We start from the raw sequence: 61,851 nt of genomic DNA, 5'->3' as shown, positions 1-61,851 counted from the left end.
AGAAGTAGGTGAAGTTTATTCATAGATGGCTTGAATTTGCAGCCTTGATTTACCACAGTTGAAGTTTGGTTCTTGAGCTTGGGAACATAGCTCAAAGCTTTCTTGAATTTCCCAGCCTCTGGAATAAGCAAATTCATCTGTAAAATATTGTTACTCCAGTGTTTATAGATGTTATAGTTAATGTGTACTTTGCAAAAGGATATTCTTTAACAGAAACATCACATACCAACTCTGCAAACAACTCAGGAATCTGATTTCCTAAAAGGATCTGTTCCTGTCAGAAGATGATTTCTGAAGATGAAGTCTGTTGGCTAAGATACCCAAATGCAAATGTGTGATGCCAATTACTGTTGTACTAATGTTCTGTTTCTATCTGCTGTTCTAGTATTTGCTCCAGTACACTTCTATCTTAGGGGCTGACTCTCCCCCTTGTGACCTGTCTGCCAATTGGGGGAAGCAGTGTCTGGACACCCTTCAAATCTCCAAGCAGGTCTCCACCGACCTGGGACCCTGGCATTCACTGAGGACATGCCCCTAAAGACCCTGTGTCTGCAGCCTTTCCCTCCCCCTCTCTATTCCCTTCCCTCTCTCTCCTGACCATAGGCAGGGATAGCTCTACACCCATTCTCAGCTCTGAAGAAGCTACAATATACTTGGACCTTCACCCTTTTCCCCTTAGATATTTGGAGAGGGGAGGGATTAGGACGGCAGGGGGGCACTGAACCAGGTGGGGCCTGAGATTCTGGCCCTTCTGGAGGCTGTGTGGTTCCCCTTTGGATGGCTGAGCCTGCCAGATGGCAGGACTCACTTACCAGAAGCAGTGGGGAGACAGCTAGCAAAAAGAATACATGACACCACACATAGGAGAGGCACAAACCGAGTGATATACTGGACAGAGACTTTTTCTTTCATACAATGCACAGAATCTGCAAAGATATTACTTAGAGATGTGAAACATGTGCACGGGTTAATCAAAAGGGGGTACCGAAGGAACCAGGGGGCACCAGGTGAAGAAGGCTGGAGCCAGGAGAACAATGGGAGGTAGACTTTACAGAAATCAAGCCAGGGACATATGGGTACAGGTGCCTTTTAGTCCTGGTAGACACCTTTTCAGGTTGGGTAGAAGCCTATCCACCAAAACATGAAACTGCCTCAGTGGTAGTTAAACCTCCCCTAACCTCACTGTCAGACCACCATATTACAACATTCCCCCGTCAGGTGCTTACTGGGCCTGCACCTCCTCAGGTCTGATTCCTTGTGTTTCCTCTGTGACCTTGTCCCAGGACCCCGAGCTTTGATCCTAGTCACTATCCTGCCCAGAGTACTATACCATCCAGGGACAGAGCTGCTGGACTATTGGGAACATCAAAGAATCGGCCGCCAGAAATGGGAACCTGTCCGTGCACTGACCCTAGCCTCGCTCTTTGGCTTGGCCGGGATTGGCACAGGTATAGCCTCCCTCTTTCAAACAGCAGACCTAAGGCACCTTACATACTGCCGCAGAGGCGGACCTCAGGTGTATAGAAAAGTCACTAGCCACCCTCGAGAAATCGCTATCCTCCCTTTCAGAAGTTGTACTCCAGAACCAGAGGGGCCTTGATCCTTTGCTCCTCAAGGAGGGGAGCCTCGGTGTCACCCTCAAGGAAGAGTGCTGCGTATATACAGACCACGTGGGGGTAGTCAGGGAGGCAGTAGCCGACCTTGAGCATAGTCTAGATGCCTGAGAACTCGAACACACTCACTCCCAACCTTGGTACCAGCAAACCTTTGAGGACTCCCCCTGGCTCACCACCCTCATCTCCACTATAGCCTGACCAATGTTAATTCTCTTCCCCTTATCACTTTCGGAACAGGTCCACACAGTCCAGCTCATGATCCTCAGGCAGCAGTATCAGGCCCTGACAGCCCCCCCCCCCCCCATGGCTATGCTAATGCCCTGCCCCTTGAGGTCTCCTTCTGGCCCCTGAATGAGCATAAACAACAACAACAACAACAACTGGGGAATGAAGGGAGTGGGGGTTGCACTGTGTCCAAATGAACAGTTCCTGGGAAAAACTGCAAGGCCACAGTCGAGACAGATGACTGGGAAAAACTAATATGTCCTCCCCAAGGCCACAACTGTTGAAACAGACAAGGCCGCAAGAACAAGGCCTGTTCTTTTCAGCTGCTCTATATATGTGCACTCCCGATCCTACCAGGGCACGGTTCTTTTGGGGAACCATCCTAGTGCTAGTAATAAACCTCTCCCTGCTGCCTTTTGTATTGTCTTTGTGTGTTCCTTTGCGGGGTACTTCCACTCGGACCCTAACAGTGCTAACATATCCTAGCCCATGTCCGACTGGTACTTCTCTGAGTGGATTCTGTTTGGTATGTCCTCCCAAAGGGAGATTCATCAGATCCTCTAATAACCTCTTAACTTCTCTGTTCACATGTTCTTGGGGGGTAGAGGAATAGCTGCTACCACTGCTGCTTCTGCTTTGGGTTTTGGCAGTGGGGGAGCTGATGAAACTATAGGTGCCACAGGAGGCACTGGTACTGGCTCTGGCTTTATTTGGGTGCTGGTGCTGGCACATGAGGAGCAGGAGGAACTAAATAAATACAAGGGCAGGAGAGACTCAAGTGGATCCCAAGTCTTCTCTACCTCATCCTGTGATTCTTTTTCGTTTTCTGCTATAGTAACTATTAGAGCCACTGCTTTATTTCCTTCTGCTCTTTTTATCATCACAAAAGTTTCTACATTCAGGAGCCATAGTGCAGCATAAACTTTCTCCTCATCATTTTACAATTTTCTCTGGTTAACAGTTGAATATAAACTCTCACAAACGGAAGTATCTTTGGATTCAAATTTTGGCAGTAGGGTATAGGTCTGTGTGTCAATCTCTAGTCCTGCCCACTGAAAACAACAGCATTCTATGAATTTCTATTTGTCAAAATTCTCATATTGAGGGGAAGTTTTCCAAGCTTTTAATTTCATTCCCAAAGGACTGTCCCTAGGAATTCTGGCTACTTCTCTCCTACTTTGGTCAATTTCTCTATTGTGGATTTCTGCTGCCCTTTCTTAGGAGCTGATGATTTTTGCCCCCACTTCTATCTCAGCTCAGATTAATACTCTTTTTTTAGATCACAACCTTCTAACCAGTTCAGGTGCAGCTTTAAGCCATCTTGTATCTATACAGGAAACTGGGGGTGGGGGTGGGGGTAGGCTACTTTCGTTTTCCTCGATGAAAACTGACCTTCTGTGTGACCATACAAAGGCTTCTGGCAAGGTCCCATCTCAGATTAACAAATCATACTTGCTGTATCTCTCTACCTGGTATTCAAAGTAGAGGGAATTCTCCTTTCCAACCTGGAAGCTCAACTTGATTCTCTTACTCTATTTAGCCTTATTATTCCTACTGTTCTCTCAAATTTCCTAATTAGAAATCCCCTTTCTCCTAACTCATCTCTCTCATCTCTTTTTCTTAAAGTTATACATACACAAGCACTGCACTGCTTTCTACTCAGCTGCTTTTCTCTGACTTCATTCACACAAGTTTAAAGAAAGTAGGGTACATCTTCCCACTCTCCCTGATATTTACACAAAGGAATAGTGTCTATGGATATTGGCCTGAATCTTTTCTCTTTTATCCATTAGTCCTTATCTGCTCTCTTGCTTGCAGAGTTTTTTAGAAGCATACAGAAGGCTACAAATTTGCTCATATGGGTAAACTAAGGCACTTCTATCGTTCTAGAATTCTGGGCAGGCCCCCATCTGTGTGGAATGGAATTTGGGGGAGCTCATACCCCCCAGAAATCACTCTAATGAGCATACAGGAGACTTAATAAGATGCTGACAGTGGAAAAGCAGCTTTATTTGGAGAAAACAGCAGGAGGGGGGGATGGAGGGGGGAAGGAAGGGGAAGGAAAAAGGATTGCCCACACAAGCTGCTTGCCCCTAGCAAAAATGTCCTCTCTTCTTCTACATACAATCATACACTTCTATAATAATCCTTATGCAAAATTCTCTTCCTTCCCTCTGTCCAATCCCACAGTGAGGTTTCAAATCTTGAGTTTGGGGTTTTCAACATTACCTACTCCTAAAGACTCCCCCCCCATGCTAAAAAAAACCCCCATAACTATCATGGGGTTTCCAGCCTAGGACGCTAAAGCTACAACTGAAACACCCTGTTCTTTATTCCTTCAGCCTATCTCATGGTTGCCATGTTTCCCAGGCTATAAACTCTTCCCAAGGTTTTTGAAAATAGGTCAGGAAAACTAAACATTTTATGGGGTGCAGTTTTAGTCTAAGGGGTCTTGAAAATTGGGGTCACAAGCCAAATACTACTCTGAGAATTACATAATCTTATCCCACCCAGGAGCAATGACAGGAGGAGGCATTTGAGCTGAATCTAAAGGAAGCTGTTTGAGGGGTTCCTAAGAGGTGCAGGTGAAGAAGCACTTTCCAAGTATAGGGGGCAGTCGCTCCAGAGTTGGAAAATGGAGGAGTGTGTGAGGAACAGTCCAGTTAGGATTGGTGTAGAGTTTAAGAAGGTAGGATAAGAAATCAGGAAGGGGTCCGGTGGTGAGGGGGAGTCTTAGAAGTCTTCCCATACATCCTTAACTGACTCTGGGGGCTGTTTCCTTATGAGGCAATGTTAGTACCCCTCCCCCTTCTGCAAATCTAGCTAGGGAACTAGACGGAAACCGCGAGAATGGGGAAAGCCTAGTGCTCTTCGATCCCAAAGTTAGTCATTACCAGGAGCCCCCGACAGTTGGCTCGTATCCCGGAGACCTTAACGTCGTCTTCTATTGGCTTAGACTTAGGGGTGGGATGCCTCTGGAAAGCCTGACGGGATTGGGGAAAACACCTCAATGCCTCGACCAATTAGAGACCTGGATCGAGTCAGAGCGGCCGCACAATGGGGCCACTAACTCTTGAGTGCGAGCAGCCTGCCGGGTTAGACGGCAGTTCTTCACGTCTCCGATAATTCGTTTCTCACCGGAAACTGGCAGGCGGACCCAGGACTGTGGGTACGGCATTTGGGAGGGGGCGGAGGCTTTCGGCTGGGATCTCAGTGGAGAATGAGACCCGGGAATCTAGATACTAGATACTGGGCCTGGATGGTCGGCTGTCTCTGTGAAGCGCCCACCGTTCCCGCTTCTCAGGGGGCCCTGACATCAGTGGCCGCCTTTGTCCGGAAAGACCTACTTTCTTTCCTGCGCTTTGGCCCTTTGAGGTTGAGCTTCCAGGCCGCACAGTGTCCAGTGCAGGCATTCAGTGTATTAGTCAAAGCATTTAGTAATCTCCTACTACTTGCCAGGGAATATGCCGAGCCCTGGGATTACAAGGAAAGGCAAAAAATAATACCTACTCTTAGAAAGCATCTGGTCGGTTTTTACACAATTTCCCCCTCTTCTTCCCCCTCCCCCCACAAAGTAATTAATATGTCTCATATGAGCTTTTTTGGGCGAAATTAATAGATCATGAAAACCCTTCAAAATATTTAAATTTTGTGGCATTTTAGGATTATTTTTTATTAATGACTTAGTTGTGATGAATAAATGAAGTATTCACTCTGCTGACATCGAGGAAGACTACATCTTGACCGAAAAACAACAGGAACTCTGCTTCCTCTTAAATTGTTCTAACTTGATTTCTTTTCCCTAGTTAAACTACTTTTTGTTTTGTTTTTCAGTGGACCACGTTTTTTGGACAAGGAGGGCATTTTCTGGCATTAATCCTCATAAATGCAAACAAATAAGTTCTAAATCTGGAATTCTGTGAAAGTTTTGTTCTTCTCTTTATGCCACCACTCCTGGTTCTTCAGTATTCAAGGATCTCAAACCCTAATTTTACAGGGCTCTTGAATCCTGCTGAAATGTTAAAAGTAGTTTCATTTCTGCCACTGAATGGAAGTTTTATATATATATAAAATATTAAGACAGAAGGTAAGAGTTATTTGAGGTAAGAGTTATTTAATTAACTCTTACCTTCTGTCTAATTAACTCTTACCTTCTGTCTCAATATCAATTTCAAGACAGAAGGGTTTAAGTAACTTGCCCAGGGCCACAGCCAGGAAATGTCCAAGGTCATATTTGAACCCAGTTCTTCCCATGCCAGGCCTGGTGATCTACTTTAGAAAGGTTTAAAAGTTCTAGGCATTGGTTCTCCTCAATCCTTGTCCCTCATAGCCTTAGTACTGGCTAAAGAAATGGAATACCTTGTATGACTTCCATGTCCCAAAAAATATAAACCCCGAATCTGGCAAAGTGCTTTCCAAATATAGATTGGTTAGGTTTCATATAGCAGAAAACTGATTTGAGGTCTAACTGATATTGGCTAATTGTTGTTCTCACAATTTACTTATTACAGTACAGGTGCAAATATATATCTTAGGGAATTAAGCAGTGACAAGTGTAGCAGGTATGGCTTCTCAAGTAGTATTCCTTACTGGGAAGGTACTTCCTAGGACATTTAAGGGAAAGAATTGGCAGAATGATAATAAACAACATATTCCAGGAAAGCAGTATTGTTCTGAGTTCAAAACTAATTATTAGAAGGGAGAAAAAGTTTAGTGCTGATTCTAATGGTAGATCTGCATATATATTTATAAATATCTAAATTGGATTTATTATTTATATATATATACTATTTTATATATGTAATTTGATTTTGAGAGCCCTATAAGGTAGTTTGGGTGCGTTTTTCACCATTTTACAGATGAGAAAATAGTTCAGAAAAGGAAGAGTAATATATAATGATGCTGAAAGGGTTAAGAAGGCCTTTCAAAGACTAAACAAAGGAGTTTACATATTTCATTTGGTCTTAAATTTCTTCTTTTCCCACAGATCTGAGAAGAATACTATTCTATGTTCACCTAATTTATTTATGATTTCACTTTTTATATTTAAGTCACCCATTTTGAATCTATCCTGGTTTATCCTGGTATAGGGTATAAGATGTTGATCTAAACCTAATCTTTCCCATACTGTTTTCCTATTTCCCCAGCAGTTTTTTGTCAAATAGTGAGTTCTTGTTCCAAAGGCTAGGATCTTTGGGTTTATCAAACACTAGCTTGCTGAGGTCATTTACCCCTAGTCTATTCCATTGATCCATCCTTCTATCTCTGAGCCAGGACCATATTGTTTTGATGATGACTGCTTTGAGTAGTTTATTTTAAGATCTGGTACTGCTAGGCCCCCATCCTTCCCATTTTTTTTAATTAGTTCCTTTGATATTCTTGGTCTTTTGTTCTTCTAGATGAACTTAGTTATACTTTTTTTCTAATTCCATAAAAAAAGTTTTTCAGTAGTTTGATAGGTATGGCACTCAATAAGTAAATTAGTTTAGGTAGGATTGTCCTTTTTATTATATCAGCTCATCCTACTCATGAACAATCTATTAGATACAGCCAAAGCAGTACTCGGGGGAAATTTATATCTCTGAATGCTTATATCAGCAAAATAAAGAGGGGGGAAATCAAGAATTAGGCTTGCAATTTACAAAACTACAAAAAGAACAAATTAAAAATCCCCAGACAACAACTAATTTGACAAGCCTAAAAATCAAAGGAGAAATTAATAAAATTGAAAGTTAAAAGAACTATTGAACTAATAAATAAGACTAGGAGCTAGGGCTTTGAAAAAAAACAAATTAAAGTACTGTTCATCTAATTTTTTTTAAATCCTTCCCTTCTGTCTTGGAATCAATATATTGGTTCTAAGGCAGAAGAGTTGTAAGGGCTAGGCAATGGGGGGTAAGTGACTTGCCCAGGGTCACACAGCTGGGAAGTGTCTGACACCAGATCTGAACCTAGGATCTCTTTATCTCCAGGCTTGGCTCTCAATCCACTGAGCCACCGAGCTGCCTCCTGGTAAATCTAATTTTAAAAAAAGAAAGAAGAGAAAATTACAAGATCAAAAATGAAGAGAGTGATCTTACCTCTATTGAAGAAGATAATTATTACAAGTACTTTGCTGATTTATATGGCAATAAATATGACAATCTAGGTGAAATGGGTGAATATTTACAAAAATATAAATTGCCCAGATTAACAAAAGAGAAAATAGAATACTTAAATAACCCCACATCAGAAAAAGAAATTGAACAAGCTGTCAAGGAACTCCCCAAGAAAAAATCTCTAGGGCCAGATAGATTCATAAGTGAATTCTATCAAACTTTTAGAGAACCTAATCCCAATACTATACAAATTATTTGACAAAATAGGCAAAGGAATCTTACCAAATTCTTTTTTATGACACAAATATGGTACTGATTCCTAAGCCAGGCAGGTCAAAAACAGAGAAAGAAAACTGGACCAGTCTCCTTAATGAACATAGAGGCAAAAATCTTAAAGTACTAGTAAAGAGACTACAGCAAGTTAGCATAAGGATTATTCAAGGATTATTCCAGCTGTGATTTATACCAGGAATGCAAGGATGGTTTAATATTAGGAAAGCCATCCACATAATTGTGTAAAGGATAATTTTAGCATTTTGACCTAAACTATATTAATTATTGGCCACCATGGATATCCCAAATAACAAAAAAAAGTACCCAAGTCAGTCTGGAAATTTATGGTGATTTAATTAATATAGTGGAAAGAAATTTAAGAAGGGAGAAGGAAAAGGGTGTAGGATTTCTCCCTCCTGGCTTGTGCTGGGCGGGAAGATTAGAGTCTCTAGAAGGTAAGGTTTTGGAGAGAAAAAGAGGAAGGAATCAGCCCAAACTCCAAGAGGGCTCAGCTAAGATGCCTGAACCTGAATTAGCTCAAGGGCAAGCTCACTGCCAAAACCCAGACAAATAGCTGCCACCATGCCAAGATGTCAGAATGCTTAGCACACTGCCAGCCAGAGACACCTCTCTGGGAAAAGAGCCCAAAGAGAGCAAGCTACTTGCCCTATATAGACAGTTTGGAGTCACTTTCCTGCATCTCATCTGTACCAATGTTAGCTTAGCTTGACTTAGGACAGCCCAGGGGTCTGTCTGCTGTTTCTGCACATGACTGTTGAAGGCCATTTTCTCAAATACTTAATCCTTGAGTATGGGGCAGACACTCCTGACCTTGTTAAACTAAGTAGGGTGGAGAAATGTAGAGTTCCCAAGACTTGATTCTGTTAAACCAAGTATCTCTATTGTTACTAATCAGGAGACAGCTAAATCAGATCTTCTAAAGTACGGTCTGAGTAGAGTGGAGTAGTTTTAAAATTCACAATTGACCATATTAATAATCAAACTAACAGAAATTACATGATTATCTCAATAAATGCAGAAAAAGTCTTTGACAAAATACAACACCCATTCCTATTAAAAACACTAGAAAGTATAGGAATAGAAGGGCCTTTCCTAAAAATAAGAAGTAGTATTTATTTAAAACCATCGGCAAGTATCATCTGCAATGGGGATAAGTTAGAATCTTTCCCAATAAAATCAGGAGTGACGCAAGATACCCATCATCACCACTATTATTTAATATTGTATTAGAAATGCCAGAGGTAGCAATTAGAGAAGAAAAAGAAATTGAAGGTATTAAAATAGGCAATGAGGAAACACTCTTTGCAGATGATATGATGGTATATTTAGAGAATTCAAGAAAATCAACTAAAAAGCTAGTAGAAATAATAATTTTAACAAAGTTACAGCATACAAAATAAACCCACATAAATCATCAGCATTTCTATATATTTCCAACAAAACCCAGCAGCAAGAGTTAGAAAGAGAAACTCCATTTAAAATCACTTGAAAAAATAAAAAATATTTGGGAATTTATCTGCCAAGACAAACTCAGGAATTATATGAATACAACTACAAAACACTTCACACAAATAAAACTAGATCTGAACAACTGGAAAACATTGTTCATGGGTAGGATGAGCCTGCTATCCTACATATTTCATTATAGAAACAACAGGGAGCTACTGGAATTTGTTAAGCAAAGGAGTGACATACAACTCATGCTTAAGGAAATCACATTAGCAGTAGAGAAAGGTTTGGAGTGGAGAAAAACTGAGGCAGAGAGATCAATTAATAGTTTGGCTTTGGCTCTGTTGAGCTACCAACATGATGCCCTTAGTCAGATATGTCAGTGGAACACTGAAGAAAATTATCATGGCTTTTCAGATTCCTCAGCCCCTAGTCCCTTTCTTCTTCAGCCACAAAATAAATATACATTGGGATAACTCGCATTTATGATACTTTATACCTTGCAAAATGTTTTCTTTGTATAGTTTTAATGAAATGTGTGCCTTTTCCCTCAGTAAATGTTTGCTTGGGCATTTTTCCTTTTGACATTCTCTAGTCTCATCATTTGGAGCTATAATGTGACAGATAATTGCAGAAGATCATAAACCTTTGTAAGGAAGTAAGAACTAAATAACCATAATATCCAGCAATGACTTAGCAAATTTTATAGTCAGCTGATTAGTCTAAGTTAAAAGGGCTACTTGTGTAGCAAGATAAATGTTTAAAGCTGTTGCTAAGCTCATGGGAAACTAGTGTTTGAAGAACCTAAGACACTAATCCATATGTGACAGCCACAGTGTAACACTAGCTATTTCAAAGCAGGATTAAACATTTTAAGAGTACTAGTAAGTATTCCTAAAGCCCTTTAAGATATTATATATATATACCTAGACTACCTTTCAAGTTGGTCATTCACTGGCTGAAGATGTTTACCAACTTGTTGAGGAATAAATGTTTGCACGTCTCAATAAATGTAAACTTAGAAAAAGACGTGGGAAAGCAGAGGAGTCAGGCATTACTTCTAGATTGTATGGGAGTTGGTAGTATGCATGACATTTATGCTAGAGGCTCAGTTTGTAATCATACTCTCCCTGGTCAACTCAGGCATTTATTAAGTTCTTCCTATGGGTCAGCACTGCTATTCAATTAGGATACCATTGCAAAAAACAGTCCCTGCCCTCAAGGAACTTACAAAATAATGAATTTACTCTCATTTTCTCAGAAAGAATTTTATTTAATATTCTATATTCAAGCCATTTCTAGCTTGGAGAGGGGACTACCGTGCCGCCTTCCTGGGGTCAATGAAGATAGTGTGGAAAGAGCCTTATAGATTTATTATTGATCAGGAGAAGCTCATAAGTGTTGTATTAAAGTCGCTATCATTAGTGAGGAACGATTCTTCCCCCTCCCACCCCCCACCCCCAGAACTAAAGGAAAAAGCAATTGCCCTGATATTTTGAGATCTTGTCCATTTATATTCCTAAATAAGCCTAGAAAAGAAAGATCCAAGCCAGGCCGTCCATGGCTACAGGCTCCGACTCGAAAACACCTATGTATAGGATCGTTTTTGATTATACTGCGGGTAACGCAGCCCCTTCCCCTTAGAGCCAAGCCTATGAGTCTGGGGTTTGTAACTGTGGGCAGAAGAAGGGAGGGGGAAGTCTGGGATTCTTCTGCTTGCGGTCCCGTCGGTGGCATCAAGCAGGCTCCCTCCCCTACCTGTCTTTCCCCTCCCCCAGATAACCCCGAGGCAGCCCCAGAGATTCTAGAGGAGAAGGGAGGGGCCAACCCCAGGCACCTCACCTTCCCTCTCAAAGTGCTGTGGACCGGAAAAGCGGCTGCGAGCCCCTGAAGCAACGATGTCGGGCGAGTCTCCCCGGAGCCTGGGGAAAGGTGAGTCCCGGGGGGCTGCGGATTAGACGCAGAGATGCAGCAACTCCGCCTGGTCCTTGATCTCCGCGGCTCCAGTGTCGTTATCCCGGCGGGCTTGGCCTGCTGCCCTTTTCTTTCCCTTTCCTTCCCTACCCTTCCGAGGGAGTGGACGCTCAAAGCAGCCTCACTGCTCTTGGTTGACTTTTCAAGGCCAGCGGGGGATGGGTAGCGGGAGGTGGGGTGGAGAGGGTAGCCGGGGGCTTGTGCTCCCGAACTGGCCTGCTCACCGAACGCTGGGCCTTTTTTGCAGGCAGCCCCCAGCCAGGCCCTGTTCCGTTGGGAGTTATTCGGCTCTACAGCATGAGATTCTGTCCTTTTGCCCAGAGAACCAGGCTCGTCCTAAAGGCCAAAGGAATCAAGTGAGTGAGATGTGCATATCGGGGGTCTGGGAACCTTGAGCATCAGGCTCCCTCTAATGGAAGAGACTTTCCGAACCCAGGGTTCATTGCAAATTTAAATGGTTCTTTTGAGCCAGAGGGCCTTTTTAAAATAAAAGAAACACCTGTGCTGATTCTTGAAGCAAGTTTCAAGTTAATCAACTGACCATATGAATTGTGACTCACATTCTACCCACCCTTGTACTTTGTTATGACCCTGAAGGCAGAACCTTTAGTCTGCTGAAATTATCTTATCACCTTTTGCATAATATCCAATGCTTTGCTTTCCATCTGTGCTTATGTAATAATGTAATTGAACACACACATTTTTTTCTTTACAAAAATGTTTTCACAACAGATTTTTAAGCCATTTGATAGTGCTCATAAATTAATTTTTATGCCCAAGGATTTAAATCCGACCTTGAAAAAATGTGTTATTCAACATGCACTTATTAAGTCCAAATTAATATGTTATTGTGCTAATTGCTTGATGATACAAGAGGATGACATGATGAAACCTGCATGTTAAGAAACCTGTACATCAATTTGGCACCTGTGTGGAGAATGGATTGGAGTGGGAAAGGCTGAATTGAAGGAGAAATATTAAGCTTAGATGAGATGAGATGATAGGGGCCTTCTAGAATTGTAAAAATTAAATGTATATCTTTAATAATAAAAATATTATATTTTAGGAGGTTTATTAAGGATCATTAGAAATCAAGGAATAAAGAGGATACAAAATAAAGACCACATGCCCATGGCTGATTAGCCCATTTAAAATCTCTGAGCTTAGTTTATCACCATACTTGCTGCATCATCCCAAAGAAAGAGGACATGGGATGTGTCACTGCCAGTTAAATACCAATAATGTGATCTTGCCAAAGTGGAGACACAGGAGAGATTGTAGGGAATTCTGGGAAATACCAAGGACTTCTAGGGAATTAAGTCTAAGGTTCAAAATCTCCATTTATACAGAATTAGGATGATTGGTGGTTATGGGAATGGAGAGAAAGGATTGGATCAGAGATATATTTACTACAGAGCTAGAACTGACAAAACTTAAAACTGGATATGAAAGGTGAAGTAGAGGAACATCAAGGCTAGCTGAGGTTGCAAATCCAGGGGTCTAGAAGGATGGTGGTACCTTAAAAAGAGAAATTAGAAAGAAGGGAGTGTTTGAAGGGGAAGATAATACTGTTCTGGGAACATTTGGAGTTTGAGATGCCTTTAGGATATCCATATTGAAATAATAGCAATAGGCTAACAATAATAAATAATTATTAAATAATTAAATAATAAACAATAATAAATAGGTAATGTGATGTGCAACATCTTAATTCTTGACATACTTTTCTCTTATATCTTTCAAGACATGAGGTTGTCAATATTAACTTGAAAAACAAGCCTGAATGGTTCTTTAAGAAGCATCCCCTTGGTCTAATACCAGTTCTGGAGAACAGCAAGGGTCAGCTGATACATGACTCTTCTATCACTTGTGAATATCTAGATGAAGCTTATCCAGGAAAGAAGTTGTTTCCAGAAGATCCATATGAGAAAGCTTTACAAAAGATGAATTTTGAATTTTTAAGTAAGGTAATTATTTTTTTTAATCTCCAATCTATTCTTTCCATACAATTTTACTTTTTTCTATTTTTTGAGCCACATCAATGATACTTACCATGCTATTCTTTCATTTAAAAATATCTGCCATTTCCCCTTCCTGCCAGTAGTTGGGGGGAGTAAGAGGAAGAATATATTGAAAATATTATTTTGAGTAGTCACTAGTACAGAAATTGGTTTTGGTTTTGGTATTATGACCATTATTATTAAAGGTAAGAAATGGTCAACTGGTACATGTTTGCTCTTAGCAGATAGCAGCATATATTTCTTTTGCTCAGAATTTGGGAGTACTTTTGAGACAGCCCATATAATAAAAACAACAACACAATAGCATTTATATGCCACTTACAGGGTTACAAAGACCTTTACAAATACTATTTTATACTTGCAACAATCTTGAAAGGTAAGTGCTGTTATCCCTGTAAAAATTAAAATTGATGTCAATAATAAAAATGTTATATTTTTGGAGATTTATTTGGTGATCATTAGAAATCAAGGAATAAAGAGGATACAAAATAAAGACCATGTGCCCATGGCTGATTAGCCCATTTAAAATCCCTGTGCTTAGCTTACCACCACCACCATGCTTGCTGCAAGCCCAAGAAAGAGGCCCAAGAGGACTGCCCACTCCCTAACATCCTCTGTCTACAGCAGCGGTTCTCAACCTTTCAATTTGTAGCAATGAGAATACATAATGCATATCAGGTATTTACATTCTGAATCATAACTGTAGCAAAATTACAGTTTTGAAGTAGCCACCAAAATAATTTTTTGGTTTGGGGTCACTGCAACATGAGGAACTGTATTGCGGGGTCACAGCATTAGAAAGGTTGAGAACCACTGATCTACAGTAAGTATGTAATGACAGGAAGTCAGTGGGCTCTCAGGAAATGCAGTTCATTTTTAGGGTAACAGATTTTGAATTATACATTCCCCCAGAGATCCGTGGAAGACTAGTCTCTCCAGTGGATCTTGTAAACTTTTAAATTACAATAATTTGGGGATAAAAGAAAAAAGAACACACCTATGATTGCTAGGCACATTGACAAAAAGCCAGTTAGGGGGCAGTCCCCTTCGGCATAAGCTTATTCATACAAAACAAATGCATTCAACCCCACACAGTTCAAATCACCACATCCCAAAGGTCACTCTGGATCTTCTGGTGTAGCATGTGGTCTGTGCAGGCATCTTAATGGTGCCTTCTCCAAATAGTTCACTTTTTGGATTTGAAGAGGTAGCGTGTTTTTTTTATCCTAAAATTACTCTCAAAAATAATTTAAACTTTGCAATTTAGAATAATAATAATAATAATACATTTACCCCCTGAAGAGGGTGTTAAAAAACACAGGGATCACTTAGGGATGCATGGCTGAGTTATGAGATATATGAATCAATTGGCAAGAGAAATAAAAAACATCAAAAAAAAGAAACCAAATAAAATAGAAAATAATTTATGGATGAAATATAGACTATCAAAGTCTTATGTGTAAAATTTCTAAGTAAAAGAAAAATTTATAACAGGTCCTTGAATCAGGGCCCAACTAAAGTAATTTCTATCCCACAAGTTTGTAGGACAAAATGCAGTAATATTTCACTTACCCATTTGCAGCCAAGACTACAGGAAGTTGCCATACTATAAGAGAGAACTAGATTATAGGAGCAAATGGGAGCCAGGATGGAGCCAGAATAATCGATGTCATGTATTTTATATAGAGTGTGTGGTACAAGGAAGACCTGCATTTAACACGTGGTAAACAGCCACAACCTCGAGTCTCACACATGATTAAGTCCTTGTGCTCTTTGCGCAGAATGTCATCAATCCATGTAGGATTGTTTTTGTCTCTTTGACTTTGTGCTCTATTTGGCACTTTGCAAGTAGCTTTGTGCTTCTTTGGCACTGTGCAGTGACTTTCTTTGTATTCCCTTCTCCTAGAATCAGATAGAATCATTAAGCAAAGTCCCATAAATTTTTTTAAATAATCATTGGCATCATTTTTATAGTCTAAAGCTTTTTGGGTATGCATTGACATAAGGGCAAATGTATTTTAAACTTATATTACTGCAAAATCAAAAAAGTTCAAGAAAAATCTCAATACTGTTGACATGTGCTTCAAATATAAAAAGGAGAGAAAAAATAAAACTGAAATAGTATATTGCACATGCAAGCAAAACAATAAAAAGTTTTAAAAATAAAAAAAATATATATCTTACAATCATTGACACACTGTGTCAGCTAGGGAAAAGTAAAATACAAAGGTTTCTCACTCAAAAATGAGATTCATTTCCTTTTCAAACTTGGCCATGATCCACTGTTTACAAAGTAATAATTTTTATAAAGAACAATAGTACAACAGGTAATGCACATTTAAGAAGTATCAAAATCCCCAAAGTTATAATAGTTATAATAATGACACTAGCAAACAAACCCTCTGTCATATTTTACATGAGTCTGCTATATGACATTTAAAGCTAATGGATAATTGTCACAGATTTTTCAAGTGTAGTAAATCTTTCAACCTTTGTTGAGATATTTTTAAACAAAGTAAAACTTATTTGAGTCTAGAACATTACTAAGAAATCTAGATTGTTCTGGTGGAAGTAAATTAAACTGAAGAGTTACAAATGGGAGATACCCCCTCTTAGGAGCTATCCAGGGGTACCATGCCCTGGAATTAACCTCCCAGCTCCTTTGGTATGAGACTATTATGTCCCATCCATTCACATTTTTACAAATGTGGGATGTGGGGATTATAATTATACTTCACTTCTGCTACTAAAATGGACCCTTTACCTCTTATTACAAATAACTCAGATGTAGGCAAAATGATCAGAGTTGTTGAAAAAAAATTTTTTAATCATGTCTAAAGATCCCTTAAAATCAATTTGAGATATTTAGCTCATTAAATTTACCAAAGGTTGTTAACCAGGTTGATGCGGTCCATCCATCATCTGTGTGACAATTTACATAGCCAAAATGGAAGAAAAAGTTGTTTTTATATGGGCTTATTCAATAATATTTGTTTAGTGTAGTTATAGGGGAAAGGTAACAGAATAAATATATCAGTAGTTAAAACACAGTAGATTAAACTGATTCAGCATAACACAAAAGTATTTAATACATTGATATATGAACTTAAACAACAAAATTAAATCTTAAAGCAGACAATCAGCCAAATACAATAAAATACAGAGACGTTCATAAAACAGTGTAGTCTGAAAAGGCTTAAAATTTTCACCTCCAGACTCTTTAAAGTTCCTTTCTCTATATAGCCTCCAGATTCTTTCTGTCAGATTTTTTTGACTCTCCCCTAGTGAGGGAGAATTCCTCACTGAACATGATGAGAAGGAATCTCAAATTGGATGAATCTTAGAGACTGGGCAGGCCCAAATGGCAAAGGGTTGTAGGGAGATGAGTTTCCTTCCCTGAATCTTAGGCAAGATAAGTGAAAAGATTAGTGCACTTGTGAAAAAACATCCTAAAGCTGAAAGCTATTTGAAATAGGTAATGCATTGCTCTTTCATAGAATGAGCCATGCTTGTAATTTACTTCTTATTTGGAAGAGTAACTTCCTTCTTCCCTTCCCTGCTGAAGTAAAATGCTAGTTTCCCCAGCCACATGGAGAGGGAGTTAGGAGGCTAATAATCATTGCCTAAGGAAAAGACACCCCAGTTTTTACCAGCTAGTTTGTGATTCTGAAGACATAGCTGCCGCTACCAGCAGCCCAACAGGTCTGCAGCTAGGGCTGAGTTGGGGTGGGAGATTAGGAGGAGGATTCAGGAGTAAGAGCAGGCAGTATCAGCAACAGCAATGCCAGAGGCAGCATCGAGGAACAGAGGAACATGGGCTCAAGAAGATGGGTCAGAGAAGTGGCTTATCTCTTTTTTATCGAGTCCCGCCGGCTAAAAATAGCCTGGCCAGTAGGGAGGGCAATCAGGCAAAAAGTAAGGAAAGAAATAAACAAACATACAAACTGGTAGGAGCTCCAAAGAGAGGATGGGTGGGTGGGGTGGGTGAAAAGCCTTGACAGGAGAAATGTTACTTAAAATTTATCTAGGATATCTTTAAAAAAAATAGAGAGTTTTTCTCATCCCTTTGTGGTTGCCAAAAACTGTAAAAATTAAAATTAATGTCAATAATAAAAATGTTGTATTTTTGGAGATTTGGAGATCATTAGAAATCAAGGAATAAAGAGGATACAAAATAAAGACCACATGCCCATGGCTGATTAGCCCATTTAAAATCCCTGTGCTTAGCTTACCATCATCACCATGCTGGCTGCAAGCCCAAGAAAGAGGCCCAAGAGAACTGCCCACTTGCTAATATCCTCTGTCTACAGGAAGTATGTAATGACAGGAAGTCAGTGGGCTCCCAGGAAATGTAATTCTTTTTTAGGGTAACAGATTTTAAATTATACATCCCTATTTTATAGATGAGGAAACTGAAGTAAACAGATTAAATGATTTGCCCAAGGTCCATAGCTAGTAAAGTATCTAAAGTCAAATTTGAACTTGGACTTTGTGACTCCAGATTCAGGGCTATTTTTTCCTCTGTGCCACCTAGCTGTAGAATAATCTTAAAGCTTGAAGCTAGAGACATGCTTAAAACAATTATTAAGAACTTATGACTGTAAGATGTATTGTAAGGGGGAAAGAACATAAGGATGGGAAGGGGTTCATGGGAAAGACTGTCCTTAATTAAAAGGGACCAAGTACCTAGGGAGAATAAGGGTAGAAAAATAGAGAAGGGAGTACCTTATAGCAAGTAATAAAAGGATAACATTTTGAAACTTGGGCTAGAGAGGTTTTGAGAGAAAGGGGAAAAAAGGAGCAAGACAATTCACTACTTGGTTTGGCTGGAAATGAAAACTAACTGGGTCTCTATATTCTTTTTGATTGTATGATGCTAAGAAAATCAGTTATGTGTAGAGTTATATAAACTCTCCTTTTAAAGTGTTCAGGATCCCATGTTAAAAATAAGCGTTTCTCTCCTGGGAACATAGGGATCCATATAATACATTGGAAAGCCTATAAAATAAGTCCTATGTCACAAAGTTATTATTCACAGGTGAAATAATATGTCATCTCCAGGGTCCTATCACAGCACAGAAATGACTCTAGGTTTGCCTACCATATAGGAACAAAGTAGCAGGTCTTGTCAAGTTGGAAAAAACCTTGAGTATGAACCTAATGACAAGTTCCAGCTTAGCTAAGATTGGAGGCTCATCGCCAGATAATAGGCCCACCAAGTAATGACACCTTTTGGCCACAGCAGTTTATGAAGACTGTCTCTTAGTGTTTCTGAGTGGCTGTGTCCTTTTGCTGGTGAAGGGATTCATCATTTAAGGATTACTCAGACTGACAAAATAATATAATTTATATAGTGTCTATGGGGCAGCTAGGTGGTGCAGTGGACAGAGTGCAGGCTCTGAAGACAGAAAGACATGAGAACTTCCTGAGTTCAAATTCGGCCTCAGACACTTAATAGCTTTGTGACCCTGGGCAAGTCTCTTAACTGACTTTGCCTTACTTTCCTTATCTATAAAATGAGTTGGAGGAAATGGAAAACCATTCCAGTGTCTTTGACAAGAAAACCTCAAATGGGGTCCTGAAGAGTCTGACATGACTGAAGAACAGTTTGAATTTGAACTCATTTTCCTGACTTCTGGCCCAAGCACTCTATCCACTTCCCTACCTAGCTGCCAAATTATAAACAAAAAAAATTATGGTTTCTTTAAAGTATTGAAATAAGAAGGCTTCACTGTTATTTTAACTGAAGAAGGAAAATATAGTTATCCTTAAACTAATCTAAGAATTTTTATTTTCTATCTAGATACCATCTTTGGCCAAGGATGTTATTATAGCAATTCAAAACAATGAACATGGTACCCCTAAGAAAGAAGAACTCTGTAATGAATTCAACAAATTGGAGGAGGTAAAGAATGATGCACAGTAGCCACTTCTGTTCTTCCTCCACCTTCTTGCCCAAGGCTTTTTGTATCTTGTCAGATCTTGTTAAATCCAGAAAATCCTCTGTTTCTCTCATTCTGCATTGATGTGTTCACACTTGCTGCATCTTATAAAAGAGTCTGAAAACAAGGCTTCTGAGCAAATTGACTTTAATATGATAGTAAGCTAATTACACAAGTCAGTGGTCTGTGGAAACACCCAATCAGGCCTAGACCCTGAAAATTAGTCATTGACAGGTTTTTATAGGCAAAAAGGGAACAAAGTTACCTGTTTATAGTTTTCTTGTTCAAATCTAGTGATTACCAAAACTTGCCTGGTTCTTGTGGCAGTTTCTGTGGTCCTTGTTCTCTATATGATTTAGGCTTGAAATGATTATCTTATCAATATTCTATAGTTAACTTTACTCAGCTATTTAATTTACAAATAACTAGGACTATCTCTTACTAATTGAATCAACAGATTTAGCTCAATAAAGGAATTTATCAATTAGTAAATCTAAATCAATAATCTTATCAATTTGAGCTGGGAGGTGTATAGTGTAGATTTTATCTCTGTTTTATAGATGAGGAAACTGAGGCTCAGATTGTTGAATGACTTACCCAACACTTCTAGTAAGAGTTGAACCCAGGTCTTAACTCCAAATCAGTATTGCATGCATTGAGCCACACTGCCTCCAACTAAGAAGAGTTATTTTTCCCCTTCCTTTCCCTTTTCTTTTTACTCCATTACATCTATTATAGCACTAACAAAGTGAGATGTTGACCAAAAATAATAGTTTCTCCAACAAGTAATCATATAAAAAAAATTTAGAGGCAATGTGGAATAGTGTAGAGATATTAAGTAGAAAGGGATCTTTGTGGACCACATATTGACTGCAAAGACTTCAGATTAACATTATATATGTTTTGTATTTTTATTTATTTTGTTAAACCCTTCCTCATTACATTGGAGAAAGCCTGACATTGCTGGTGTAGTGGATTGCGAGCTGCTTTTTAGGTTAGGAAGACTTGGGTTTAAGTTTTACCTTTTAACACATGACTGGCTCTGACTGAGTGTTCCAGGCAACTGCCAAAGACTAATCTTACAGAGCAAGTCCCCATCTGCAGTGGCAGAAGGAGTTCCTTATCTATGCCAATGAAATCAAAGACCTGATCAAAACCAAAAATAGCCCATCCCACAAGAAATTGAGAAAAAAATTTAATTTACAAATTTTGTAAAATAGATTAGTATTGTTAGATATCTACACATTACATACATAATTACATATACATACAACATTTGAAAAAATAAATGCCTTAATCCAATTCCCTCTTTTTCAAACGTCCCAGATAATAACTATCTAATTCTTGATCCACACTTCGATCATGGAGTGTAGACTTAGAACTGGAAGGGACCTTAGAGGCCATCTGTCTTAAAGGAGGGAAAGGCTTTGCCATTTAAAGTTAAAGAAACTGGGACCCTGGAAGCTGAAGTGGCTTTATGTGCTTAAGATGCAGTGGGCAGCCTGAGTGGCATGGGCCTTTCTAACTTACCACTGGATAATTCTTTACTGTGGGGATAATTATTTTTTAAGTTAATGTCTCCCTCCAAATCTACTTATTCTCTCTTGTTTTACTTGGGTCAGTCTTGCTTCCCTTGAAAGAACCGACTGCCATACAATATTCTTTTCTTATTTTTTTCCTCAAGCAGGATCTGGTTTTAATCTCTTCTTTTGTTTTTTTGTTTTTAAAATATCAATGTTAGATCAGCCACTTAAGAAAATCTATCTAGCCAGCAGATTAAAGACTTCCAAAGTTCCTCCTCCTATCTCTGTGCTGATAAGCTCTCTCTATCCAGCCCCAGGCTGTCTCCTGACCTTCCCTTCCATATCCCCGGCGTGGACATTTCAGATTGGATGTCCTGTGGACATTTGAAACTCCTCATGTCCCAAAACGGACTTGTCTTCTATTTTTGTTTGTTGTACAAGAAAAATAACAGCTAAAATCATCTGTCCAGCGTTTATTCCTCAGTCCCAGGCACACTGCTGATCTAACTTAATATGACGTCATCTTGGGGTTGTCACTTAACCTTTATGGGCCTCAGTTTCCTTCATGTAAATCAAAGAGCTGTGATTTCATGCCTTTGCTTCTTACCTCTGCTCTCCACAAGAGGGAGCCTGCACTCTGAGTCAGGCTGTGTTCACCTCCACTCTCCATGCCGGGGGCCAGTTCCTGGAATCTCTTGATGAGTGGAGCCCCTTAGTGGCGTGTGCCTGGAAGGACGTGTGGGCCCCCTCACTGGCTAGCTCTTCCCTTTAAGGCCTAGCTACTCCCCTGCAATAATCTGGTTACCTTTCACCACAGCTAATGGCTTTATGGGGGACAGGAAAACAGAAAGCTTTACTGGATTGTCTAACAGTCTCTCGCCTGATTGACTCATCCTTTGTTGTCAAATCAGAGTTTGTGCTCATCCTTTCAAACCTGGACATTTAGCCAGGCTGGAATTAGGAAGTTGCCCTAAAGATAGGGTTTCCAATTCCAGATAAACTTTCTAGGAACCTGGAAGAGACTGCTGACAAAATAATGTAACAATAATAACTTCACCTTCTTTTAACTTGTTAAGGTTTTTCTACCTATTTTCCTCAAAATGTTGTGAAGTATGCAAATATGCCTCTTCTAGGAAGCCTTCCCTTACCCTGACCCTTAATCCTATACAGTAATCGTCTTTCCCTCAACCAGACATCTTGCAGCACATTATCTTATATCTCTCTAATGTTGTTATTATACAGACAGTGTACCAGACTGTAAGTTCCCAAGGGCAGGTATCATAATTGAATATTATAATCCTCTCTCTACCTCCAACCCCCAGCTCTGTTCTATATGTATAAAAGACATATAATAATGGAGTGGAGTTTTATTTCACTTGAATTAAGTTATTCCATTGGATGAGAGGCAGAAAGGAGGGAAAAGAAAAAGAAAAACAATTTTCATAGCCCAGGAGAGAAGACTTTTTTTGTGGCAGCAATCAGTGTGGGATGGATGGGAGATGGGAATCTGCTATTTCCCAAGTTAGTCTAGGTCCCCTCCTCTCCTCTAGATTGTCCTCTTGTACTTACAATCTGTTCTGCTTCAGGTTATAGGGAAGACTCAAAGGAAGGAGGCCATCGTGGATCCTCCCAGCATTTCTTGTTGTCTCATTTACTCTCTTCCCTTTGGCATCTTTGCATCTTCTCTCTTCTCTTGGTGAAGCAGGAAAAAGCAACTATGGAGTGGGGCGAGCTTCCTCTAAAAAATCATAGCTGCATGTGACGAAACCCTTCCAAGAATTCTTTTCCCTCATCTGTCCATCCAGTATATCTGCCAGACAGTTCTCTTTTATTAAGTAGAAGTCCCTTTCCCTGCCTCTTTCCTAACTTAGCTGGATTTAGTGAAAACAAAAATAATAACATAACATAATTTGTATAGCAATTGTCTTAGATCTATATACTTTCTATATACCTTATTTTTAAGAGATTTCAGATCCTTTTTATCTATAACTATCTGAAGATAGCTTTTATTCCTTTGTAGACTATTTAAGAAAGTTTCAAGGATAAATTTGTGGGACTTTTAGTTTGGGGGTTTATTATTTTTCCTTTACTTGAGTTAAAACCTCATCCCAAACCTACTTATTCATTCTTTCAAATCAGTTTGTCTAATATGTCATAATTTGTACATCATTCTTCTCTTAAGGACTGTACTATCTATTTCACAGCTAAATTCCACAGACTTTTTCTCCTTTGTTAAGTTTTAGTTTTAACCTCTTCATCATAATAACAAGCATTTATTAAGAGCTTCCTATGAGCCAGGCACTGTGTTAGGTATGGATGATACAAAGAAAGGCAAAAACACAATCTCTCTTCTCAGAGAGTTTCCATCCTGAAGTCTAAGCATGCAACCCATGTACAAGTAAGATAGATGGATATACATAAGTCTACTGGTTATATATGTGTGCATACATATGTTTGAATTTATAGGATCCTCTGTGTGTGTGTGTTTGTGTGTTTGTAAAGCCTTCCCTCCATTTGTGACTAGGCATCAGGGACAACCAGGAGAAGGCATGGGGTCAAGAGATGGGGTAACAACAAGAAGGTCAATCAGTGGCCCAGATCTTTAGAGTATATGGAGAGGAATAAAGTATAAAAGCCTGGAAGTGTGTGAAGGATCCAGTTTGTGAAAAGCTAAACAAGATTTGACATTTAACCATGGTGATAATAGTGAGCCACTAGAGTTTATGGAGCATAAGGTGACCTGGCCATCCACAAGAAGATCTGCTGGCTAGCTGAGGGGAGGATTGTCTGGATTGGAAAGAGACTTGAGGCAGGAAAACCAATGAGAAAATTATTGCAGTAGTCTAGGAGTGAGGTGATGAGCAAGAGTCATGGCTGCTTCCAAGGAAAGCAGGGAATGGGATGGAAAAAGCAAGATCTGGCAACAAATTGCCAGATATGTGGGGTGAATGAAAGTATTGAGCTGAGTGTGACGTCCTAGATGACTTGGAAGATGTTGGTACTCTGGGGTATGTAAGGGTGAAAAGAGATTAATTTTATAAAAGGTTGGACTGGATTATATTTAAAATAGGGTAACCAGGAATTTATATTAATTCCAAAGAGATTTATTTACAATTTATTTACAGAATATAGAAAGAGTGAAGTAAGAAAACCAGAGAGAGAATAGGGTAAGATATCTAGCCCAAGCATTAAGTAATTTACTCGGCTCCTGCCTCAACCTGGGCAGGGAGAGTTAGTCCTTAGGCATTGGCAAAGCTGAGGACCTGGGGAAGTCTCTCCTGAGGCTAGTCTTTTCAGAAAATCCAGTATGAAAGGAGTCAGTCTTTCACTCACCACATCTCTGTCACCACATCTAGTCAGCAGATTCTCCACCAGCTTTAACTCCAAAGAAAGAAAGAACCATCAGTAGAACTGCCTTCAGGAAGTTATAACTCCCTTTTAAAGACACTTTGTTTTGTGTCACTTCCTGTGTCTTCCTCCACTTTTTACGTGGACAAATCATAGTCTAAAGCTTTGCTTAGGACTGCCCAGGAGACAGTCAGTTGATTCTAATTCATCACCCACTATTGCACACATAGGTCACAGACCTCCCACTTAATCATTAAGTTTACACTTTTGGTAATTAGGTCTAAAAATGGGCAGATGTCCCCACTCAATTTTTAAATAGGGTGTTTACACTTTTGGTGATTAAAAATAGGCAGGGGTTACAATTTAATCTTCACAATCAGGGGAGAGTTAAATTTAATCTTCACAGGTAGTAATAGGAAAGTTCAGAAGAAGGGAGAATTTAGCATGAAAGACATTGAATTGTGTTTTAGACATCCTGAACCTGGGTCATATGGTGTGAGCTTGAAGGTGAGAAGAGAAGTTAGGCCTGGATAAAGATCTTATAGATAATCATTGAACCCATGGGAGCTGATGAGATCACACATGCAAAAAAGAGAAGAGGATGCAGGACAGACCCTTGGGGGTGCTCATATCTAGTGGGTGTGACCTCATTGAAGATTTTGGGTTTTAGATTTAACCAAAGTTGCCTCCTTTACTTTAAAGAGATCTGAACCACTAATTGACTGTAATAATTCAAAAGATTTATAAAGATTTTTTGTATTGCAGGTAATAATATTTGCATTTTAGGGATAAAATAACTGAGGCTCAGAGAGGGTAAGATGACTTTACAGAATCATAGAATTAGAAGGGATATCAGAGTCCCTTCATTTAACCTATACTTGATTAAAAAAAAATCCCTTCTGTAACATAGCCAAATTTTGAACTCAGAACCCTGTGTTTTCAGATTTGGCTCTATTCACTGAGCCACCCCACCTGCCCTTTTTGCTATCCCCATCCTGATACTCTTCTAACATTCACGTTTGTTTTCCTTATAACTATTACATATCCTGCCCTCCCTCTCATGCTCTTCTCCTTCCTTCCATTATCCCTTTTCTCTCCTATTTCCTTTTTCAATTTAAGGTACTTCTGTAATAAGATTTGTGTGTGTGTAGTTCTGTTCAGATGAAAGTGAAGTTCATGAGATAGCTGTTCATCTTGAATCTTTTACCATGATTAAGTACTCTTCATCTTATGTACATATATGATAATTTTTTCCTTCTCCAGGATAATTATCTGCCCTTCCCATTTTTATCATTAACTGAGGCCATCAAAACAAAACAAAATGGCCCCCAGGTCCTCTGTCATATTGACCTTCTCTATGATCCTTAAAGATAATAGGGGTGGGAGATTTGTTTCTAACATGTAAATAATTTAGCCCTATGTATTCCCTTCCAATTTAAAAAATGTGTGTACTTTCCTGTTTCTCTTTGCTTCTACATTTTCATTTCACAATATCTGTGCAATTCTGGCTGTTTCATCATGAATGTTTAGTAATCTTATATTTCCTTCAAGGTCTGTTTTTTTCCTGTAAATTTACTTTGATTTTTATACTTTGTGAAACTCTTGTTTTTTGTATTTTGGAACATCATATTTCAAACTCCTCTTCATAGAATAAGTGTCAAGTCTTTTGTGATACTTTTTGGCTGCTTGTAATATTTCTTGTTCTTGCAAGCTCTGAATTTTGGCTATAATTTTCTTGACAACTTCTATTTTGAGGTTTTTTTCAGGAGATGACTGATACACATTTATATTTTTTTCTCTCTAGATCTAAGAGTTCTGGAAAGTTTTGATTTATAATGTTTTGAAATTACTGAGGTTTTTTCCATGCTTTTTAAATAGTCCAATAATTTTTAGATGATCTCTCCTTTGTTTTCTGGGGGTTTGTTACTATATTTCTTAACATTTTCTTCTGATTATTTTTCAATATTTTTATTTTGTTCTAATATTTATTATTGTCCTGTATAGTTGTTTTTTCTTTGGCCCTATTCCAATTTGCAGTGCATTCGGTTTGGGGGTAAGCTCTTCTATTTTGTCTCTTGTTTTATTTCTTCCAGGTACTCTTATAGTTCTTGTGGCCGGATTCTCTCATCTTGTTGTGGGGTTGTTCTGTTTTTCAGGGTTTATCTCCTATTAATCTCTCAATCCAAGGTATTTCCTTGTAATATTTAATGTTTTCCTTGGTTTGCTTATCTCAGCAGCAGCTTTTAGTTTGGGGGCCTGTGCTTGGATTATTGTACTGCTGCTGCACATGTGAAAGGCCCTGGTCGACCCTCCCTAGCCCTGAGTGTGTTAGCCAAGACTAGATTTGTCCTTCAGGGGTCTCTGTGGTTCCTGTGGAATTGGGGCCTGCCTGGGACCTTCCTCGTGTCATAGAGATCAGAGCTTCCCCTTTTGTTTGTGCTAGACTCTGCCAGGGGCTTTCTCTACTGCTGTTGAACTCTGGGCTCCTTTCATGGGGCATCACAGTCTCTCTGGACTCTGTTGGAGAAGTCTCTAAGCGATTCTCCTTAATTCTTTTAAAACTGGTACAGTTTTATGCTTTGTTGCATGGTCAGAAGTGGAGTAGGCTATCATTTAGAGGCTGTATTTATGGAAATCGAACCACCCTCATAGTTTAGCCTGGCTAAATGTCTCTTAGTTTTGGGGGGGACATAGCCAAATTAAATTCAACATTAACATAGCTATTAGCTCACCAAAACTCTTGATATTTTTACTAACTGTGATTTACACCATTCCCTCAAGTACGGTACCTACTTAGCAAGGGTTTGTCCTGTTCGTTTAAATTGCTTAGATGAGGCAATAGAGAGAGCACACATAACTGAAAGCAGCAGATGGAAACTGGTTCACCTAATTCTTCTACCATCTAGTAGGCATCAAATAAACAAATAGATACATAAATGAAAACTTTTTAATTTTTTGTCCAATTTTTCAGGTTCTTAACCGACAAAAGACAACTTTTCTTGGTGGAAACTCTGTATCTATGATTGATTACCTCATCTGGCCCTGGTTTGAACGGTTGGAACTATATGAGATACCTAAGTAAGACATTTGACTACTTTGTGGTAGATTTCCTGTAAATGGAGCATAATTATTGTTGGAATAGTGTATTACTTATTTAGCCTTTAGATTTTTGCAGGCTATGATAAGTCATCTGCATTTTTAAAAATAACTATAATAAACTTTTAAGAACAAAAATCAACAAAATTTCAAAACTATTTACCATAAAATGTTATGCATATGAACAACAATTTCTCACTCTTTTATCCCTTTGTATTCACATTGATTATTCGATTGTGTAAAGATCAATTTTTAAAATAAGATACTGCTGTAGTAAATATAAATGAGTTGTTCTGCCACTTATGTCCAGGGCCAAGCTACATCCAGATTTCTGCTTTGTTCCTTTGAGTGTATTTCTGTAGACCCATGTGTCCAGTTATTCTCTGATGTTTCTCCAGGTCTAATGTCTTTACACAATACTGACTTGGCCCAGATTGCTTAAGGTAGTCTCAAAGCTATAACACACTTCAGCAGCCATTTGGTTTTTTCTTCCTTTCTAAACTTATGAAGGTTATCTGCTAACACACAGGCTACTGTACATTTTATTCAGTATCACAATGTCAGGACCCTTTAATGTTCAAGAAGTATCTAACTAGCAAGCACAAGATAGGTATGGAAGGTCATCACAAAGAGTAGGAGGTGAGGACCCTTACAGCAATAACTCAGACTATGTTCTTATTCATGCAGGCCGGGGAAGGACAACTGAATAAACTCATTTGATTCCTGCCTAGAGCAGTCAGGGCAACATGATTCCAAAGTGGGAGAATCTTTCCTTTCCATCCACGGGGTCTGGGAAGTCCAGTGCTGTTTCTGCAGAGTAACTGAGGCTCTAGCCTGGGGCACGGGGTACCAGCTGGCTTTGAAGTCTTTGGATGCCGTCCTTAGCATTAGCCTCTTTGGAAGTAGAAGAATTAGGTATAATATCTATGTGGCTCTTCTAAAGCCTAGTTCTCAAATTAAAAAACAACAACAAAAAACCCACGTCCTTTGAAGCTAAAGTGAGGTCTTTCTATAGAGTGGATTAAAAGGACAAAATAAAACAAACAAACACAATATCAGAGACTGACATTTTGGGGCACCTTCCCTTCATTCTGCTTACACTTCTGTTTCTCTTGCACAGCTGCTTGGACAAAACCCCTGCTCTGAAGCTATGGGTTGTCGCCATGAAGAACGACCCTATCGTTGCAGCTCTCCTCACTGATGTGAAGACATTTAAAGGCTTCTATGATCTCTACTTTCAAAATAATCCTGATGCCTTTGATTATGGTCTGTGAGGGCCTGTGTGATGGAGCACTAGCTGCAGAATCTACTGCTTCATCTTTGGATATTTCCAAAAAATATAGCCTCACAACAAAATAATTGTGTTTGAGCTTGTGTAAGGACTGTAAATCCTTTTTTCCCCAAGAAGCTCTCAATAAAAATCTTAAAATGTTCTAAAGGAAAGCAAACTATTCATCTTCTCCCCATCTACTAGTTCCTAACTTTTGTGTTGGAAAGCTTCCCTACTCTGTGTGATTTTGGAAAATGCCAAGCATTGAACCTTTTTAACAGTTCGGAACTTCTCTCACTTAACTTGTATGACATCTTGATTCTTCCCCATTTTATTTGGGCTGGTATGTAGAGGTTGAGAACCTTGTTTGAAGGTGCCAGTGGTGAGTGAGAGTGAAGGAGCGGGAAGAAGAAGAACTCAACTTTAGGATCATCCCAAAGGTTTGTGTATATCCATGTAGGGATGTGTCTTATCTTAACCTACTTAAAGCAACGTTTATGGATCTTGGGGACGGTGCCAGAGATCTAATGACACAGAGAACTCCCTAACAGAAGTAACAGATTACTTTATGTTGCTGAACAAAACAAGCCCATATTTCACTGGCATTGTCAGGGGCCAGGATGTCTGCATTATAATATTCTTTAACAGACTTCCTGGCTGAAAATATAAATATAAAGCACATTCCAAATGTAGTCCTAGGCAAACGTCACTCACATGAACTTGTTTCCCGGTTTAACCTTTGCTAAAACCAATAAGGTCTCCTTTAGCGGGATTCTTTTGGTACGTATGAAATCTTGGATTTGGTAGTTTGTATTATCAGATTGTTGATCAGTAGGTCTCTATTCAGATGAATTGATCATCATCCCTGTCAAGATCCCAAGAGAGTATCCACTCATTTATTTCAGTCAGACTTGATTACTTAGGACAACAAAGGGAACTGAGCCAGATAGCCGTGAGTCTGAGGCCAGGTACCTTTCCTTCTGATTCCTTCCAGTGACATTTAGTATCAGGACTGTATTGGAGATGTCTTATAATTTTAGCTTTGTTGAAAGCTGACTCTTTTCTAGCCTTTACACAGCTGTGATGACAAAAAGACTAATTATATGCAGTTTTTAGCCATTTAATTCATTCCCATGATGCCTCATTATCAGTCCCATGTAACATCTTTCAATGTACTTTTTTCTACATTCTTACCATTTTCCCGATTCTGAGTGCTTTAAAAAATTAAGAGTTAATAGAGAAGCGGTGTTGTATAGTGGATAGAAGGCTGACCTTGAGGTAAGGAAGACCCAAGTTCAAATCCCCACCCCCCCTTGACACATACTGGATATGTGATCCTGGACAAGTCACTACATTTAGCTCCAGGCAACTGAGAATATATTCTGTATACACACACTGTCTATGTATACATAAATACACATAAGTTGTATAAAAACATATACAACTTATAAAAGTTGAGGAGAAAGGGGCAACCTACATTGATAGAAGAGATTGCCCAGCATCTTTCTGTACCAATATAATCAAAGGTTCAACTCCTAACCCTATCCTATCCCTATCAGTGGTCAAAAACCAGTTCAAGTGAAGGAGAACTGACATAGAAATAACTGGAGTTCTGTTGTGCCTAGACAAGACCAATGTCATGGGGACACCCCTGTGCTATACTGTGAAAAACTGATGTATTAATCATTTCCCTCAGATCTTTGGTAGAGAACAGGAGAAACTTTTCTGTGGTCAGTCATTCATTCTCATGGAACTGAAGGTCATCTCTGGCAGGGTCTACAGCCAAAGAGTCCATGTTTTGGTGTTTGTTAAAAGACTGTATTTTGTTATTATGTGAATATGGAACTCTATGAACCCAAAACCTTGTTCCTATTGAGTTCATATCAACATACTGGACAGCATAAAATATATTCCACTGGAATTGCTCAATTCTAGGAGTCCATAACTTGGAAAAAGTCACAAAGATGAAGAGTTAGAAAAAAAATTCAGTGAGGAAAATTAAAAGAAGACAGTATTGTGATGCTGGGAAGAGGTGGGTGAGAGGAATAAAGTCAGTGAAAGGCTTTTATACAGGGAGGGTGAATATTATCCAAATCATCTTAAACTTTGTCATATGGAAGAATTTCATTGCAGTGGTCATAGTTAAATATTGATATAGATGAGAACATGATAATTGTAGAAATTTCTTTCTTTTTTTTTTTTTAACCCTTACCTTCTGTCTTGGAGTCAATACTATGTATTGGCTCCAAGGCAGAAGAGTGGTAAGGGCTAGGCAATGGGGGTTAAGTGACTTGCCCAGGGTCACACAGCTGGGAAGTGTCTGAGGCCAGATTTGAACCTAGGACCTCCCATCTCTAGGCCTGGCTCTCAATCCACTGAGCTACCCAGCTGCCCCCTGTAGAAATTTCTTTTTAGGTACTCAAGAAAGATTATCATCTGGTTGGAATGATTTTAGCAGGGTCTCACCTTAAAGTAGGAGGATGTCCAGACAAGGTGGTTCCCTGATTCTATAATTAGCTGTGACAATGGAAAGTTATTGTGCAGAAGGAAAGGAAGTTTGATTTAAATTACAAGGTGTGGATAATTTTCCTCTGATTTGGGACACATCATCTGACTTTCTCCTTGTAGCCACTTAGGCTTCCTATTGATTGTTCCTCTCCATATCTTCACTATACTTTATTTTCTTAGTAAAAGTCACCGTCTTTGGAACAATAATCAAGAGTGTAATTAGAGAATCCCATGTATTTTCCCAAACGTTCATCTCATGCCCTTCCAACTCAGATTCAATCATGTTTCTTTGGGCATCTAGCTTTTGTTTGAAGACCATCAATGAAAAGGGAACCTGCTACTGTTAGAGACAGTCCATTCCATTTGTGGATAGCTCTTAATTGGAATTTTTTTCCTAGCAAGCCTAAATGTATCTTTTTCTCCTGTGGCTTCTCATTTCTTCCTCTGGAGCCAAATAAGTCCAATCTTTTTTTTCCATGCAATAGGCCTTTACATCACTAAAAATAGCTCTCAAGTTCCCTCCCATTTTTCCTTGGTTCATGGGTTCTAAAAAATCTTCTGTAATGGTCATACCTGGCATTACATAGGCCTTCTTCCTGTTTGTAACTAATGGTCCAATATTTTGGTACATGAGGAACAGAGCTTTAAAGACTAGATTCAGTCTTGGGAATGTCATTTGTTATTCTTGTGTCCTGACCCTACCCAGTATTTCTCCTAAGAATACCTAGGTATACTGGGTGATATCTAAATATATGAGGTATTTCATTAATCAAGAAAGCAGAGAGATAGTTATGAACTAGTGAAGGTTTGTGGACAACACAGATTCTATTAAGCCTTCCAGAAAAAAGGAGGAATCACTGAAAATGTCAAGTTTCTGGACCAAGTGGAGAAGATTCATCATCATATAAGAGCCAAAGAGTAGCAAGAGAGAGAATCATGATGTGGAGGAATAAACCCACATCTTACTCTTCATTAGTACTGTGAGTTACATGGACTGTGCAGGTACAGGAAAGGAGGTACATTAAGGGTTTTTTCTTTTGAGGGGGTCTCAACCACAATGTAATACAAGAAGTTTAAAAGATTAAATCTCTGGAAAATATGGATATCAGTAGAAAGAGGTCAACCCTTAGTGTTTTCTTCTTGAAGGATTGAATGTAAATCTTGGGTTAATTCCTGAAGAAAATGGAAGCCCATTAGAAAGGCAATGAGATTTATCTCAACTATTTAGTTTGAGCCCTTTCTGTTTTTCTCTTGGTAAATGGTTCTTCAAGAATTCTAGATTCTCCTTGACTAAGATCCTTACAGTGTATAATAGTACAAAGCAAACATTTACCACACTGGCTTTAAAGAATGATAAAAATCCAGTGATAAAAGGGAAACTGTGGCAGCAGGTCCCAAGAACAACTGGGCTTCTTAGGTACTGTCACTACCCAATACTGAATGGTTTTTGGCTTCTGATTGATTTGGGCAGTTTGACCCAGGAGTTAAATTTTACACTTGAAGTCATATCACTAATTCAAACATGACATTGCTAGAAGACAGGAACTATGACATCTAAATTGGTTCTGGCTATGTTCAAACCAAATCTTGGTTGAACCCCATAACCCTTGTAAATGCTGTTTTCCCTTTCAAAAAATGCCATTTGTTCATGAGTTCTAAAAAATCCTCTGTAGTGGCTATACCTGGAGTTATGATGGCCTTCTTCCGTTTTGTAACTATTGGACCAATATGTTGGTACATGAGCAACAGAATGTTATGGATTGGATTCAATCTTGGGAATATAACTTGTCATTCCCATATTCTGATCCTACCCAGGATTTCCACCGCTATGTGTCTATTCAGATAATCACAATGAGACAGATTTAGCACCTCCAAGATGATTAATATCACCCTAAAGTGGTCACTCATTCTGCTTTCTCTTATCACTTAGTCTGCAATTTGTGTCATACTGAGCCACAAGTATTTACAAATGGCTTCATGATTACACGTGTGAACTCTTTACAAGTAAGAATTGCTTTCTTCTTTATCAGATCCTAGCATAGTCTCTCTCATAAAGTAGATACTTAAATACTTGTTAATTGGTGGCTGTTCTCTGACTGTTTCATGTGTGTCAGTTCTGTTTCTAACTAAATGAAAGCTGCCTAAGAGAAAGGTCTTTCATTTCTTTTGTAGTTTCTCTTCTACAATCCAAAATTCCCTCTAATCCCTAATACAGTGGTGTGTACATAGCAGACTCTCAAATACTTGTTGGTGATGGTTTTTGTAAATGATGAAGAAGTCCAAAGTCACAGGAGGATTCAGATTCCTTTTTCCATTATTATTACTAGGGCAAGGCTTAAAATGCAAGGGTTTTGAAAGATGATTAATAGTGGTAGCAGGAGTTGTTTCTGTTACCAGGAGGCTTTAATCTGTTGCTAGAACACAAAATCTTCCTTGGTCTCTTCTGGCTTCACAAAAGAACCATTACAAGTTTGCTACATAAACAAGAAATGTGTAATATTCCACCCTATAATTTATTTTAAAATATCAGCCATTACCACGACCCCTACACACACAGTGTGTATCCCCAGTCTATTTGGTTCTTAGTAGGAATATCTCCCAAGGCCAGGGATGACTAAATGCTAGTAGACAGCTAGCCTCCTGCCTTGGGGGCTGGAGAAGGCACTAATAGAAAGAAGAAGGAACAAACCCAGCTACTTCCATCCGTGCAAAGTTGGCCAGAACCACATTGGCTCAATGATTGTGGTGACTCTAAATGCCAAGCATCAAACTATTCCAAACAGAAGCTTTCTAGTGGTGAGGAGAATAAGAATAAAAAATATAGGCACATAATCAAAGAAAGAGGAGCCTGAAATCTTCCTATCCTTTATATCTCACCTTGATTGTCCAGTATTTGAATAATATGGTACAAAAGATATCTCATAATATGTGTGTGTGTGAGTGTGTCTGGTGGGAAACTCTCTTGCTAGATGAGTTGGGCTCAATCTTGAGGAACTTCTGTCTCTGTTCTAATTAAATTGGTATACTAGATAATCTCTCCACACCATATTCCATCTCCCACCTCAGTGAATTTTGCACAAATGGTTCGACATCTCAGATACATGCTCTCTTTTTACATCTTCCTCTTGGCATCATTACCTTCCTTTAAGAAATGGTTCTGGTTCCATTTCTTACTTGAGGCCTTTCTTGAACTCTCTGGTTAATAGTATTCTCCCTCTCTTGAAATTTTTGCTTTTATGTTGTAAATACTATGTGTTTTCTTGTATGCAGACTGCATCATTCACCCCTTCCACCTCTATTTCCTTGAAAGTAAGTGTGGTCTGGAGACTCCTGAGGGTCCCTAATACCCTTGCAAAGGGCCAGAGGGTCAAAAGTATTTTCATAATAATACTAAAACATTTTAATTATGAATATAGTAAATAATGATATCTATACACCCACCCCCCCAAAGAAAGAAAGTCCCTGGAGGTAAAGGGCTTGTTTCATTTTTCTTCTTTGTATCCTCAGCACCTAGCACAGTGCCTAACACCCATCCATCTATCCAGTAAACATTTATTAAGTGCCTACTATGTGCCAGACACTGTGCTAAGTGCTGAGGAAACAATCATAAAAAGATAGTTCCTGCCTTCAAAGAGCTTACTATCTAATGGGGGAGACAACATTCAAAAGAAGCAGATAAGTGGGTCAGGATTGAGGGTGGCAGTGGGGTAGGGGTGGAAAGAACACACTAGGAAGTACCTGGTTCCATGGAATTTAAATCAGGCAGGGCAGCATATGCAAAGTGGGATGAGTTGAGTCCATTTGCTATAAAAGGAGTTTGGTACTTCACCCTCCAGTGCTCCAAACAGAGGAGAGAGGAGGTTGAGAAATGGGTAGCCAATTAAACCATGAGTTAGCAGCCTGGGGATAAAAATTAGAAGTGATGAGTTTATCCTGGGGCATCTTTTTCTTTGGAGTTGAAACCAAACAGAGCAGCAAATGCAATGTGGAGCACACAGTAGATGCTTTATTGTTTATTGAATTGAACATGCTGAGTAATCCCTCCTCCCCAAAACACAACCCCACAAACAAAAAAGTGAGTGTTAATTAGGATGGGGTATCTTTTTATTGAACTCTTTAGTAGGTGACTGGGAATAATGAAGTCTGAACCAACCTGGAAGCCACTTGAGTTCAATTTAGGAGTTTATAAATCTGTTTCTTTTTTCTTTTAAATTAGAAAAGCATACCGATACCAAAGCCAGGCAGGTCAACAACAGGGAAAGAAAACTATGGACCAATCTCCTTAAAGAACACAGATGTGGGGGAAGCTGGGTAGCTCAGTGGATTGAGAGCCAGGCCTAGAGATGGGAAGTCCTAGGTTCAAATCTGGCCTCAGACAATTCCCAGCTGTGTGACCCTGGGCAAGTCACTTGACCCCCATTGCCTAGCCTTTACCACTCTTCTGCCTTGGAGCCAATACATAGTATTGACTCCAGGACAGAAGGTAAGGGTTTAAAAAAAAAAAAGAACACAGATGCAAAAATCTTAGATAGAATACTAGCAAAAAAACTTCAGCAAGTGATCATGAGGGTTATTCATTATGATCATTTATTGTATGGGATTTATACCAGGAATGCAAAGATGGTTCAATATTAGGGAAACCATCCACATAATTGACCGTATCAACAAGCAAACAAACAAAAATGACATGATTATCTCAATAGATGCAGAAAAAGCCTTTGACAAAATATAACACTCATTCCTTTTGAAAACACTAGAAAGCATGGGAATAGAAGGACCTTTCCTAAAAATAATAAATAGTATAATATCTAAAACCATCAGCAAACATCATCTGCAATGGGGATAAATTAAAAGCTTTCCCAATAAGATCAGGAGTGAAACAAGGATGCCCATTATCACCTCTATTATTTAACATTGTTCTAGAAACACTAGCAGTAGCAATTAGAGAAGAAAAAGAAATTGAAGGTATTAAAATAGGCAAGGAGGAGACCAAGTTATCACTCTTTGCAGATGATATGATGGTCTACTTAAAGAATCCTAGAGAATCAACTAAAAAGCTAGTGGAAATAATCAACAACTTTAGCCAAGTTGCAGGATACTAAATAAACCCACATAAGTCATAAGCATTTCTCTATATCTCCTACACATCTCAGCAGCAAGAATTAGAAAGAGAAATTCCATTTAAAACCACCCTAAATAATATAAAATATTTAGGAATCTACCTGGATTTCTAAGGAACTATGTGAACACAACTACAAAACACTTTCCACACAATTAAAATGATAATTGGAAAATAATTGGAAATTATTAGAATAATTGGAAATTAATTATTGGAAATTGGAAAAGCATCGATTGCTCACGGGTAAGATGAGCTAACATAATAAAAATGACAATCCTACCCAAACTAATTTACTTATTTAGTGCCATATCCATCGAATTACCAAAAAACTTTTTTGCTAATTTGGAAAAAAATATAAAAAAGTTTATTTGGAAGAACAAAAGATCAAGAATATCCAGGGAAATAATTTTTAAAAATGTGAAGGAATGTGGCCTAGTGGTACCAGATCTCAAAATGTAGTATAAAGCAGTGGTCATCAAAACAATATGGTATTGGCTAAGAGACAGGAGGGAGGATCAGTGGAATAGACTTGGCCTAAGTGACCTCAGCAAGACAGTCTATGATAAACCCAAAGATCCCAATTTTGGGGAAAAAATCCACTATTTGACAAAAACTGTTGGTAAAATTAGAAAACAGTGTGGGAGAGATTAGGTTTAGATCAACATCTCACACCCTACACCAAGATAAACTCAGAATGGGTAAATGACTTGAATATAAAGAAGGAAACTATAAGTAAATTAGGTGAACACAGAATAGTATACATGTCAGATCTTTGGGAAAGGAAATATTTTTAAGACCAAGCAAGAGTTAGAAAAAATTACAAAATGTAAAATAAATAATTTTGATTACATTAAATTTAAAGGGGTTGTACAAACAAAACCAATGTGACCAAAATTAGAAGGGAAGTAACAAATTGGGGAAAAAATCTTTATAACAAAAACCTCTGACAAAGGTTTAATTATTCAAATGAATAAGGAGCTAAGTCAATTGTACAAAAAATCAAGCCATTCCCCAATTGATAAATGGGCAAGTGACACGAATAGGCAATTTTCAGATAAAGAAATCAAAACTATTAATAAGCACATGAAAAAGTGTTCTAAATCTCTTGTAATCAGAGAAATGCAAATCAAAACACCTCTGATGTATCATTTCACACCTAGAAGATTGGCTAACATGATAGCAAAGGAAAGTAACAAATGTTGGAGGGGATGTGGTAAAATAGGGACATAAATGCATTGCTGGTGGAGTTGTCTTAAGTGACCTCAGCAAGACAGTCTTTGATAACTGATCCAACCATTCTGGAAGGCAATTTGGAACTATGCCAAAAGGACACTAAAAGATTGCCTGCCCTTTGATCCAGCCACAGCAATGCTGAGTTTGTACCCCAAAGAGATCATAAGGGAAAAGACTTCTTCAAAAATATTCATAGCTAAGCTCTTTTTGGAGGAAAAAAATTGGAAAATGAGGGGATGCCCTTCAATTGGGGAATGGCTGAACAAACAGTGGTATATGTTGGTGATGGAATACTATTGTGCTTAAAGGAATAATGAACCAGAGAAATCCCATGTGAACTGGAACAACCTCCAGGAATTGATGCAGAGTGAAAAGAGCAGAACTAGGAGAACATTGTACACAGAGACTGATACACTGTGGTACAATTGAATGTAATGGACTTCTCTACTAGTAGCAATGCAATGATCCTGAACAACTTGGAGGGGCTTAAGAAAAAGAATGTTATCCACATTCAGAGGAAGAACTGTGGGAGTAGAAACACAGAAGAAAAACAACTACTTGATCACATGGGTGGATGGGGATATAACTGGGGATGTAGACTCTAAATGATCACCCTAGTTCAAATATCAATAATATGGAAATAGGTCTTGATCAATGACACATGTAAAACCCAGTGGAATTGCATGTCAGCTCCAGGAGAGGATTAGTGGTAGGGGAGGGAAAGAACATGAATCTTGGAACCATGGGAAAATATTCTAAATTAACATTAAATAAAATTAAAAAAAATTGGAAAAGCATTGTCTATTTTCTGGAGAAATGTGGACAGCAATGGGTCTTAGAAAGAAGGCAGAATATCACATCTGGACCTTCACATCTGGACTTCCACATCTGGAACATGGAGAGAGGGACTGAGTTGATCTTGGGCAGGGTACATCTTTTCTCTTTCTAGCATTAAAGATTTGGGTTGCAGCAGGCTTGTTGCTGCAAATTAGGTCTTGACCACAGAAGGGCTTTGTAGATAGACTTCCCAAAATGAATACAGAAATAAAGCTATTATCCGGGAAAAGGCAGAAAACAAATATGTGGAACTATGCCTAAAAAAAAATTCCTAATGGAAAATTTCAAATGAAAAGAGCCTTGGACTAAGCAGTCCAGGGACCAGGCTCTGCTACTGATTATGTGAAAATCATTAGCCCCTTTGGTCTGTTTTCTCATCTGCAAAATGGAAAGATTGAAATAGGTCATCTCTAACTTTCTCTAATTCTACATATTAAATGACCTGGGAGTGAATAATACTGTAGTCTTAGAGATGATTCTCTGGGATATTCTCTGATTAGACTGTGCCCTGATTACTGGGTAGGGTGTATATGCTGACCTATTTAGTTCTGGTTTGGACCTTCTACAGAACTGACTTGGAGATCCCTGATTTTCAGGGGCTTGTTAGTCTCAACATTCCGATTTCACCTAAAGGAGACCTATGGTTTTGAGTCTGTCCTGGAGTCCAGTCAATTTCCCAGGCTTTCAGATTGAGCCTTGCCCAACCTAGCCTAAGCCTACAGGAAAGAATGAATGGCAGATCTCAGGCAGGGAGGGTATATGAATCATCTTCTCAGAACCCCAAGTCCTTGCAGCCTAAGGCACAATGGGAAGACAAGTCTGAGCAATGAAGCTGAGGATTTTATGAGATGGAAACAACAGCCTCCTCAAACACAGGAACCAAATCTTGGTTTTGTTTTTATAGGACAGATATGAGGTGATATAAAGAACAAAACAGAATTTAATTCCATAGTTGACTTTAAAGAAATGACTGTGCTAAGAATGAAAATCTCCAAACTCTAACACCTCCTTCCTCCCCAAATCCCCTTCCCCTGAAAATGTTGCTTTATCTACTTAAGAGTTGCCTTTTCACGCAGGCATGGATGCTATAGAAACATCTTTGAGTTTGGCTCTCTAAGGTTGATTGTTTTGGTCTTTTTTTGAGATCTTTTGTTGTATTTCTCTTTGACAATCTTATTTGTCTCTTTGTGAAGCTGGAGATGAACATCAACAGGGTAGAAAATCCAATTTCACTTATAAAACACCAGCCTTTCAAATGGGGCCAGAATATTCTATCTAGGTAAAAAGCTGGTCCTGGGTCCTGGCACTGTGCAGAGGATAGAATATAATGATAGTTTAAGATCTTTATATTTGCTTCAAAAATTTCTAGGATAGGGTATGAGTCTTCATATGTTGAAGGGAGCCAAACTCGAGACTGAAAAGGGCCTGTAGGTATGAAATCACGCATGTCCACAGGTTCATAGGGTTTAGAGCTGGAAGGGACCTTAGAGATCTAATCCCCTAATTTTAGAGAAGAGAAAGAACACAGGCTTGTTTATCCTTTTTCTAGAACCAGGAACTCCTTTGGGAACTTGAAAGGGAGACAAATTCTTTCAACTGACACGAAAGAAATATTCATTATGGACAGTGCATTTACTGGAAGTTCTGGGACAAATGAAGATAAAGAAGAGTACCTGCTCCCAAGAAATTTACAATCTCTAAGAGAGGTAAATGGTGGTTCATTCATATCTACTCTTCATGACCACATTTGGGATTTTTTTGGCAAAGATACTAAATTAATTTTCCATTTCCTTCTCTGACTCATTTTATAGCTGAGGCAAGGAAGGTGAAGTGACTTTCCCAGGATCACACAGCTAGTATTTGAGGCCAGATTTGAACTCAGGAAGATGAGTTTTCCTGACTTGAGGTCCCCTATCCACTTGAGTACTCTATCCACTGAGCCACCAAGTTGCCTTCGTGATAAAAGTGTGATAAGACTGGTACACAAATAATTTTAACAGGAAGAAGAATATGGCAAGGCCTTAAAACAAGTCTTTAGCTTTGACTAGGGATCTTGGTAATTCGGATTAGGCAGTTTCTACGTTCCAAAGTAAGACACCTTTGGAACTCTTCATCCCAAGGGCTAGTACTTTGATGGAAATAGAACCATCTATAAACTAGGGGGAAAGTCTGCAACTTCCCACTGAGATGCCCAATGGACCTCTAAAATTTGATTTTTTTTAGATGCTTCAGTCATATACTTCTGTTGAGCTGTGTGGAATAGAGAGTAGAACACTAGACTCAAGAGTCTGGAAGCCCTGGGTTCAAATCCAAACTTGGATATTGGCAATGTGACCAAAGGCAAGTATTTCAGCTTCTTCTTTTGTGAAATGGGGAATGCAATCCCTTTTAGTACTGGATTGATTTGATTAATGTCCATAAAGCATTTTGCAAAATTTTTTGAAACTTTTATTCCATGTATAGTCTCAGATAGTTGTTTGAAAAATGCATCTAATCGTAAGATGGTTGTGACTGCCATAGCAAATAGAACCCAAATCTTGTTCTTTAATTCCTAGAACTAGCCTTTAGATATAGATCAGTTGGGATGATTTCTACAAATGTATGATTTGAGGGATGCTAGGAACGGTGTTTTGCTCTCATATATCTCTCTTCCATTTCAGATCTAAAAGTAAAATTTACATCATCTTAAGACTTTCAAACTGATCCTTTCCAGCTCCAAGATTCAAAGAAACTGAAATGTCCATCATTAGAAGCTCATTCCATTGGACTTAGATCCTTGCCCAGATCTTTTAAAAATGTAAATCATGCTGCAAGAATTCCCTAGTCCATCACTTACCTGCTGAATGAGTTTTATCAGATATTTTTCTCCCTTTCTAAAGATGCTTGGGGTAGTAGGAGGTATTGGAGTAATAAAAGGAAGCAAACTAGGAGGGAAGAATGCAGAAAAGGGAGAGTGCTTTCAAAACTAAACTTTTTAAAGTCAATCTCTCTAAGATTCTTAGATTAAAATCAATCGGAGAAACTAGATGATGGCCAAGGACACTCTATGCTCTAAGGTTTTATGAATCTATAATTTTACCTGCCATGATTTTGACCAGGCTTGGCATTGTCATCTTTTGTACCCACATGGAAGTGGGACAGGGAAAGGAAATGATAGTCTCTCACAGAGCATGGAAAATTCTGGAAGAGGTAGTGATATGGAGGACAGGACATTCCTGGGAAGCAGCAGACAACTCCCAAGGGGGTAACAGGAATGCTTGTGCCTTCAGGGAAGTCAAATGCCAGGGAGCCAGAACATTTCCATTTAAGAGTTCCTCCAAACTTTCCATTGCTTCTAGGGCCAATGCTTCCTTCCATGGATGTACAATTTACAAGGCAGTCACATGCTGATACCCTCTTTCACAAGGCTCTTTTCTCCACCATAGCTGATAGAACACAAGCACCCTGCCTGCTTCAAAGACCAGCCAGAAATCTTTTTTTTTTTTTAATGCTTCCTGAAAGCATATAAAGGGAGTGAAAGCTTCCTTGTGTCAATAGGAAATTCGCAACCCTCCCCCATGGAACACTGCCCTCTGAGGCCCCTGAGATTTCCTGAGGCTATAAATAACCACTACTGACATAGCCACTTTTTACAAGTCTTAACTCTTTAATATAATATAAATAAGGCGGCATAAAATACCGAGTGCAGACATAAACTTCAACAAACATTCTGCTTTAGAGGCAGCATTTGGATACAAAAAAAGATCCCTTTTGCCCCTTTAGGGATTGTCTTAAAAAAAAACAAACTAAAAAAAAAACCAAAAAAAAACAAGGCAGAATATATTCTTTAGCAAAATATTTCATGGAATCAAAGAGGAAACTCAAGTGTGGTTTGGGTCCAGGCTTGGATTTCAGATGTTGGTCCTCAATCCCTGTAGTCTTTTCAAAGCCCATTAGATGAGTCCAGAACAGGGGTGTGAAAAGAAAAAAGGCTGTAATAAATAAGGCTATTTACCATCCATGCTTCAAGGGTTGCCACCACCAAAGTGCCTTAGAGGACTGGGCCAAGATACTCCAAGGGGGCTCCCGAGGATAGCTGTAGCTCCTTGTGGGAGACCAAAATCAGTGCAGAAAGGAAACTTGTCTCTTGCCTCCCACTTTCACATAAGTCACTTCCACTTAATCGGAACTGCCTTAATCGGCAGGGATGAGTTAGTACCCTTGTGTGGTAGCCATTGTGGACTAGAAGATAGTTTTAAGTTTGTTTTTTAAAGCTTATTTAACTAAATCTTGCCAGGACCTTCATCTGCCAGGATTCCCTCTCTGAGAATTACCTTTTATTTATTAGCAAACTGTCCAGAGTCCCTGGGAGGAGAGTGTCTTTTATCAAGAGACAGAGAGGTAGATGGGGAAATGGTTCCTTTTTCTCAGGAAATGACAGGGATCCCGCCTCTGAAGATCAATAGATGAGTTCTTTGGTAACTGTACTGCTAGGGCAGGGAGTGGGATAGAATTGAGAAACAGTACCAAGATGATTGTTCTTTTCCTCCTTCCCCCACTCTCCTTTCTTTCTGGCTTCCCTTGCTATTGCCAAGGGTAGACCAGTAGAGGAAATCTAGGGTGCAAGCGAAAACTAGGGTGGGGCGGTGCCACCCATGGCAGACTCCAATGCTGAAGCACTTCTATAGTCTATTCCTTTATGAACTGCTTATTCCTGTGCCCAAATCCTCCCTCATCAACACCTGCGTTTGAGACAAGGCTGGCTAAGTCACAGCTACTCTTCCATTAATGGCTGGGAGCCTGCTGGCTGGAGACCTGGGAAGGCTCTTTTTTTTCCTTTTTCTTTTTCTTGTTTGAGACATTCTGTGGTTTTGCTTCTGAGTCATTCATATAGTGAAATGCAGGCAGGGATGGGTTCCACAATGCACATTTCTGCATCTTGCAGAAATCTGGTGAGAAGGCTAAATCCAGTATGACAAAAAGCCCTCCTAGGCTCCTTCAAAGCCCTTCCAGATGTTTGTCCTATGGAAACCCCATAGGAAGATGGGCAGGTTCCTTCCCTTATATCTGCCACCCATTAGGCTATGGTTCTCTCACTCTTTGTTTAGTATTCCTTCCTTGGTTCTGTGACTTCAGAATCACCAGCACAGAGGACTGGGAAAGACAGACACTCGGGCTAGACTACAAGAACAGATGGATTTTAGCACCAAAAATGTTGTAGGGAGCGGATGCTTTCTTCACAATCATCATCAGGCTCTGAAATTAATCCTTATTATTCTTTTCTTCCCTCTCCTCTCCCAGTCCGCCTCAATATCTTTTCCTAATCTTGCTTTTGTCCCTCATCCTTTTAATATTTAGCTAGAATCCATATCCCAACCCTACCTTGTCTATACCTTATTTTGGCAAGAATGCCAACTTAATGGCCACCACGGAAAGGGGACAGGGAAAAGAAAGGGCAAAATGAGGAGGAAGCCTGAACTCACACACAGGGGGCTCTTGTGGTCTGTCAAACTCATCTGCTATGAGGCTGGGGCAAGGGAGTTGACTGTGAGTGCTGGAGGAACATGCCTCATTTCAAACCTTTCAATTAACCATTTACTCATTCTCTGTGTAACAGGTTTTAGCTTACCACTATATTGCACCCCCATCATCCTTCTTTTCTGGTTTTATGTAAATATTAGCTAAGATGGCTGTGAAGGATGTGAGGCCAAGTCTGGGAATTCCAACATTAGGACCCTGATGGTACTTCTGTTTGCAAAAGCCCCCAGCCAAGGATCTAATAGGTTTTAAGAGAAGCTAGGGCCCTCTTTCAGCATTGGTCCTTTTTGCTCTTCCTGTCATTTCCTGAGACTCCCTGCTCTGCTTTCTTTAAAGCAAAGATATTCAAGTAGAGATAGTGGACCTGATTAAAAAAAAACACACAACAACACAAAAACAAACAAACAAAAAAAAACAAAAAACCCCAGCAAAAACAATTACATCCAAGTCAAAATGCTTGGAATTATTCCTCACTTTCCTGGTGTAGAACACCAACTCCAAAGTGGTTGGGAGTAGGAAGGAGAAAGGAGAGAGAGATCAAACAGCTTAAAAAGGAATGACTCCTAAACCAAATGGAACCATCAATTGCCAACCAGCAGAAAAGCAGTTGAATTGTTGGCTTTGGGGGACCAAGTACCACGTTCCTTGCTCTTACAGGCCACACTGGCTTCCTCCAGAGGATAAACACCAACTCCTAAGAAAGTTTGCCCTTCTTCTCAGGTCTGGGTTTCTAAGTAATTCTGAAGGCCTGGGACCTGGGAGAGGAATGTTCTATGCCTGCCCCAGCCCTGACCTTAGCTGCTGCATTCTTGCTCCCCTAGGCGAGGGTCCGTTTCTGAAGTGAGCTGGAATGGTCAGCAGGGATGTGCAAGGAGTATTCACTAATGAGGGTAGACGCATTCTTCAGCATCTCATAGAAAGAATCTACTGTTTTCTGATAGAGGCTTCGCTGGAGGACAAAGGGACAGAAGAGATTTAAGGGCTCTGCCCATCTGAAGTCCTCAGGAATGCCCATGGTGTCGGGCACCTTCTGGTTGCCCACAAAGAAGTGGTAGAGCTTCTTTTCTACGAGACTCTTCTCTAGGAAGCGGAGCAGGTCATTCAGTCGGGATTCCAGGTGTCCAGGCCCCCAGTCAGACGCTGGCCGGGCCAGCAGCAAATGAAGCAAGGCTGTCTTTAAGTGGTAGTTGCTGAGGCCACTGACACCCGTCAAGCGATTTTGCTTTATTAGCAGGAAGGAGGCAATCTGGAGGCAACTGAGGTGGCAGGCATTTTCTGGTAGTACCTTGGTAATCATCTTGAGAAAGTGTCTCTCATAGACAGCGAAGGAGAGGAACCAGTGCGTGGTAGAGGTTGGGGCCCCCATAGGACGGCCTTTGGGGAAGTGAGACACAAAATACAGGTCTGAATCCTCACACTGGACCACTGGGATGAGGTTGAAGGAGATGAACTTCCCTGAACGGAACTTGATCTTCAGGGACCCCGGGGTATCCAGGTGGCCAAAGGCCAGGTCGAACTCATACTTGCGTGAGATGCGGTGCCAAGCTCTGGTGAGGGCTGTTTGGAACCACTTCATGACCTGGTCCATATCCAGGAATGGAGAGTCCTTGAAACACAGCAAGTCTTCCATCTTGCTTCCAGGACTCGTCTTGTCGTTGGTTTTGCTGTGCAGGAGGCAGAGTAAGTCCTCCCCAAGCTTGGTCTTGCCGCAGATGCAGCTCACGGAGTCTTCATTGATCCAGCCGACCTTGATCTGGCCATAACCCTGGAGATCCAAGGGGACTGACTTGCTGGTGCACCAGACCTCTGGGCGGAAGCAGTATGGCTCCGGGGGTATGAAAGGCACAAAGAGGTCGCAGAGCAATGGCTTGTCCACCCTCCAGTTCTCATACATACTCCCTACACCAATGAAATCTTCCACCTCCATGTCAGAGTCCCGATTGCACACACTCCTCAGTGCCTCCAACAGATCATCCACAAAGCCTTCTACGAACTCCCGGGTCCGGACTGCATCTCCAGTAGTCCCTCGGATGCATCGTTCATAGAAGTGGGACAGTGTCACCTTGTCAGGAAGATTAATGCCTTTGAAGGTAGTTCTTGAGCTGGGAAGGTCATCCTCCTCTCCAGGAGAGTCAGGAGGGATGCCGTCCAGGTAGTCCTGCCTCCACACCTCAATCATCAGGAAAATAATCATGCAGAGGGTACTCCACAGGTCCCACGCCATCCGGCTTTCATTCTGGTGCTGGCCATCCTCAGTGGCTTGCTTCAGGGCCTCCTTCTCTTCCTCCAGCCTGGCTACCTCCTCCTCCAGCCTCAGCTGTTCCAGCTGCATCTTCTCCTGGTGCACCCTCATCTTGTGGATGATGTCCTCCTCATTTTCTGGGATGGTGGCATTTTCCCAAGGAAACAGGATTGGGTGATTGATGATGGCAGTGACCACCACGAGGCAGACCCTGAAGATTCCTGCTGTCATGCTGAAAACTTTCCTAATGGGAGAGAGATGAGGGAGGAAAAGATGAATATTCAGTCAACTTCTGCCCCAATTATTGGACTATCTCTGATCTTTTCTGCTGCAAACTTATTCTCTTCTCTCCTTAAAACTCCTCAGCGAAGGACTCTCCTTTCCCTGCCTCCTCCTCCCTTCTGATCTTGGTTATGTGCCCACCACCTCCCAGACAAGATAGCACAGGCAGGGTCGGCCTATGATAATTATGAAGTTGTTCAGGTTTGTCTTTGGGGTTTCATAGCTCTTCCCCAACTGTTAAGCTGGCTAGGCTCCTTGAGTGACACCCAAGCTGAAATCAGCTGAGGCCATTCTTTTAAGACAAGGAGAGCAAACAATCCCTTCCCACCCTGCCCTCTGCTGCATGATGGCACATGCTGGGAAAGGTTGTTTGGTCTTAGTTCAATATTTCCTCTTTGGTGTGTCCTAATTCACACTTGGAGAGGTTTACAGTCTCAAGATAAACCATTAGTTGTAGGTTTTCTTGGTGACCATCTCTGGAAGGCATCTTCTTTGGGAAAGAGGCCATAGATTCCCCATAACTGACCAATAGCCACTCTCAGTTAGATTGGCCTCCCCTTAGATATGGTGCAGCAAAGGGTGATTGCAGGAGTCTGGAGGGGAAAAGAAACTTGTAGAATTCAGGGCAGGAAAAGAACAGCCATCCAAGATGAATTCTCCAGGGCCTCATTCAAAAGAACACCTGGGAAAAAGATGGGAAAGTAGAGGATCCAGAGGGAGGGATTGTGGAGTATTATTCCAAGGAACAGAGCCAAGCAAATGGTCTGTTCTCTCCATCAGAGAAACCACACTGGAAAGAATTACTGAAGTCGGGACTGGCAAAAGGGTGAAGCCAGCAAAGTCTATGTTGGTCCTTGCAAGCTCTTTGTTCTTCAACCTATCCCCGCTTCCTGATGCTCCCTCTTAGGCCACCAGCACTCTCTAGGTCTCCCCACTTTGAAAACCTGCTTTTAGGCTCTTCTGACTACTGCTGGTATAAATGATTGATGATAAATTAAAATAAGCTAATAAAGGGATTAAAATCTCTCCCAGAGGGATGGGCATTTACCTCAGATCAAAGTTTTTTTTTTTTTTAAGGTAAAGGAGAATGCTGGACCTGGAGTCAGGAAGACTGGAGCTTACATCCTTTCTCAGACACTTAATAGCTGTGTGATTCTGGGCAAGTCATTTAACATCTGTTTGCCTGTTTTTTCATCTGTAAAATGGGGATAAATACTACTTCTACTTCCCAAGGTTGTTATGAAGATAAAATGTGTTAATTTTGCAAAGCACTTTATGAATCTTAAAATGCTATATAAATGCTATTATTATTATTATTATTATTATTGTTATTGTTATTATTATTATTATTATCCTTCTAGGCATTAGCCAGTGGGAAACAGGGGTGGATTTTTTTGGTCATCACCAAGGCCTTCAGTGCCTCAGTGATATTAGCAGCACCCTTCTAATCAGTATGATATAAAATCTAAACCATCCTCCAAATCTAAGATACAACATCTCCTAGGGAATCGACATAGAACAGATGAGTGACTGACCACCTGGAGGAGAGAAGTCTCCATTCTTATATATACCAGTCCTCATAATAAGGAAGTCTTCCTTTCATCTAACAGAATTGGCTTCTAAAATAGTCTTTTTTCCTATCACTGGAAAAGGGTTGTAGTTTTTAGCCTCTTATGTACTCAGGAAAGTCAATGACTAGAAACCTAACATAGGAGAAATTATCTCAACCCTGGACTTCTCCTCTGGGCCTCAGTTTCCTCATCTGCCAATTAGGAATACTTCCAGTCCACCATATACATTGTTTGATATGATCAGTGCATTAGATATTTGGGTTTAAATGCCTTGTTGTTGCCACTTTCAAGGAAGGCTTCAATCTAGAGTGTGTGTGTGTAAACTGGATATGATGGATTTAAAAACAAAAAAGCATCTATCTATCTATCTATCTATCTATCTATCTATCTATCTATCTATCTATAAGGGTTATAATACCCATTCTTCTGACTTCACAGGAATATTGGGAGGACCAAATGATATAATTATTTGGCAAAGGGTTCAAATCCTGGTCCCCTTGATGCTTCTAAACTGTGTGATCTTTCACAATTTCCCTGACCTCTCTCTGATGCTTCAGTTCCCCCCTAAAATGAGCCTAAAACCATTTATATCATCTGCCTCATAGAGGAGTTGTACAAATAGCCCCGGGTTGACCGTAAAGCACAGTGTTGATGGGAGCTGTTGCTATGACGTACAAGGTGATGTGGGCCCTTCACATGGAACACCGCCAACTCTAAACCCAAACAAAGGGAGGAAGGCAGATGATCGGGATGGAGGGCTGTTGGTTCCCATGGGGGAGAGGAGGTGTTGGGCTGGCAGCTCCTGAGTCATCACCTTTATGAAATTAACAGGTCTTGGGCAGCCTGGGCCAGGATTCCCATATGAGAGCGGAGCTATTATTCCTTCCTCATTAAATTTTATGAGCCCCTTTTGTTTCCACCATCCGAACAATGAAGAGGCTGGGGAACTGGTCCAAAACAGGGAGTGGGGCCTTGGTGGCTTACCATATCTCCCTCAGGGGACCAGAGTTTGAAATTTCTGTTATCTTTTCACTCCAATATAGCCCTATACTAAATCCCACAGGGTCTGAACTTTCAGGAAAGAACAGGTGGGAATCAAAAGAGAGAGGAGGAGAGAAAGAGAGGGGGAGGGAAGGGTAGCTAGGTGGCTCAGTGGATTGAGAACCAGGGCTAGAGAGAGGTCCTGGGCTCATATCTGAACTCAAACACCTCCTAGCTGGGTGACCCTAAGCAAATCACAAAAAAGAACGTATAGGCATGTGTGTGGCATTGTAAAGAGTTTTTTCTGATTATGAGAATGCAGGAGGACAACTCCTTCAGAACAACTGGATGAGACACTTGCCAAAAACTATAATTTTTCTGATGTAGAGAAAAAAATACCTAAAAAAGAGAAAAAAAAATCAGTTGACCTGCCCTTGTAGATTCCCAGTTCTGGGTAGACCTACCGCTGATTTTAAGTTCATCTCAGCTCAGTCAGCAGCACACAGACTGAGGGATCTGGTTAGCAGCAACCAGATTCAAAAATAAACCAGGGTCACCTTGTGGGGTAGGGTTTTTATCAGGCTGCCAGGAAATAGCCAGGAAATACTGCTAAATTCCTCTTTCCCTCTCCCTCACCCAGTGTTCTAGAAGGTTACAGCCTCCCTTAAGAGGCTTAAAGAGTTTAGAACTGGAAAAGATCTCCACATCATCTGGTACAGTCTTCTCCTTTTTACAGATGAGGAAACTGAGCCCTAGACAGGTTAAGTAACTTGTCACACAAATAATTTATTGCAAAGACTGGATTTGGACTCAGGTCCTCTGACATCAAATACAGTTATTTTACTTTCATGAGCTCCTGTCTTCCACTGCTAAATTTTATTAGCCTAGGATCTTGGAGACAGTCTGGAAACATCTAAATAAGTCATTATTTCAGGTATTCATACCAGCCTCTCTCCATTCATCCTAAATACCAGTTTTTGTTGATAATCCAGTCTGGTCTTTTATGTTTGCCTTTCATTTCTGTCCCTCAACCTGATGGCCATCCAGATAGTAAACTATGTCCAATACTAGCAGTTCTTTCTCATTTCAATCTCTCCCTGCTAGGTTCCCCATATTTGGTTAATATAAATAGGGAAGAATGGGTGAAGACCTCTCTCTTCTGTCCCAAGCCCATAAATCATCTATATTAAGGATCAAAAATTTAAGAACTAGAAGGAAGCTCAAAATCCATCTAGTTTAACTCTCATTTTATAAGAGAAGAAACTGAGGTTCACAGAAGTTACATGACTTGCCCCAAATCACATAGGTATCCAGTGTTAGAGGCAGGATTTGAACCAAGTCCCCTAGAGCCAATACTCTTTCCATTGTATCATGCTATTTATGAGTTAGTTGACCCTAACCATCAAGAGAGCCTTGTGTATACTTTTCTCCTAGAATAGCTAGGCCTGTACTTTTAGTTCTAATCCAAACCACGACTAAAATCTTCAAGTTAGATGGGGAGCAGGGGAGGGAAAAGGGCAAACCATATTGTTCTAAGTTCTGGTTGCCTTTGGGGAGAGAAGACCCAGAGGAAAGCAACCAGGATAGCAAAGAACCTTGATCCTTTTGCCATAGGAAGTTGAAGAAAATAAAGATGGTCAACTAGGAGAAGACAGGACTGGAGAGGAGTGGTCCTCTGGTACTTACAAGGGCTGTAACATGGAAGACTTATTCTGGCAGAACCAAGAACAGTGGCTAGAACCTGCAAAGAGGGAGATTTAGATTATATATCAAGAGAAAGTTCCTAAAAATTAGAGCTATTGAATGGCCTTCTCACTCACTAGAGGTTTTCAAGCAGAAGTTGGACAATCATTTCTCAGGCATGTCAAAGTGAGTGTTTTTTGGGGGGATGGGATAGATTTAATTTGAAGGCTACTGTAGTCCCTCCCAACTCACAAAAATGTGGGAGGACAACCCTGAAAAAATATGGGTGAGACACCTAATCCTGGGGAGATACCTTATTCATCAGATGATTAGTTATGTTTATGATTAGGAGAGCAGTCCTAGCCCAGGAGGCATTACTTTGATAGTCTGTGACAGTGATGGTGAACCTTTTAAAGACCAAGTACCCAAACTGCACCCTCATGCTGCATGTGAGCCCCCCACCTTACCCCAGACAGGGAAGGGAGGAAGTGCTCCCATTGGGCTGCTGGGCAGAGGGGAGGTGATGTGAGTGTCCTCAGGTGTGCATGGAGAGGGGGAGGGGAGAAGCCCCGTCTGGCATGCTCTGGCACACATGCCATACCACAGGTCTATGATTTCCTTAATGTAGGTATTCTATCTACCAGTACAGATTACAATCCCTACCCACTTCTTCTAGTACAATCAGTCCATACATTTCCAAATGTCCTCCAAAGAGATTCCATTGATGCATTGGAGGCATTCCTCTGGCATGCTGTTGTATGTATGTTGAGGTTTTATGTAAAGTTTACATTTTATGTAAATATAATTATTATTATTAGAACTTGAGATGTGACCATCTCACTTTCTTTTTCACTCAGCCATAGCCTTAATGATACAATTTGCATCAGCTAGTTCTCAGAATGTCTAAATTTAGTTTTTTAATATTCTTAACAGTTAGCACAGAGCCTGGCACGTAGTAAGTGCTATATATATGATCATTCATTTCTCTTATCCTTTCTCTTAATACTTAATACAGTGCCTAACACTGTGTTATATATAGTATTATATAGTAAGCACTACATAAATGTTAATTATTGTTATTAGAGTTGTTGTTATTGTTATTGTCATCATGCAAGTCATGTCAATAACTAATGAGTTAGAGATATTACAAGTAAACCAAAAGATTGTTTTCCCCTTCCTAAAAATGGAGAACAAAACCTCACCAAAGAGAGAACCAACTAGAAACAGCTAATAAACAAAATCAGCAAGTGTGCAATGAGCTTCTTTTGGGGGCCCAACCCTTGGCCCTAAGGAAGATAAGAGACACAAACACACACACACAATTCCTACCCTTGAGGAACTCACAGTCTGGCTGGGGAGGCAAGACTTAAACACATGAAAAGATAACAACTGTAGAAACGTCATAGGTAGGAAGGGAACCGAAAGCTCTTTTACTTCAAACTCCTTAATTTTACAGAGAAGAAGTTGAAGCCCAGAAAGGGGAATAACTAGTTCAGGATCACGTAGTTCATTATTGTAGCAACTTGACAGGGAATTCAGCAGGGGACCATTGAATCTGGGAATGAAAGACACTTTAGCGACCATTTAATTTAATTCTTTCACTTAAAGATGAAGAGCCTGAACCTCACAGAAAGGAAATGACTTGCCCCAAACTGATAGGAAAAGAGGGTGATTAGAGGAGGGAAGATCCAGTCAGATTAACTGTTCATCTTTGGACCTGGTCTCTCTTCAATTTCTCTCTACTCCATAGACTTGAGATACTAGAAGAACCTGGATACCTTTAACCCAGGTGACACTCCATGAATCACCATCTGCCACTGCTTTCAGAACCGATTGTAGCTTCCCCAAGACATTCTCAAAGATAACACAAACCCAAGAGAAATCAGGTTATGCCAAAGGAAGTGTTTAATAAAACAAACAAAAAAAAAACCCCTATGTGATCCTAAGAATTGGTCTAGGAACTCTTCCCTCACAGAACATCATCTCCCAATTCCTGGGGCACAGTTCTCTTAGAATATTTAAGGAGGATAAGAACTTTGTCTGGTCAGAATCAGGAGCAACAGACGGTACTTGCAGGGAAATATACAATGGCTTGACCTAAGGAGAAAAAATTTCATTCCATTTTTTGGAGGATGATACTTAATTAGGGCTGCTTTGGGAGGTATTTAAAGGCTGAATGACCAAAACATCCAATATCTCAACACAAGATGATACAACATATCCTTACTGCCTTGATTATTCTTCTATTAGAGAGATATTTGCTAAGCATGTCACTCCTCTGGTCAAATCTCTTCAATATCTTCCCATTACCTACTGAATAATATCCAAACTCTTAAATCTGCCCTCCAAGGCCTTCCATAAGACAAAGAATTATCATAGGAAAAATGTATGTTTCAGATTGAGGCTGAATGTGACCTTTGGGATCCTGTCAACTCCAAGAAGCTATGATTCTAACAGGGGGAAGAATAATGGAAGAGAAGAAAGAGAAAGATGACTTGGGAAAGGTACCTAGATTGGGAATCAGTTTTTAATCTGTTTTTGAACTCTCTCCTTTCAATATTTCTGATCCAACTCTTATATCTAGCATTTTCAAACTCTGTTTTTCCACTATCTCTTTCCTTTTAGCTTTCAAAAAAGCTTGAATCTTCCCATCCCACATCTTCAATATAGAGAGAGGGGAAAAAAAAGCAAACTTCCATTTGACTCACTTGCCCCTTCTAGCAAACTTCCCTTTCTACTAATATCAGACTAGGCTTACTGCATTTACTTCTTTACTCAATTCCTCATTAATCTCTTGCAACCTGGCTTCCATCCTTACTGCTCTACTGAATTGCCTCTAAGGTTTCCACTGACCTAATTATCAAATCCAATGACTTTCTCTCAGTTCTCACACATTGCAACCCCTCTGTGGCATTTTATTCTTCTGATCATCTCTCTTCTCTTGGTTTCAGTGACTCTGACCTCCTCTTCATCTATCTCAAAAGCACTGGCATTCTCCTAACAAGCTGTGTCTTTATCTTTTTCTTGCCCCCTTGGGGAACATATGATACTAAGTCTTAACTATCATCCTTCCTGCAAATGATTCTCAGCATCTGACTTCTAGGCAGACTGAACTTTATTCCCTGAAATGGCATATAATGCCTTTTTTGCCTCTGCAGTTTTATTCCTGCTGTTTCTCATTCATTCTGTCCTTCCAACATAACACTCTTTAGGGCCCAGCTCAATTTCTCACTTCATGAAGAGTTTCTGGACCAGATCATGGACTATATCAGAATTAAGCTCTTAATCAGATGGTGATTGATAATGATTTTTAATTATACTTGTAGTCTTGCTCCCTCAACTGCTCCTTGAGGCCAGGGTCCTTTCTCCTGTCCCTTCACAGTGCCTAGTTTAGGGCTTGTTTTAAAAGTCTGGGATAAATGGATACCTGTTGAAAGAATAAACAAAGTTTCTCTTCAGATCAATAAATATGACAGAGTTATGAGTCAGCTTTAGCATTGACCTAGCTCCACCCCAGAGTGACAGTTAGTTGGCAGAGAATGTCTGAGGTGATGAACAGGAAGGGACAGTGGATGCTTGGGTGGAAAGGCAGACATCCTTCCTGCCCTCAGACTGCACTCTTTCCCTAAGTAGAGAAGGTTAGAAAGGAAAATGTGTACCATCAATCTTCCTGGGAACAAAGAGTCCTTCCCTCCTTTCCACTGCCTGATTATAAAACATCCAGTATTTCAACACAAGATTGTATGAAATTTCCACACTGCCTTGGACCATTCTTCTGTTAGAAGAGCTGAGGAGTGTATTGTTCCTCTAGTCAAATCTCTTCCATATCTCCCTATTACCTACTAAATGATATCTAAATTCTTCAGTCTGCCCTCCAAGGCTCTCCAAAATTTCAACACAAGCCTACTTTTCTGGTCTTCTTTCTACCCCTACCCACCATCAACTATTATTCAAACTCACCAATGCTTGTCCCCTAAATACACTCCACACTTCTACTTCCATGCCTTTGCTCGCTTTTGTTTCCTATATTTAGAATGTTCTCAGTGCTCAGCTGTATTTCCTAGAAGCATCCTTTTTGAATGTCAGTTAGAAGAGAGCCTTTGAGAGCTTCCAGTCCAGTGGTATCAAACTCAAGTAGAAACAGGCTTCATATTGACTTAGAAAACCATGAATTAAAATAATCAATATTATGCTATAATTTATTTATTAATTTATTTTATTAAAGATTTCCCAATCTATATTCTCAGGAGTTTTGTGGGCCACTTGCTTCCAGCCATCAGCAAGTTTGATACCTCTGTATCTTACTAAATTTTAGAGATGTAAAAAATGAGGTTCAGTGAAGGAAAGAGATTCACCCAAAGTCACACCACAATTTAGTTCACAGATCAAGGATCACAGACTTAGAGATGAAAGGGACCTTAAAGGCTACTAAATCCAATTTTAAAAAATTATGGATGAAGAAACCTTGGCACAGAGAAGTTAAGTGACTTACCTAGGATCACACAACTTATAGATTGAGGCAGGACATGAAAAAGGTCTTCCTGAGTCTAGTGCCCAGTCCACCACACGGATCTGCCTCTTTTTTTTTCCAATCTGCCTCTTAATAATCTTCTGTTTTTGATATTCACCAGGCCAAATTTTCACAGAACTGGAATTTAAATTTGGTGGGGGTGGTGAATCCTCCCCACACAGTAACAGACTGACAAATGTTATAGTAAAACAAAGGCCCCTCTATTTTATAGCAAAAATGCTTTGGGGAAAGTATATGGTGCAGCATTTTCCCATATGGTGGGACTCATCTATATTTGTTTTTCTTCCTCCTACTCATTCATATCACTTAGAGGATGTTTTGGGCCAACTCACTCCAAGTAACCAGCCTTTCTATAGCCATGCTCTTATCCCAGCTGACAGCTAGGATCTCCCTTCCTAGAGCTTGTCTGGGTCTTGTCTGGGATGATCAGACGATACCCACTGGCAGACAGAAAGAACAAACCAATTTGGTTTGCCCAGGATGGTTGAACACCAAGTCAGCACCTTTCCCCTTTCCCACCCCATTCAGAGATGAAATGGAGAATAATCTGGCCTGAAACTGGTCCTTGAGAGCTCCCTCTCTTTGTTCCCTCAACAACAAAGACGGATCAGAAGTAAGAGGCAGCCCTGTCTGCCTCTGGAAGGCTCTTCCGGCAGTCAGAAAAAGGAAAATTCTCAAAGACTTTCAAAGAAGCACAATAGGCAAAGCCAATCCACCAGCCCTACCTCCTCACCCCTCTCTCACCCATTCGCCAGTGAGCCAGGATTCTTCCTCCCTGGAGCTATGAAACCTTTAACTCCTGGTCAAGATCCCTCGCCCATGCTGTCCTCCTCCCAGACTGCACCTAGCACGATGCAGAGACCAAAAACTCAGGGTTCAGGAGAGGAACCGACGATGGGGAAAGAGCTGGGAACATGCACACACCCACAGAGGCTATCTCTGGGCTTGTAAAGATCTAACAAGCTCTTTCATCTTAATAAGGGGGAACAATAACATCAGACAAAAAAAAGAAAGAAGCTAGCCCAGTTATAAAAAATTAAGAGCTTGGTTGTTGTGTTCTCTGATGCCAGGGACAGGCTGAACAATAGAGCTGGGGTGTCTGCCTGCCCTACCACCCTCCTACACCCTGGTTGCATTATTCAGAGCCAACTGGTTCTATTATTTTGAGAACCAAGCCCTTGGGACCGAAAAGTCATAGAGAACAGTTAGCATTGCCAGCTGCTTCCTCCCATTTATCCCTCTATTAACTTGTACATTCACATATACACTCAACTTTCTCTTTCTCACTCCATCCTCCTCCCCTTCCCCTAACTCCCCCCCTAGCCTCCAGACCTGAAGCTCATCAGGCTCCCTCTCCCTTCCCCAGCTTTTTCAGAAAACAAAACAAAACAAAAAACACACACTAACAACAACAACACCAACACCAACAACAAAACCCAAGAGCTCTTGAAGGAGAGAGATTGGAGTCATGAAGCTGGAAAACAGCTCTCAGATGAGTAGGCGTGGGCTGTCCTCTCTCTCCCTCCCTCCCCTCTAGAATAAAAGGTGGGGAGGCAGTGGAAAGATCTAGGGTTAAATCCCATGTTGGTCACTAGCTTGTGGGACTTAGTAAAACAAGAGAGCTGGACTGGATCTCTGAAGTCTCTTACATATCAAAATCTTCTGATCCTATAATTTGAATTTGGAATATAAATTGAAATATAAAAATGGACACAATTAGATATATTTATGCATAATGAAAACTTTGTGGAGGGGGCAGAGTAGGAGAGTATCCAGGTCTGTGTTTTCTTTCATAGATACAAAGAAATCTCCTGGGAAGAAACTTCATCTGCTACTGTTAGATAAGCTACTGTTCTATAACTTAAGAGTCTTAGAGGTATCTGGGACACTAGGAGTGACTTGTTTACAGTCACACAGTCACTTGGTGTCGGAGGTGGAACTTGAACCTAAGTTCAGTTCTTTATCCATAGTCTCTTTCAAAAAGAAAATAAGAGTTTGCATTTATATAATACTTTACATTTCATTAAAACACTTTAGGAGGCAGCTAGGTGGCTCAGTGGGCCTGGGAGTCAAGAAGACCTGAGTTCAAGTTCAGCCTCACACAGTTACTAGCTGTGTGACCTTGGGCAAGTCACTTAACCCTGTTTAACTCAGTTTCTTCATCTGTCAAATGAGTTGGAGAAGGAAATGGCAAACTACTTCAGTATCTGCCAAGAAAACCACAAGAGGATCACAAAGATTTGGACACAACTGAAAAATGATTGAACAACAACCTCTTTTTAAGCGTTTCCTCTTTTGCTCTTCACAAAAATCTTATATATAGTTTTCAGAGTCTGTGGCTTGGACCAATTTCCATCCAGTTGCAGAGAAATACCTTCAGGATTTCTCCAGAGAGTATTCTGATGATAAACACAACAGAAAGAGATTATCTGAGTTTATGTTTCTTTTCTTTGTATCTGTCTACTTTTATTAGCTTAACAGGCATGGAATCCTGGATTATAGATAAAGGGCTGAGAAAGGACTTTGTGCTGGCCTTGGGGAAAACCAAGAAGTTCATCTAGATTGGTCTCCGGCATCTTCCAGTCCTAGATCTATACCTCCAAAGGCTGTGAAACACTAAATTTGTTTCTAAGGGTGGCTATGGTTTACAAAGGGCTTTCCATATATTTTCTTATATGATGTAATAATACAGGCAAGTGCTATTATTATCTATATTTTGCAGAAGAGGAGCCTCAACCTCAGAGAAGTGACTTTCCCAGGACCACCCAGCTGTTGTGTCCAAAGTCAGAATACAAAACCCAGATCTTCTTGCCTCTTAAGTCTAATGCTCTTCCCACTATGTCACAAAAAAAAAGACTGTGAAACTGTGGGGAGTTTTAAGAGGCAAGGAGGTGAACTAGGTGGGCTGCTGAGGCCCTCTACAAGCCAAAGGATTCTGGAATCTCCAAGGACTCTGCTCACTGAACTTTGGAAAAAAAATGGGGGGCTTCCTTCCTTGTCTTTCTACCAGAATCGATTGGGGGAAAAGGACATAAATTATTTTGGATGTTGTAGGGAGTATGTGCATGTCCAAGGGTGAAATACAAGGCATATTTTGTGTAGCTCACAAATGAATAATGCAGGGTGACCCCATCCACACGTTTTCCATTTAGTTGGGGCATAAGGCAGACTTGCATTCTCAATGACTGTGAAACAAAGAAGTGAGAGAACAAAGACCACTTTCATAAACCCAAGGCAGAGGGCTCCTGGCTCCTTTTTTACCCTCTCTGGATAGAAGGCTAATAAACACATTCCCAAGAGAATGGCTAGTTATAATAAGCACATGTATTCTCAGCCTCTGGATGAGTCCCAAAACTTCAAGATATTTTCTCTCTCTCTGTCTCTGTCTCTGTCTCTCTGTCTCTCCCTCCTTCCCTCTCTCTCTCTCTCTCTCTCTCTCTCTCTCTCTCTCTCTCTCTCTCTCTCTCTCTCTCTCTCTCCCCCTCCTTCCCTCTCTCTCTCTCTCTCTCTCTCTCATTCTCCCTCTCTCCTTCCCTCTCTCTCTCTCATTCTCCTTCCCTCCTTCCCTCTCTCTCTCTCTCTCTCTCTCTCTCTCTCTCTCTCTCTCTCTTCTCTCTCTCTCTCTCTCTCTCTCTCTCTCTCTCTCTCTCTCTCTCTCTCTCTCTCTCCCACCCCACCTTCCCCTCTCTCCCTCCCTCTCTGCTCTGTCTGCCTGTCTCTCTTTGTCTGTCTCCCCCCCCCCACACACACCATCTGAAGCCAGTTTAGACTGGGAAAAAAAAATAGGTATCCCCAGGAGATATCTTACAAAAAAGGCAAAAGCAAACAGAAAGAAATCAGCATAGCCCAAGGCAGCTTCAAAGTCAAATTTGAGAGAAACCCCAGATCTTTTTTTTCTAGGCCACACATTCAGGTCACTCTGAATTATTCATCTGTGGCTTAGATGCTTCAATAACTATATGTTTTGTCTTTATCTAATGCCTTTCATCTGAGGATCTCAAAGTACTCTCTGAATATTATCTGGTGGTGACTATTATTATCCCCATTTAAAAGATGGAGCAACTGAGACCCATCTACCGGACATCACACAATGAATCACCAGCAAGAGTGGGACATGGAAATAGGGATAATAATTAACTTCTCTCTCATCTTTGTCTCAAAATTGCTTTATCTTTCTATACAAAGGATTATGATATAATCTGTAAATACCCTTTCCTTGCAAAGGGTCAAAATCAAAGCAAAAATACCACTTTCACAATTAGCTTTGAGAAGAGATTTGTAAATAGAAGCATCGCTCATGAAGTAGCTCCTTGTTCTTTATACCATAGGAGTCCAACTTCCATCTTTACCCACAACTATATTTATATATAACTTGGGCAACCGTATTCAGGGAAGTTTTTGTAATACATAAGGCTAAAATGATCCAGAACTATTTGGAGGGACATTTGAGAAAGATTGCTATCCACATCCAGAGGAAGAACTGTGGGAAAAGAAACACAGAAGAAAAACAACTGCTTGATCACATGGGTCAATGGTGATATGTCTGGGGATGTAAACTCTAAATGATCACCCTAGTGCAAATATTAATAATATGGAAATAGGTCTTGATCAATGACACATTTTAAACCCAATGGAATTGCATGTCAGATAGAGGAGGGGAGAGGGGAAGGAAAGAAGATGAGTCTTGTAACCATGGAAAAATATTCTAAACCATCTAATTAAATAAAATTTTAAAAAGATAATACATAAGGCTAAGCCAATGTTGAAGGTACTAGATGATTATTTAGCCCAAATCTTTGCCTTAAAGCAGTACTGCATCACCCTCAAGACAGAAAGGTGATCATATTAATAGCTAACATTTATTATCATTTCAAGATTTGTCATTTACAAAGAGCTTTATGTATATTATTATTATTATCTCACCTGACCCACACTACAACCTCTGAAATAAGCACTGTTGTTCCCTGCATTTTATAGATGAAGACGCTTCATGGCTTGCTCAGTAAGTGTCAGAGGCAGGATTTAAACCCAGGTCCTTTTGGCCACTAAAGCTTTTCATAAACCTCATCCTGGAGAGAAAAGATTGTCACACTTTCCCTTGATAACCTATTCTCGTTTCTCATCACTTTCTCTGCAGTCTTCCTGCTGTAACCAAATGTTATGTTATTTGGCTCTGTCCCCATTCTTAATTTCTGTATAATAGAAGCAATGAGGGATATACACTATCGAGATGCAGATAGAACAACATTTGGGCTAAGGGAAGAAAATCAGACTTCTTGTATATGCATTACCCCAGGATTTATCAAATCCTTGAGTTTTATAAATTGAAGAGAGGTCAAGGCTGTTATCCTTAGTATCAATCTCAAAAGATTATTAAATTAAATTAAAAGGTCATGTAAACAGAGTTAGATGGGACTTCAGAGGTTGTCTAGTCAAGGTTGTCTCTCATTTTACAGGTAAGGAAACTGAAGCACATAGTCAGTAGTTATTAAATGGCAGAAATGGGCTTTGAACTCATTCATCTACTTTCAAGTCTAGCATTTTCCCCATTATTCCACATTGCCTCTCAATGACATCTCCCTAAACTTCACTACCTTCTCTTAGGAGCCCTTTCAGATAAGGGAGAACCATAGCTAAATAAATACATGGGTTTATTTAAATCCTTTGTGTAACCATTTACATTTTCAGTCTGTGCCACCTTTTGGGGGGCAGAGTCAAAGAATTAAGAGTCAGACACTATTGGAGATAAAGGGTTCCTTTTGCCTTTCTTCTCTCCTACCTCCCCAGGCCATTTTACAGATGAAGAGCCTGAGACTAAGAAAGGGGAAGTGTCTGGCACAAGGCAGTTGCAGAGCCATAACAAGAATCTAGGTCTCCTAATTTCCTGTCCAATATTCTGACCACTGCACTGCAGAGAAACAAGGAGTAGGAGGACATAGTGGTTAAGGGTACAAAGCCAAGTGACCAGAACTTACAGAAAACCCTCACCTGGAGCTCTTTCATTCCACACCCACAAGCCACAGTTAGAAGAACTCTGCAGGAGTCCCAGAGCTCCTTTTTCCTCCTGTCAAACCCAGAAATTAGTTGTGGCTGCAGCAAAGACAGCTCCTAGCTGAGGCCAGACAGCTTCTGCCTCATCCCCCAGACTCAAAAAAATCAACAACCTGCGGATGGTACCTCTGCTAACCCCCATCCCCTCATTCTCCTCCCATCCCATCTACACAGTTCAGGCAGGGAAATCTAGGCTAACTATATACCCTGGGAGGGGAGGTCTTTGGATATCCTCACTTTGTGGCTTCTTTTCATGCCAATCTTCTCTTGGATGGTGACTCTGGAGCTTTTTGCCCTGTGTTGTGGTATTGCCCCTGGCAACTGTGATGACATCCATAGTCAGTTACTATTCTGGTGATGTCATAGATTAGGATGGAAGCAGATGGAAGAAGGACTATACAGCAAAGTAAGAGGTTGTTGCTGATCAAATCCATTGGGAG

The 61,851-nt window shown here is 40.1% G+C and overlaps 2 protein-coding genes across 10 annotated transcripts in view; one reads left to right on the top strand and one right to left on the bottom strand.

The window, feature by feature from the left end:
• Positions 1 to 4,853: 4,853 nt before the first annotated feature.
• LOC100022164 (glutathione S-transferase omega-1-like) lies at positions 4,854 to 29,024 on the top strand. The gene is made up of 7 exons (XM_001368721.4): positions 4,854 to 5,010; positions 11,461 to 11,614; positions 11,904 to 12,012; positions 13,401 to 13,623; positions 19,481 to 19,582; positions 27,462 to 27,568; positions 28,707 to 29,024. Exons 2-7 carry the CDS (start codon positions 11,581 to 11,583, stop codon positions 28,858 to 28,860), a joined length of 729 nt encoding a protein of 242 aa, XP_001368758.1. The 5' UTR covers positions 4,854 to 5,010; positions 11,461 to 11,580; the 3' UTR covers positions 28,861 to 29,024.
• A 13,155-nt stretch (positions 29,025 to 42,179) lies between these two features.
• ITPRIP (inositol 1,4,5-trisphosphate receptor interacting protein) overlaps positions 42,180 to 61,851 on the bottom strand; it is a 27,506-nt gene continuing 7,834 nt past the window's right edge. Inside the window, exons 1-4 of one of the 9 annotated variants that reach the window (XM_056804302.1) lie at positions 61,618 to 61,851; positions 50,833 to 50,887; positions 44,864 to 46,556; positions 42,180 to 43,713 (exon numbers count right to left, since the gene is read on the bottom strand). The exon at positions 61,618 to 61,851 is cut by the window's right edge and continues 86 nt beyond it. In XM_056804302.1, coding sequence (XP_056660280.1) covers positions 44,888 to 46,556; positions 50,833 to 50,887; positions 61,618 to 61,744 — 1,851 coding nt within the window. In that variant the 5' untranslated portion in view covers positions 61,745 to 61,851 and the 3' untranslated portion in view covers positions 42,180 to 43,713; positions 44,864 to 44,887. The other 8 variants (XM_007479044.3, XM_007479045.3, XM_056804315.1 and 5 more) reach the window with 8 other exon arrangements.

Source organism: Monodelphis domestica, chromosome 1, assembly GCF_027887165.1.
Source record: "Monodelphis domestica isolate mMonDom1 chromosome 1, mMonDom1.pri, whole genome shotgun sequence".
Classification (NCBI taxonomy): Eukaryota; Metazoa; Chordata; class Mammalia; order Didelphimorphia; family Didelphidae; genus Monodelphis; species Monodelphis domestica.
This window is presented reverse-complemented; position numbering and strand designations above follow the sequence as displayed.

What these genes read in the sequence shown, in the direction of transcription:
- LOC100022164 (XM_001368721.4), top strand. Translation starts at nt 11,581, where the DNA reads ATGTCGGGCGAGTCTCCCCGGAGCCTGGGGAAAG. An exon ending in CTAAAGGCCAAAGGAATCAA is followed by an intron (nt 12,013 to 13,400) that starts GTGAGTGAGATG and finishes ATATCTTTCAAG; the next exon opens with ACATGAGGTTGTCAATATTA. An exon ending in ATTTTGAATTTTTAAGTAAG is followed by an intron (nt 13,624 to 19,480) that starts GTAATTATTTTT and finishes TTTTCTATCTAG; the next exon opens with ATACCATCTTTGGCCAAGGA.